We start from the raw sequence: 72,089 nt of genomic DNA on the forward strand, positions 1-72,089 counted from the left end.
TTCACTACACACGCCACCTGGAACACCACCGTGTAATGGTGTGTCCGAACGTCATAACCGTACTTTATTGGATATAGTGCAATCTATGATGTCTCTTACCGATTTACCACTATCGTTCCGGGGTTATGCATTAGAGACAGCTGCATTCACGTTAAATAGGGCACCATCAAAATCCATTGAGACGACGCCTTATGAACTGTGGTTTGGCAAGAAACCAAAGTTGTCGTTTCTTAAAGTTTGGGGTTGCGATGCTTATGTGAAAAAGCTTCAACCTGATAAGCTCGAACCCAAATCGGAGAAATGTGTCTTCATAGGATACCCAAAGGAGACTGATGGGTACACCTTCTATCACAGATCCGAAGGCAAAACTTTTGTTGCTAAATTCGGAATTTTTCTGGAGAAGGAGTTTCTCTCGAAAGAAGTGAGTGGGAGGAAAGTAGAACTTGATGAGGTAATTGTACCTGCTCCCTTATTGGAAAGTAGTTCATCGCAGAAACCAGTTTTTGTGGCATCTACACCAATTAGTGAGGAAGCTAATGATGATGATCATGTAACTTCAGATCAAGTTACTACCGAACCTCATAGGTAAAGCAGAGTGAGATCTGCACCAGAGTAGTACGGTAATCCTGTTCTGGAGGTCATGTTACTTGACCATGACGAACCTACGAACTATGAGGAAGCGATGATGAGCCCAGATTCCGCAAAATGGCTTGAGACCATGAAATCTGAGATGGGATCCATGTATGAGAACAAAGTATGGACTTTGGTTGACTTGCCCGATGATCGGCAAGCCATAGAAATAAATGGATCTTCAAGAGGAAGACGGAAGCTGATAGTAGTGTTACTTTCTACAAAGCTAGACTTGTTGAAAAAGGTTTTGACAAAGTTCAAGGAGTTGACTATGATGAGATCTTCTCACACATAGCGATGCTCAAGTCTGTCCGAATCATGTTAGCAAATTGCCATATTTTATGAAATCTTGCAAATGGATGTAAAGATTGCATTCCTGAATGGATTTCTGGAAGAGGAATTGTATATGATGCAACCTGAAGGTTTTATCGATCCAAAGGATGCTAACAAAGTGTGCAAGCTCCAGCGATCCATCTATGGACTGGTGCAAGCATCTCGGAGTTGGAATATCCGCTTTGATAAGTTGATCAAAGCATATAGTTTTATACAGACTTGCGGTGAAGCCTGTATTTACAAGAAAGTGAGTTGGAGCACTACAACATTTCTGATAAGTATATGTGAATGACATATTGTTGATCGGAAATAATGTAGAATTATTCTGCAAAGCATAAAGGAGTATTTGAAAGGAGTTTTTCAAAGAAAGACCTCAGTGAAGCTGCTTACATATTGAGCATAAAGATCTATAGAGATAGATCAAGACGCTTGATAAGTTTTTTCAATGAGTACATACCTTGACAAGATTTTGAAGTAGTTCAAAATAGAACAGTCAAAGAAAGAGTTCTTGCCTGTGTTACAAGGTGTGAAATTGAGTAAGACTCAAAGCCTGACCACGGCAGAAGATAGAAAGAGAATGAAATTCATTCCCTATGCCTCAGCCATAGGTTCTATAAAGCATGCCATGCTGTGTACCAGTTCTATTGTATACCCTACACTGAGTTTTGCAAGGGAGTAAAATAGTGATCTAGGAGTAGATCACTGGACATTGGTCAAAATTATCCTTAGTGGAATAAGGATATGTTTCTCGATTATGGAGGTGAAAAAAGGTTCATCGTAAAGAGTTACGTCGATGCAAGTTTTGACACTGATCCAGATGACTCTAAGTCTCAATCTGGATATATACTAAAAGTGGAAGCAATTAGCTAGAGTAGCTCCGTGCAGAGCATTGTTGACATGGAAATTTGCAAAATACATACGGATGTGAATGTGTTAGACCCGTTGACTAAACTTCTCTCACAAGCAAAACATGATCACACCTTAGTACTCTTTGGGTGTTAATCACATAAGCGATGTGAACTAGATTACTGACTCTAGTAAACCTTTTGAGTGTTGGTCACATAGCGATGTGAACTATGGGTGTTAATCACATGGTGATGTGAACTATTAGTGTTAAATCACATGGCGATGTGAACTAGATTATTGACTCTAGTGCAAGTGGGAGACTGAAGGAAATATGCCCTAGAGGCAATAATAAAGTATTATATATTTCCTTATATCATGATAAATGTTTATTATTCATGCTAGAATTGTATTAACCGGAAACATGATACATGTGTGAATACATAGACAAACAGAGTGTCACTAGTATGCCTCTACTTGACTAGCTCGTTAATCAAAGATGGTTATGTTTCCTAGCCATAGACATGAGTTGTCATTTGATTAACGGGGTCACATCATTAGGATAATGATGTGATTGACTTGACCCATTCCGTTAGCTTAGCACTCGATCGTTTAGTATGTTGCTATTGCTTTCTTCATGACTTATACATGTTCCTATGACTATGAGATTATGCATCTCCCGTTTACCGGAGGAACACTTTGTGTGCTACCAAAAGTCACAACGTAAGTGGGGGATCATAAAGTTGCTCTACAGGTGTCTCCGAAGGTACTTGTTGGGTTGGCGTATTTCAAGATTAGGATTTGTCACTCCGATTGTCGGAGAGGTATCTCTGGGCCCACTCGGTAATGCACATCACTATAAGCCTTGCAAGCATTGCAACTAATGAGTTAGTTGCAGGATGATGTATTACAGAACGAGTAAAGAGACTTGCCGGTAACGAGATTGAACTAGGTATTGAGATACCGACGATCGAATCTCGGGCAAGTAACATACCGATGACAAAGGGAACAACGTATGTTGTTATGCGGTTTGACCGATAAAGATCTTCGTAGAATATGTGGGAGCCAATATGAGCATCCAAGTTCCGCTATTGGTTATTGACCAGAGACGTGTCTCGGTCATGTCTACATTGTTCTCGAACCCGTAGGGTCCGCACGGTTAAAGTTCGATGACGGTTATATTATGAGTTTATGTGTTTTGATGTACCGAAGGTAGTTCGGAGTCCCGGATGAGATCGGGGACATGACAAGGAGTCTCGAAATGGTCGAGACATAATGATCGATATATTGGACGACTATATTCGGACATCGGAAAGGTTCCGAGTGATTCGGGTATTTTTCGGAGTACCGGAGAGTTACGGGAATTCGTATTGGGCCTTAATGGGCCATACGGGAAAGGAGAGAAAGGCCCCAAAGGGTGGCCGCGCCCCTCCCCATGGACTAGTCCGAATTGGACTAGGGAAGGGGGGCGCCCCTTCCTTCCTTCTCCCTTCCCTTCTCCTACTCCAACAAGGAAAGGAGGAGTACTACTCCCGGTGGGAGTAGGACTCACCCCTTGGCGCGCCCTCCTCCTTGGTCGGCCGCCTTCCCCCTTGCTCCTTTATATACGGGGGCAGGGGGGCACCCCAAAGACAACAATTGATCTATTGATCTCTTAGCCGTGTGCGGTGCCCCCATCCACCATAATCCACCTCGATAATATCGTAGCGGTGCTTAGGCGAAGCCCTGCGTCGGTAGAACATCATCATCGTCACCACGCCGTCGTGCTGACGGAACTCTCCCTTAAAGCTCGGCTGGATCGGAGTTCGAGGGACGTCATCGAGCTGAACGTGTGCTGAACTCGGAGGTGCCGTACGTTCGGTACTTGGATCGGTCGGATCGTGAAGACGTACGACTACATCAACCGCGTTGTGCTAACTCTTGCGCTTTCGGTCTACAAGGGTACTTGGACAACACTCTCCCCTCTCGTTGCTATGCATCACCATGATCTTGCCTGTGCGTAGAATTTTTTTGAAATTACTACGTTCACCAACACCATATTGCTGTTTTATTGCCTGTTTCAGTATTTCGAAGAAATGGAATATCAAACGGAGTCCAAACGGAATGAAACCTTCGGGAGCGTGATTTTTGGAAAGGGTATGATCCGGGAGACTTGGAGTTCAAGCAAGGGAAGGCTCGAGGAAGCCAGGAGATAGGAGGGCGCGCCCACCCCCTTGGGCGCGCCCCCTGTCTCCTGGGCGCCTCGAGGCTCCACCGACCGACTTCTTTCGCCTATATAAGTCCACGTACCCTAAAAACATCGACACAGAATATAGATCGGGAGTTCCGCCGCCGCAAGCCTCTGTAGCCACCAAAAACCTCTCGGGAGCCCGTTCTGGCACCCTACCGGAGGAGGGACCCAGCACCGGTGGCCATCTTCATCATCCCGGCGCTCTCCATGACGAGGAGGGAGTAGTTCACCCTCGGGGCTGAGGGTATGTATGAGTAGCTATGTGTTTGATCTCTCTCTCTCTCGTGTTCTCTCTATGGCACGATCTTGATGTATCGCGAGCTTTGCTATTATAGTTGGATCTTATGATGTTTCTCCCCCTCTACTCTCTTGTGATGAATTGAGTTTTTCTCTTGAAGTTATCTTATCGGATTGAGTCTTTAAGGATTTGAGAACACTTGATGCATGTCTTGCCATGTTTTTCTGTGGTGACAATGGGATATCACGTGCCACTTGATGTATGTTTTGGTGATCAACTTGCGGGTTCCGCCCATGAACCTATGCATAGGGGTTGGCACACGTTTTCGTCTTGACTCTCCGCTAGAAACTTTGGGCCACTCTTTGAAGTACTTTGTGTTGGTTGAATAGACGAATCTGAGATTGTGTGTTGCATATCGTATAATCATGCCCACGGATACTTGAGGTGACAATGGAGTATCTAGGTGACATTAGGGTTTTGGTTGATTTGTGTCTTAAGGTGTTATTCTAGTATGAACTCTTGAATAGATCGATCCGAAAGAATAACTTTGAGGTGGTTTCGTACCTACCATAATCTCTTCGTTTGTTCTCCGCTATTAGTGGCTTTGGAGTGAATCTTTGTTGCATGTTGAGGGATTGTTATATGATCTATCTATGTTATTATTGTTGAGAGAACTTGCACTAGTGAAAGTATGAACCCTAGGCCTTGTTTCCTATCATTGCAATACCGTTTACGCTCACTTTTATCATTAGTTACCTTGCTGTTTTTATATTTTTAGATTACAAATACCTATATGTACCATTTATATTGCACTTGTATCACCATCTCTTCACTGAACTAGTGCACCTATACAATTTACCATTGTATTGGGTGTGTTGGGGACACAAGAGACTCTTTGTTATTTTGTTGCAGGGTTGTTTGAGAGAGACCATCTTCATCCTACGCCTCCCACGGATTGATAAACCTTAGGTCATCCACTTGAGGGAAATTTGCTAATGTCCTACAAACCTCTGCACTTGGAGGCCCAACAACGTCTACAAGAAGAAGGTTGTGTAGTAGACACCAAAGAGGTAATGAGCCGGATGCCAGCTGTAGTCGGACTCGCCTCACCATCGAGCGTGACGCAGAAGGCCGCGCCCAAGCTGTGGAGCGACAAGGCGACCCGCCTCCTCCTCCGCCTCGCGGAGAAAGACATCCCACCCCGCCACCTGTCACGCACCCGACACTCGGCGACCGCCTTGGCCGCCGGGAGGGAGTCGGGGAGAACGACGCCCGCCACCGGATCGACCGCCTCAATCGATCCCTGGCGCTAGAAGAAGAAGATGCATTGGGACCGCCCTATTTTTGCCCTCGAATCCAAGATGAGCCCTTCCCTAGATGGTTCACACTTCCAAGAGATACGCCCTAGTACACCGGCTCCGTGAAGCTGGAAGACTGGTTGGTCGACTACTCCACGGCCGTCAGCATAGCAAACGGCAACAAGCGTGTTGCTGTGAAGTATGTCCCGCTCATGCTCCAGGGCACAGCCCGGACATGGCTCAACAGCCTGAAGCCATGCATCATCAACAGATGGGTTGATTTCACCGAAGCTTTCATCCGCAACTTCACCAGCACGTACAAGCGGCCTCCCAAGCCCCGCCAGCTCTCCTTGTGCGTCCAAGGCCCCAGCGAATCAACTCGCGACTACCTCACGCGTTGGGCCGAGCTGCGCAACTCCTGCGAGGGCGTGCACGAGGTGCAGGCTATAGAATACTTCACTGCCGGGTGCCGAGAAGGCACCCTCCTCAAGCACGGACTTCTCTGCGACGAGCCGGTGACCCTCGACGAACTGCTGATCATTGCAGACAAGTACGCCACGGCCGACTCCTCCATGAAGGCGGAGATTCAAGTCGACACATCCGGCAAAGTAGCTCATCAAGCTCGTCGGACTCCGGCTGGCGACACCAGTCGGCGTCAGCAGCAGAATGACAACAAGCGCAAGGCCACGCAGCCGGTCTCCACAAGCCGGCAAGTGGCGACAGTCGAAGACCAACAGCCGGAAGGGCAGCCTCCACCCAAGCGTTAGAAGGGCGGCAAGCCGAATTGGTTGCCCGCCTTCTCGTACAAGCAGACTCTTGATGCACCCTGCAAGTTCCACAGTGGTGCGAAGCCGTCCAACCACACCACCCGGAAGTGCCATTGGCTCACCCGAATCGCCAAGGGATATGGACTCCTGCCTCCTCCGCCTGCCGGCCTGCCGCCTCCTGCACCCCAGCAGCCGGCGGTTTGGCCAGTCGGCGCCATACAAGATGAGTATCCTGAGGAGCATGGAGCTTATGTCGTGTTCACCAGCGTGGCCGATGATAGGCGCGGAAGACGGCAACACCAGCAAGAAGTGCATGCAATGGCGTCAGAGACCCTGGAGTTCATGCATTGGTTTGAGAAGCCTATCAGTTGGAGCAGGGCTGACCACCCGGAGGTGATGCCCTCTCCTGGTTCTTATGCCTTGGTCTTAGACGCCACCTTCACGACGGAGAGGCGAGCTGCTCGTTTCTCCCGAGTCCTGATAGATGGCGGCAGCAGCATCAACATCCTATACCATGACACTATGGAGAAGTTGGGAATCAAGCAGAAGCAGCTTCACCCCAGTCGGACTGTATTCCATGGCATAGTTCCTGGCCTTTCCTGCTCACCAATTGGCAAAACCCAGATTGACGTTCTCTTCGGAGACAAAAATCACTTCCGCCGAGAGCCAGTCTGGTTTGAAGTGGTGGACCTTGAGAGCCCCTATCATGCGCTGCTTGGCCGGCCTATTCTGGCCAAGTTCATGGCGGTCCCCCACTATGCTTACCTCAAGATGAAGATGCCAAGTACCAAGGGAATCCTAACCGTAGTCGTAGACTACAGGAAGTCGTCCGCCTATGTGGCGGACAGTAGCCGGCTAGCCGAGTCCCTCATGATTGCAGCAGAGAAGCGGCTCCTTGACCGGGTTGTGGCGATGGCAGGCAAGCAGCCGTAAATGTCACCCAACCCCAAGGAGTCGGAAGCTGATGGCTCGTTCAAACCGGCAAAGGAAACAAAGAAGATACCCTTGGATCCGGAGCAACCGGAGAGGCACACTATCATAGGTGCAAACCTTGACAGCAAATAGGAAAGCGAGCTCATCGATTTCCTCCGTGAGAATCGGGACATCTTTGCATGGTCTCCCAAGGACATGCCGGGTGTTCGGATGGATTTCGCCGAGCACAAGCTACATGTCCGACCTGACGCCAAGCCGGTCCGGCAGCCCTTGCGCCGCTTGTCAAAAGAGAAGAGAAGAGTTGTTGGAGAAGAGATAGCCCGGCTGTTAGCTGCCGGCTTCATCATGGAAGTGTTCTTCCCAGAATGGTTAGCCAGCCCAGTCCTTGTGCTGAAGAAGAATAAGCAGGGCACATGTGTATTGATTATACCAGCGTCAACAAAGCTTGCCCCAAATATCCCTTCGCTTTGCCAAGAATTGACCAAGTGATAGACTCCACAGCCGGATGCGAGCTGTTGAGTTTTCTGGATGCATACTTAGGGTATCATCAGATCAAGCTGAACCCAGCCGACAGGCTGAAGACCACCTTCATCACGCCATTCGGAGCCTTCTGCTACCTGACCATGACGTTCGGCTTGAGGAATGCCGGCGCCACGTTTCAACGTTGCATGCAGAAGTGTCTCCTCAAGCAACTCGGCAGAAACACCCACGTTTACATGGACGACGTGGTGGTGAAGACGGAGAAACGTGGTACGCTGCTAGAAGACCTCAAGAAAACATTTGAAAACTTGCGCCGATTTCAAATCAAGCTCAATCCGGAGAAATGCGTCTTTGGAGTACCTGTCGGCCAGCTTCTTGGCTTTCTGGACTCAGAGTGCGGCATAGAGTGCAACCCTGTGAAGATCAAGGCCATCGAGAAGATGGAGGTGCCCACCCGACTGCTGGACATGCAAAAATTCACCGACTGCTTGGCATCCTTCAGCCGTTTCATCAGTCGGCTGGGCGAGAAGGCTATTCCCCTGTACCAGCTCATGAAGAAGACCACTTTTTTCGGGTGGAACGACAAGGCGGATGAAGCTTTCCTCCAGCTCAAGAAGATGTTGACCACCCCGCCTATCCTGGCGGCTCCAACAGATAAGGCGCCCATGCTTCTCTACATCGCCGCTACCAGCCGGGTGGTCAGCACAGTCATAGTTGTGGAGCGCAAGGAAGACGGCCGAGCATTACCAGTCCAGAGGCCGGTATATTACCTAAGTGAAGTACTGTCCGCCTCCAAGCAGAACTACCCCCACTATCAGAAGATGTGCTATGGCGTGCATTTTGCCGCCAAGAAGCTAAAGACATACTTCCAAGAGCACCCAATCACTGTTGTCTGCACTGCTCCGCTTGCTGAGATCATTCGAAGCCGAGATGCTTCGGGCCGAGTGGCCAAATGGGCCATAGATTTGGCCCCCTACACCATCCACTACCAGCGTCACACCGCCATCAAGTCACAAGCACTGGCCGACTTCCTCGTCGACTGGGCCGAGACCCAGTACCTGCCGCCAGCGCCGGACTCCACCCATTGGCGGATGCACTTCGATTGTTCCAAGATGCGCACCGGTTTGGGAGCCGGCATCGTCCTCACCTCTCCCAAAGGCAACAAGCTCAGATATGTGCTGCAAATTCACTTTGCCGCCTCCAACAATGTAGCTGAATACGAAGCACTCATACACAGGCTCCGGCTTGCCAAGGAACTCGGCATTCGCCGGGTCCTGTGCTATGGTGACTCCGATCTGGTGGTCCAGCAGTCATTGGGTGACTGGGACGCCAAGGACACAAATATGGCAAGCTACCGCTTCCTCGTGCAGCAACTCAGTGGATAGTTCAAAGGGTGCGAGTTCCTTCATGTGCCAAGAAATGACAATGAGCAAGCAGATGCCTTTGCATGGATCGGCTCCACCCGACAAGCGATACCAGCCGGCGTTGCCCTGCAACGCCTCCTCAAGCCGTCTGTCAAGCCGTCGCCAGAATCAGACTCCATCTTCATGCCGACTCCTCCTGAAGCAGTCGGATCCGACTTGAGGACCCCGGCAGCCGGCACGGGGACTTCGGCAGGCAGCTCGGGGACTGCAGCAGCCGCACCCGGCCCGAGGACTGCAGCAGTCGGCCCGGGGACTTCTCCGACTCAACAAGCGGCAGCCAACTCCAGCCCGCCGCCTCCCGGCCCAACCGCCCTTGTGCAAATTGCAGTTGTGGCAGTCGAAGAAATAGCAGCACCTTCATGGGCTCATCCCATCCTCAACTTTCTGGTGAACAAAGAGCAGCCGACTGATGAGATCTCGGCCCGACAAGTGCAACAATGAGCATCAGCATACACCATCGTCAACAGAGAATTGGTGAGGCGCAGTGCCACTAGTGTGTACTAGCGCTGCATAGAACCGGACCAAGGCCAAGCAATCCTCAAAGATATCCACCAAGGCGAATGTGGCCACCAGGCGGCTTGAAGATCACTTGTTGCCAAAGCTTTCCGCCATGGTTTCTTTTGGCCGACCGCTCTATAAGATGCCAAAGACTTGGTCCAGAAATGCAAAGGGTGCCAGAAGTTCCGTTCCAAGCCACATCTGCCGGCTTCTGCAGTCAAGACCATTCGCATTGCCTAGACCTTTGCTGTCTGGGGGCTGGACATGGTGGGGCCATTCAAGACGGCCCGCGGCGGCATGACTCATTTGCTTGTCGCCGCGGACAAGTTCACCTAGTGGATAGAAGCAAAGCCAATCAAGAAGTTGAATGGGCCGACTGCTGTGACTTTCATCGCAGACATCACCATTCGGTATGGCATACCACACAGCATCATCACCGACAACGGCACAAACTTTGCCAAAGGAGCTTTGGCTCGTATCTCCGCGACATAGGGCATCCGACTGGACTTAGCGTCCGTTGCCCATTCGCAGTCAAACGGCCAAGTGGAGCGAGCAAACGGCCTCATTTCGTCCGGCATCAAGCCCTGACTGGTCGAGCCTCTAGAGCGTTCGGCCGGTTGCTGGCTCGATGAGCTGCCGGCCGTCCTCTAGAGCCTGCACACAACTTCGAACAAGTCAACCGGCTTCACGCCTTTCTTCCTCGTCTACGGTGCTGAAGTCGTCATCCCGACGGACACAGAATTTGACTCCCCTCGAGTCACCATGTACACCAAAGAGGAGGCCAAAGAAGCTCGAGAAGACGGCTTTGATCTGCTGGAAGAGAACCGGCTGTTGGCGCTCAGCCGGTCTGCCATCTACCAGATGAGTCTATGCCGATACTACATCGGAAGGTCAAGCCAAGATCCTTCCAAGAGGGAGCCCTTGTGCTCCGGCTGATACAGCGAACAGCCGGCCAGCACAAGCTCTCGGCACCTTGGGAAGGCCCTTTCATCATCAGCAAAGTATTGGGCAACGATTCCTACTACCTGATCGAGGCTCAGAAACCCAGAGCACGCAAGAGAGACGACTCCGGCAAGGAGACGGAGAGGCCGTGCAATGCAAACCTCCTCCGAAGATTTTACAGTTAATGTAGTATGTACCACGCTACCTTTTATATTAAGTACGAAGACTCCGGGTCCCCCGAGAAGAGCTCGGGGACTACCCTCTTTTTATCTATATGATAAGGATTATGCCTATGAATGTCTTATTTCATTACTGTGCCTGGCACCGGGTTCGACTAGTCGGCCCGGAGGCTCGCCGCCTTCTACTATGTGCCGCTTCCTGTAGTCGGACAAGTAGTGTGTTGGCACCTAAACCTTCTCCTGCCAAAAGCCGCAGCTTGCAGAGCGACTCTCCGGTGGGCAGGGGTTGCAGAAACGGTGGCCATACGAAAAATGGCTAAGGAAACAAAGTGTGCACATAGTCTAGGCCGGCATCCCGCCTCTTCGACCGGCTGCTAAGCAGCCGGCCGGCCGGCTTCTACTTACCTTGCCAACACACCAGCCGGCTAAGTACTTGCCCTCCCGAAAGCAGCCAAGTACTTGACTCAGCCGCAGTCCGCAGAGCGGTTGTTTGGCTGGCAAGAGGGCAGCAAAGGGAGGGCGGCAAAGGAAAAAGACAAGGAGCAGAAAAGCAAGAAAAGTTAGAACTCGGCAAAAAACACAATTTGTGGCGAAGAATATCTACATATCAAAAGGCCCATTGGCCAGCATTCTACAGAGTTTGAAATACGCCCGCGGGTGGAATTGTGCAAATTTAACAAAGTTTTTCAGGAACTGATAAGCAGGAAAAATAAAAATCGACGGCCTAGGGAGCAACAGAGGGGTCCGGCTGGACGGCGGAGTCGGTGGTGCCGGTTGGGGAGCGGACGGCTGGTCGGTCTCCGCTTGGTTGCCTCCAGCAGGAGTTGGCGCGCTCGAGTGCGGCTCGTTGCTCAAGGCACGGTCAAGTTGAGGCTGGCTGTCCGCTCCAACCTCTGGCGCATCTTCTCCGCTTTCCTCGTCCTCCTCATCCTCTCCCTCGTCGCTGGAGTCAATCACCTCGGCCGAGTCCTCGCTATCTTCTGAGTTCAGCCCGAACCACTCCAGTGGCGCCTCGGCACCATTATCAACCAGCTTCGGGATGAAGATGATGGTGTTGGTGTAGTCGGCGATCGCCGCTGCCCGTTTGACAAGATCACCCTCCACCGCCACCAGCTCTTCCTGAGCCTCTTGCCGAAACATGGTCAACTGGGCTAGATCTAGCCTAGGGTACAACGCCTTCACGAACTCCAGAGCCCGGCGCGCTCCAGCCCTTGACGAGGAATCCTTCCAAGCCTCCAGAGGGCCGGCCGCCACCTCCAGCCAGTCGATAGTCCGGCTGGGGGTGCGTGGAGCCGGCATGCCTGGCCAGAGGGCGGAGATCGCCTGTCCCCCGACACATTGAAGACGACGCATCATCCGATGAGCCGGCCGAAGGCGGGCCTGAATGCTGAGAAGCTGCTCGCTAAGGGTCTGGGGAGCATCGGCATCGATCTGCGCACCTTCCACCCTCCGCCCCTCGCAATAAGCCTCAATGGCCTGGTTCGCGGCAACAGAGTGGCCTCGGAAGAAGTCTGCTCAGGCAGAGAGCAAAGAAACCAGAAGTCAGAAGCTAGCAGTCGGCCTGATCAGAGGCCAGCAGCTCAAAGAAAGAAAAAAGAAGAAGCTTACCATCGACCATGTCTTCAATACTACCGAAGCCCGCAGTCAGCAGCGCCTCCTTGTCGGCCCAGGCGGAGCGTTCGGTCTCGAACTCGGCGAGGAGGTTGGACCCTTTCACCTCCGCCTCCTTTTGGGGCGTCTGGAGAAGCTCCTCCTGCTCCGCCAGTTGCGTGACCAGCCGGTCACGCTCCTCAGCCAGCTTGCTGCACTCTGCCTCCTTGGCACGCAGCACGGTGTTGGCTTCGCCCAGCTGCTGCTGCAGGGCTGCATTGGCCTCTACAAAGAAGAAGAAGAAGAAGAAAAAGACGCCAACAGTCAACAAGGAAGAAATGTAGTTGCCGGGGAGATCCGGCCCGACTGCTCAGCAGTCGGCCGGAATCTTGGGGACTACAGCCCGCGGGTGCGCTATCGCGCCCCCGCAGAGAAAGGAGTTATCGATGATCAACAAAGAAGAAATGCAGTTGCCGGGGAGATCCGGCCGGACTGCTCAGCAGTCGGCCCGAATCTTGGGGACTATAGCCCGCGGGTGCGCCAGCGCGCCCCCGCAGAGAAACAAAACGAAAACTTAGTCCGGCTCTCCGACAAGTTGGTGGTCTGCTTCTCTAGCTCTTGGACGCTGAAGTTGAAGGTGGCCGCACGAAGGTTATGATAATCCTGCAATAGGGATATCAGACGAAGTTAGCACTCGGAGCTTGCAAATTAAAAAGTTCCGAGCCGCCTGCATAGCAGCCGGCCCGAAACTCGGGGACTACACCCAGTGGGTGCGCTGGCGTGCCCCCACCGAGAAATAAAAGGACAAAAAATGAAGAAGTGAGAAACACACCCAAATGGCCGCTCGCGAATCAAGGAATGCCTTGTTGCACCGCTTGAGAGCGTCAGCTTCAGCTCGAAGCTTGGCCTGGACGTCAAGGGCCTCCTGGTTCAAGGCTCCCGTCCCGCCTCCACGCACCCAGCCAGAGGGCGCGGCACTGGTTGCCTCAGTGTCCGGGATCGACGAGCTCGCGGCACCGGTTTCCAGCGGTCGTGGTGCTCAGATCGCCTTCACGAGGCGACGGTGCACGGGTGTATGGGCCTCAGGAGTTGGGCCCGTCACCACCTCGTTCCCAGCTGGTGGCGCCGGCGGGGCAGACGGCTGCTTATCTCGCGCCCCGCTAGATGGCGGTGGTGGAGGAACGACCACGTCCGGCATGGCGACATCGCCGCCTTCCCTCTCCATGGTCGGGTGCTCGTCGCCGGCTCCCCCAGTCGACGCCACGAACTCTGGCGGAGGCGGCGCGGGGCTCAGGGGGACGACGAATAGCGGCTCCTGGCGACGCGCGGCTTCTGCAAGCCATTCTTTCGCCGCGGCATCGGCCTCTGCCTCCGCCAGCTTCTTCAGCGTGGCGGCCTCCGTCTTGTCAGCCTCCGCCTTCTCCAGGCGGGCGGCTTCCTGCTCCTCGCGCGCCTCCTGCGCGTTACGCTCCTGCGCCTCCTGGAGGTCGGCGGCCGGATCGATTCGCCGGGTGGTGGTGGAGGTCTCCACCAACCTAATGACAGAGGCGACAGTCGACTTCTCGAGGGAGAGCGGGGCCCTGGAACCAAGAAAAATAAAGCAAAGAAGTTTAGGTCGAATCAGCAAGAAAGGAAAAGCACAAGGGAAAATACTTACGCCGACACCATGGGCGGGGCCTTCGGCAGCTTCTGGAACTTGGCCACCTTCGCTGCGGCCTCCTTCCGCCTGGTCGCAGCGGCAGGGTCCTTGGATTTCTTCGGCGCGCTGCCGAACAAGGCAGCGCCCTGCTTTCGCTTGCGCTTGCCGCCTCGAGCAGTCGGCTCAGCGGAGGGGCCCGTGCCTGCGTTGACGGTGCCCCGTGCGGGGCGCGGCTCGTCTTCCTCGTCGTCGTCATCGGGCGAAGTCTCGATGCCGCCCCCTTCTTCGGAGCCGCCTGCTCGGTCACCGCCGCCTACAGCGTCGTCCTCCAAGGCGGCCGCCGCCAAGTCGGGGTCGTCCACGTCGCTTACCTCTCGGTCCGGCTGGTAGTTTCCACCCGGCCCCACGACGGCGGCCGTTGTAGGAGACATGTAGATCTACGTCCCAAAGAGCAACCGCTCAAGACCAAGATCAAGACCAAGGCAAGCACTAAAAGAAAGAGCAAAGAACTTACAGCAGGCGTCGGGTTGTCACGGGAGTATGGCCGCTTGCCAAACCGCCAGGACTTTTCCGACACCTTGAGGTCGGTGATCTCATTCACCATCCGGACTACCATGGCAGTCGGCATGTCCCTCGTGCACATCCAGCTCGGGTCGCGGTGCCCGCTCATCCGACAGATCAGATGAGGCCGGCCTTGGAGCAGGAGAACCCGGCGCTCGACGAAGGCGATCAGCAAGTCAGACGCCACGAGACCTTGCGCCTCCTCAGCACTCGGAGCCGGTTGATGGTGGCGGCACTGTCGGCCGACACGGGCTTTGGCTTGTAGCCCCAGTTGGCTCGAGGTTCGGCTCGAGGGCCGGCTTCATAAGGCGGCAGGTTGATTAAGTCGACCGCCGGGTCGACGTTCTCCACATAGAAATATGATTGCTGCCACAGTTTCACCGACTGTGATAGCTTGATGACGGGGAAGGCATTCTTCACCGACGGCCGGTGCACGGCGACGAAGGCACCACACTGGGCCGCCTTCTCCTTGGCGGAGGTGCCCAGCTTGGTGTAGAAGAAGGCTCCCCACAGCTCGATGGTGGGGAGGATGCCGAGGTAGCCCTCGCACGCCGTGACGAAGGCGGACAACAGCATCACGGTGTTGGGCGTCAGATGATGCGGCTGGAGGTGGTAGAACTCCATGAAGGAGCGGAAGAATCCGCTCGCCGGCAGGCCGAAGCCGCGGAGGAAGTGCGAGCGGAAGACGACCCACTCGTTTCCTTGCGGCGCCGGCGAGATTTCCTCCACCGGCGGCACCCGCACCTTGACGAAGCTCGCGCTGGGTTGTCGACGTGTGGCCCGGAGGAAGGCGAGGTGGTCATCGATCACCACCGAGCCATCCCAATCCCCTCCCTTCTCGCGTGCCATGGAGCCCGAGCGGGGTTGAGCGGGAAGCTTGGGGCGAAGGAGCTTGACGGTGGCAAGCTGCGGTGGCGCTTCGGTGGGCACGGAGATGCAGCGGCAGCAGGGAAAGAAGAAGGAGAAAATGGCGATGGGAGGGGAGGGCGCGCGTGCTCCGCCACTCCACCTCCTCTCCCTACTTATAGCCCTCGGGCTACGAAGCAGAGGGGGCGGGGTGTGGGATCGTGGGATTAACTACGCCCACGCCACCATGACCCCGCTATTATTTCGCAAAGTTACTGTGCCGTAACTCCCCTTGGAATCGCAACCGCCCGCCTCGGCCGCAGCGGATCCATCCACGCGCCGAGGCTCGATGGTGGCGGGCCCGGCCCGCTGTCATGTCCCATCAAGAGCGTGGGTTGGTTCGGCGGTATTGTGAGATGAAGCGGCCCAGACCGAAATTACGCGTACGCTTACGCGAGACTGGTTTCACCGTTGCGAGCACTCGTTGCTTAAAGGTGACTGGCGGGTGTCTGTCTCTATCACTTTAGTTGAACCGAGTGTGGCTACGCCCGGTCCTTGCGAAGGTTAAAACAGCACCAACTTGACAAACTATCGTTGTGGTTTTGATGCGTAGGTAAGAACGGTTCTTGCTAAGCCCGTAGGAGCCACGTAAAACTTGTAACAACAAAGTAGAGGACGTCTCACTTGTTTTTGCAGGGCATGTTGTGATGTGATATGGTCAAGACATGATGCTATATTTTATTGTATGAGATGATCATGTTTTGTAACCGAGTTATCGGCAACTGGCAGGAGCCATATGGTTGTCTCTTTATTGTATGCAATGCAATCGCCATGTAATTGTTTTACTTTATCACTAAGCGGTAGCGATAGTCGTAAAAGCAGTAGTTGGCGAGACGACAACGATGCTACGATGGAGATCAAGGTGTCGCGCCGGTGACGATAGTGATCATGACGGTGCTTCGGAGATGGAGATCACAAGCACAAGATGATGATGGCCATATCATATCACTTATATTGATTGCATGTGATGTTTATCTTTTATGCATCTTATCTTGCTTTGATTGACGGTAGCATTATAAGATGATCTCTCACTAAAATTTCAAGATAAAAGTGTTCTCCCTGAGTATGCACCGTTGCGAAAGTTCTTCGTGCTGAGACACCACGTGATGATCGGGTGTGATAGGCTCTACGTTCAAATACAACGGGTGCAAAATAGTTGCACACGCGGAATACTCAGGTTAAACTTGACGAGCCTAGCATATGCAGATATGGCCTCGGAACACGGAGACCGAAAGGTCGAGCATGAATCATATAGTAGATATGATGAACATAGTGATGTTCACCATTGAAAGTACTCCATCTCACGTGATGATCGGACATGGTTTAGTTGATTTGGATCACGTAATCACTTAGATGATTAGAGGGATGTCTATGTAAGTGGGAGTTCTTAAGTAATATGATTAATTGAACTTAAATTTATCATGAACTTAGTCCTGATAATATTTTGCAAATTATGTTGTAGATCAATAGCTCGCGTTGTTGCTTCCCTGTGTTTATTTTTGATATGTTCCTAGAGAAAAATTAAGTTGAAAGATGTTAGTAGCAAAGATGCGGATTGGATCCGTGATCTGAGGATTATCCTCATTGCTGCACAAAAAAATTATGTGCTTGATGCACCGCTAGGTGACAGACCTATTGCAGGAGCAGATGCAGACGTTATGAACGTTTGGCTAGCTCAATATGATGACTACTTGATAGTTTAGTGCACCATGCTTAACGGCTTAGAATCGGGACTTCAAAGACGTTTTGAACGTCATGGACCATATCAGATGTTCCAGGAGTTGAAGTTAATATTTCAAGCAAATACCCGAGGTGAGAGATATGAAGTCTCCAACAAGTTCTATAGCTAAAAGATGGAGGAGAATAGCTCAAGCAGTGAGCATGTGCTCAGATTGTCTGGGTACTACAATCGCTTGAATCAAGTGGGAGTTAATCTTCTAGATAAAATAGTGATTGACAGAATTCTCAAGTCACCATCACCAAGTTAGTAGAACTTAGTGATGAACTATAGTATGCAAGGGATGACGAAAGTAATTCCCGAGCTCTTCGTGATGCTGAAATCGACGAAGGTAGAAATCAAGAAAAACATCAAGTGTTGATGGTTGACGAGACCACTAGTTTCAAGAAAAGGGCAAAGGGAAGAAGGGGAACTTCAAGAAGAATGACAAGCAAGTTGCTGCTCAAGTGAAGAAGCCTAAGTCTGGTCCTAAGCCTAAGACTAAGTGCTTTTACTGCAAAGGGACTGGTCACTAGAAGCGTAACTACCCCAAGTATTTGGTGGATAAGAAGGATGGCAAAGTGAACAAAGGTATATTGGATATACATGTTATTGACGTGTACTTTACTAGTGTTTATAGAAACCCCTCGGCATTTGATACTGGTTCAGTTGTTAAGAGTAGTAACTCGAAACGGGAGTTGCAGAATAAACAGAGACTAGTAAAAGGTGAGGTGACGATGTGTATTGGAAGTAGTTCCAAGATTGATATGATCATCATCGCACACTCCCTATACTTTCGGGATTAGTGTTGAAACTAAATAAGTGTTATTTGGTGTTTGCGTTGAGCATGAATATGATTTGATCATGTTTGTTGCAATACGGTTATTCATTTAAATTAGAGAGTAATTGTTGTTCTGTTTACATGAATAAAACCTTCTATGGTCATACACCCAATAAAATGGTTTGTTGGATCTCGATCGTAGTGATACACATATTCATAATAATGAAGCCAAAAGATGCAAAGTTAATAATGATAGTGCAACTTATATGTGGCACTGCCGTTTCGGTCATGTTGGTGTAAAGCGCATGAAGAAACTCCATACTGATGGGATTTTGGAATCACTTGATTATGAATCACTTGATGCTTGCGAACCGTGCCTCATGGGCAAGATGACTAAAACGCCGTTCTCCGGAACTATGGAGAGAGCAACAGATTTGTTGGAAATCATACATACAGATGTATGTGGTCCGATGAATATTGAGGCTCGTAGCAGGTATCATTATTTTCTGACCTTCACAGATGATTTGAGCAGATATGGGTATATCTACTTAATGAAACAGAAGTCTGAAACATTTGAAAAGTTCATATAATTTCAGAGTGAAATGGAAAATCAACGTAACAAGAAAAGAAAGTTTCTACGATCTGATCGTGGAGAAGAGTATTTGAGTTACGAGTTTGGCCTTCAGTTAAAACAATGTGAAATAGTTTCACTACTCACGCCACCTGGAACACCACAGTGTAATGGTGTGTCCGAACATCGTAACCGTACTTTATTAGATATGGTGCGATATATGATGTCTCTTACCGATCTACCACTATCGTTTTGGGGTTATGCATTAGAGACAGCTGCATTCACGTTAAATAGGGGACCATCTAAATCCGTTGAGACGACATCTTATGAACTGTGATTTGGCAAGAAACCAAAGTTGTCGTTTCTTAAAGTTTGGGGTTGCGATGCTCATGTGAAAAAGTTCATCCTGATAAGCTCAAACCCAAATCGGAGAAATGTGTCTTCATAGGATACCCAAAGGAGACAGTTGGGTACACCTTCTATCACAGATCCGAAGGCAAGACATTCGTTGCTAAGAATGGATCCTTTCTAGAGAAGGAGTTTCTCTCAAAAGAAGTGAGTGGGAGGAAAGTAGAACTTGATGAGGTAATTGTACCTGCTCCCTTATTGCAAAGTAGTTCATCGCAGAAACCAGTTTCTGTGACGCCTATACCAATTAGTGAGGAAGTTAATGATGATGATCATGAAACTTCAGATCAAGTTATTACTGAATCTCGTAGGTCAACCAGAGTAAGATCCGCACCAGAGTGGTACGGTAATCCTATTCTGGAGGTTATGTTACTATACCATGAAGAACCTACGAACTATGAAGAAACAATGGTGAGCCCAAATTCCGCAAAATGGCTTGAGGCCATGAAATCTGAGATGGGATCCATGTATGAGAACAAAGTATGGACTTTGATTGACTTGCCCAATGATCGGCGAGCCATTGAGATTAAATGGATCTTCAAGAGGAAGACGGACGCTGATAGTAGTGTTACTATCTACAAAGCTAGAATTGTCGCAAAAGTTTTTCGACAAGTTTAAGGTGTTGACTACGATGAGAGTTTCGCACTCGTATCTATGCTTAAGTCTGTCCGAATCATGTCAGCAATTGCCGCATTTTATGAAATCTGGCAAATGGATAAACAAAACTGCATTCCTTTATGGATTTATTAAAGAAGAGTTGTATATGATGCAACCAGAAGGTTTTATCAATCCTGAAGGTGCTAACAAAATATGCAAGCTCCAGCGATCCATCTATGGACTGGTGCAAGCATCTCGGAGTTGGAATATACGCTTTGATAAGTTGATCAAAGGATATAACAGACTTGCGGTGAAGCCTGTATTTACAAGAAAGTGAGTGGGAGCACTACAACATTTCTGATAAGTATATGTGAATGACATATTATTGATCAGAAATAATGTAGAATTATTCTGCAAAGCATAAAGGAGTGTTTGAAAGGAGTTTTCCAAAGAAAGACCTCGGTGAAGCTGCTTACATATTGAGCATCAAGATCTATAGAGATAGATCAAGACGTTTGATAAGTTTTTTCAATGAGTACAAACCTTAACAAGATTTTGAAGTAGTTCAAAATAGAACAGTCAAAGCAAGAGTTCTTGCCTGTGTTACAAGGTGTGAAATTGAGTAAGACTCAAAGCCCGACCACGGCAAAAGATAGAAAGAGAATGAAAGTCATTCCCTATGCCTTGGCCATAGGTTCTATAAAGTATGCCATACTGTGTACCAGATCTATTGTATACCCTACCACTGAGTTTGGCAAGGGAGTACAATAGTGATCTAGGAGTAGATCACTGGACAGCGGTCAAAATTATCCTTAGTGGAATAAGGATATGTTTCTCGATTATGGAAGTGACAAAAGGTTCGTCGTAAAGGGTTACGTCGATGCAAGTTTTGACACTAATCTAGATGACTCTATGTCTCGGTGTAGATACATATTGAAAGTGGGAGCAATTAGCTAGAGTAGCTCCTTGCAGAGCATTATAGACATAGAAATTTGCAAAATACTTACGGATCTGAATGTGACAGACCCGTTGAATAAAATTATCTCAAAAGCAAAACATGATCACACGTTGGTACTCTTTGGGTGTTAATCACAGAGCGATGTGAACTAGATTACTGACTCTAGTAAACCCTTTGGGTGTTGGTCACATGGCGATGTGAACTATGGGTGTTAATCACATGGTGATGTGAACTATTGATGTTAAATCACATGGCGATGTGAACTAGATTATTGACTCTAGTGCAAGTGGGAGACTGAAGGAAATATTCCCTAGAGGCAATAATAAAGTTATTATTTATTTCCTTATATCATGATAAATGTTTATTATTCATGCTAGAATTATATTAACCGGAAACTTGATACATGTGTGAATACATAGACAAACAGAGTGTCACTAGTATGCCTCTACTTGACTAGCTTGTTGATCAAAGATGGTTATGTTTCCTAGCCATTGACATGAGTTGTCATTTGATTAATGGGATCACATCATTAGGAGAATGATGTGATTGACTTGACCCATTCCGTTAGCTTAGCACTCGATCGTTTAGTATGTTGCTATTGCTTTCTTCATGACTTATACATGTTCCTATGACTATGAGATTATGCAACTCCCGTTTACCGGAGGAACACTTTGTGTGCTAGCAAACATCACAAACGTAACTGGCTGATTATAAAGGTGCTCTACAGATGTCTCCGAAGGTATTTGTTGGGTTGGCGTATTTCGAGATTAGGATTTGTCACTCTGATTGTCGGAGAGGTATCTCTGGGCCCACTCAGTAATACACATCACTATAAGCCTTGCAAGCATTGTGACTAATGAGTTAGTTGCGGGATGATGTATTACAGAACGAGTAAAGAGACTTGCCGGTAACGAAATTGAACTAGGTATCGAGATACCGATGATCGAATCTCGGGCAAGTAACATACCGATGACAAAGGCAACAACGTATGTTGTTATGCGTTCTGACCGATAAAGATCTTCGTAGAATATGTGGGAACGAATATGAGCATCCAGGTTCCGCTATTAGTTATTGACCGGAGAGGTGTCTCGGTCATGTCTACATAGTTCTCGAACCCATAGGGTCCGCACGCTTAACGTTACGATGACGGTTATATTATGAGTTTATATGTTTTGATGTACCGAAGGAGTTCAGAGTCCCGGATGAGATCGGCGACATGACGAGGAGTCTCGAAATGGCCGAGACGTAAAGATTGATATATTGGACGACTATATTCGGACTTCGGAAAGGTTCCGAGTGATTCGGGTATTTTTCGGAGTACCAGAGAGTTACGGGAATTCGTATTGGGCCTTAATGGGCCATACGGGAAAGGAGAGAAAGACCCCAAAGGGAGGCCGCACCCCTCCCCATGGACTAGTCCGAATTGGACTAGGGAGGGGGGGCGCCCCCTTCCTTCCTTCTCCTTCTCCCTTCCCTTCTCCTACTCCAACAAGGAAAGGAGGAGTCCTACTCCCGGTGGGAGTAGGACTCGCCCCTTGGCGCGCCCTCCTCCTAGGCCGGCCGCCTCCCCCCTTGCTCGTTTATATACGGGGGCAGGGGGCACCCCATAGACACAACAATTGATCAATTGATCTCTTAGCCGTGTGCGGTGCCCCCCTCCACCATATTACACCTCGATAATATCGTAGCGGTGCTTAGGCGAAGCCCTGCGTCGGTAGAACACTTAGCTGGATCGGAGTTCGAGGGACGTCATCGAGCTGAACGTGTGCTGAACTCGGAGGTGCCGTGCATTCGGTACTTGATCGGTCGGATCGTGAAGACGTACGACTACATCAACAGCGTTGTGTTAACGCTTCCGCTTTCGGTCTACGAGGGTACGTGGACAACACTCTCCCCTCTCGTTGCTATGCATCACCATGATCTTGCGTGTGCGTAGGAACTTTTTTGAAATTACTACGTTCCCCAACAGCAACCACCGACTCGCTGTGCGGTATGCACCGCTCATGCTCCAAGGGTCGGCCTGCACCTGGTTGAACAGCCTGCTGGTGGGCAGTATCAACACGTGGGTCGATTTCGAGCAGGCTTTCGTCCGCAACTTCACTGGGACCTACCGGCGACCCGGCCGCCCCAGCTAGCTCGCCATGTGCGTGCAGGGGCCGGTGGAAACCGGCCGCGAGTACCTCGCACGCTGGACCGAGCTCCGGAACAGCTCCGAGGGCATCCACGAAGTCCAAGCAATCCAGTATTTCATCAATGGGTGCCGGGATGGCACCCTCCTCAAGCACAAGCTCCTACGCTCCGAGTCGGCCACCATGGTCGCACTCATGGTGACAGCGGATAAGTACACTAACGCAGACTCCGCCAGGAAGATCCAGGTGGCGTTGGATGAAGCCGGCAAAGCGAAGCCGGTTTCCCCTCAGAAGCCGGCCGGCGAAGGCAGCCGGCAGCAGCACAACCAACAGAACAACAAGCGCAAGGCCGACCAGCCGGCCCAGCGCTATGACAACCGGCTCATCGCGGCCGCCGAGCAGGCACCCGCGACCAACCCGGCCGTCAAGCGCTGGCAGACCGCCAAAATCGGGTGGCAGCCCGCCATGAGCTTTGAGGAGATGCTCGACGCCCCCTCAAGCACCACAGCGGCGCAAAGCCGTCCACACACACGCTTCGGCAGTGTGCCATCACCAAGCGCATCATGAGGGGCAACGTCCCACCTCCTCTGGCCCCGGCTCCGGGAGCGGGGCAGCCGCGTCCACCTCCTCCACCGTCCGCGGCTGGTGGCACGATGCGCGACGACGTCTACCTGGCCCAGAACGGGACATACATCGTCTTCACCAGCCTCGGCGACGACAAGCGCAGTGAGCGCGTCCTTCTGCAGGAGGTGAACACCGTCATCCCGGCCAAGCCGGAGTACATGCACTGGTTGGAACGCCCGGTCACGTGGACCCGTGAAGACCACCCGGCTGTCATGCCGAACCCGGGTGGCTATGCCCTCGTCCTCAACCCCACCATCGTCGGACGTCGACGCACGTGCAAGTTCTCCCGAGTCCTCATAAACGGCGGTAGCAGCATCAACATCCTCTACCGCGACACCATGACCAAGCTCGGCCTCGAGGCCAAGGACCTGGAGCCGACCCGGAAAATCTTCCACAGCATCGTTCCCGGCCTCTCCTGCTCTTCGATCGGCTGGATCTGGCTCGACGTCCTGTTCGGCAACAACAACCACTTCCGACACGAGCCGATCTTGTTCGAGTTGGTGGACCTGTCCAGCGCGTACCATGCGCTGCTGGGCCGGCCCGCGCTCGCCAAGTTCATGGCGGTCCCCCAGTACGCTTACCTAAAGATGAAGCTGCCGGGTCCGAAGGGCCTCATCACCATCACCAGCAACTACCTCAAAGTCCCTCGAGTGCGCCCGAGACGGCGCCAAGCTGGCCGAGTCGCTGGTCATAGCCAAGGAACGGCGCCAACTCGACTGGATCGTCGCCCTGGCCAACGAGACATCAACCGTGCCGATCCCGGCCGAGGAGCCGGCTGACGAGGCCTCCTTCAAGCCCTCCAAGGAGACCAATAAAGTGAAGCTGAACCCGAAAGACCCCAGATGCAGCAAGTACATTGTCGTAGGCGCCCGCCTCGACAACAAATAGGAAGGCGAGCTCGTCGACTTCCTTCGTGAGAATCGGGATATTTTTGCATGGACCCCAAAGGACATGTCGGGTATCCCAAGGAAGTAAGCCGAGCACAAACTCCACGTCCGCAAGGATGCCAAGCCTGTCCGCCAACCACTACGATGTTTCTTCGAAGAGAAGAGAAGAACCATCGGTGAAGAGGTCGCCAAGCTTTTGGCGGCCGACTTCATCATGGAAGTGTTTCACCTCGAGTGGCTGGCCAACCCAGTCCTCGTCCTGAAGAAGAACAATACCTGGTGCATGTGTATCAACTAAACCAGCCTGAGCAAGGCCTGTCCCAAGGATCCGTTCACCCTCCCGCGGATCGACCAAGTCATCGACTCCACCGCCGGGTGTGAGCTCCTGTCCTTCCTGGATGCTTACTCCGGCTATCATCAGATAAAGCTGGACCCGGCCGACGCCCTGAAGACGTCCTTCATCATGCCCTTTGGGGCGTATTGCTACATCACCATGTCGTTTGGCCTGAAGAACGCCGGCGCCACCTTCCAGCGTTGCATGCAGAAATGCTTGCTTCCGCAACTTGGCCGCAACATCCACGTTTACGTGGACGACATCATGGTGAAGATCAAGCAGCACCACACGCTCCTCGATGACCTGAAGGAAACATTCGCCAACCTGCGCGAATACAAAGTCAAGCTCAACCCGGAGAAGTGCGTTTTCGGCGTCCCGGCCGGAAAGCTACTCGGCTTCCTCGTCTCGGAGCGCGGCATTGAGGCAAACCCGAAGAAGATCAAGGCCATCGAGTGCATGCGCAAGCCGGCTCGGCTGCGCGATGTCCAGAAGTTCACCGGCTGCTTGGCCTTGGTCAGCCGGTTTCTCAGCCGACTGGGCTAGAGAGCCTTGCCCCTGTATCAGCTGATGAAGAAGACGACGCCGTTCGCATGGAACGACTAGGCGGACAAGGCCTTCTAGGACCTCAAGCGCATGCTCTCCACCGCCCTAGTTCTGGCCGCGCCGGCCGAGAAGGAGCCGCTGTTGCTCTATATTGCCGCAACCTCGCGGTCGGTCCGCACGGTGATGGTGGTCGAGCGACCAGAGAAGGGCAAGGTCCATGCCGTCCAGCGCCCAGTCTACTACCTGAGCGAGGTGCTCTCCGCCTCCAAGCAGAACTACCCGCACTACCAGAAGATGTGTTACGGCGTGTACTTCACTGCCAAGAAATTGAAGCAGTACTTCCAAGACCACGTTGTCAGCATGGCCCCCGTCGGTGAGATCATCAGGTGCCAGGGCGCTTCTGGCCGGGTCGCCAAGTGGGCGCTCGAGCTAGCCGGCCACACCATCCTCTACGTGCCCCGCAACATGATCAAGTCCCAAGCCCTGGCCGACTTCCTCGTCGACTGGACCGAGACCCAGTACCTGCCGCCACCGCCAGATTCGACGCACTGACGCATGCACTTCGACGGCTCCAAGATGCGTCTCAGCCTAGGGGTCGGCATTGTGCTGTCCTCCCCAAAGGGTGACCGGCTTTGCTACGCACTCCAGATCCACTTCACCGCCTCCAACAATGTCGCCGAGTACGAAGCCCTTGTTCATGGCCTCCGTCTTGCCAAGGAACTCGGCATCTGGCGCATCCTGTGCTACAGCGACTCGGATCTTGTGGTGCAGTAGTGCTCCGGCGAGTGGAACGCCCATGACCCCAACATGGCAAGCTACCGCTTCCTCGTCCAGAAGCTTTTCAGATTCTTTGCGGGCTGCAAGTTCCTCCATGTCCTGCGCACGGAAAATGAGGCGGCCGACACGCTCGCCAAGATCGCCTCGTCTCGGCAGTCCATCCCGCCCGGTGTCTCCCTCGAGCACCTACACAAGCCATCCGTTAGGCCGTCTCCGGACTGCGAGTCCATCTACGTTCCGGACAACCCGGCCGAACCTCAACCCGGCCCGGGGGCTGAAGCCGTCGACCCGGCTGCTGCCATCCTCAACCCAGCCGCCGCCATCCCCATAGCGGGGGCTGCTCACCCCGGCTCGGGGGCTGCCGCTCCGGAACCCGCCCTGGTGGCAGTCTTCGCCATGGTAAGTGCCCCATCTTGGGCCCTGCCCATCTCGGAGTTCCTGGAAAACGGGGTCCACCCCATGGATGAGACAGAAGTCCGACAAGTGCAGTACCGGGCATCCGTCTATAGCATCATCAAGAACGAGCTCGTCAAACGCAGCTCCGTCGGCGTGTTCCAACGCTGCGTTGAGCAGGACCAAGGCATTGAGATCCTCCTCGACATACACCAGGGCGAGTGCGGGCACCACGCCGCCTCGCGGTCCCTGGTGGCCACGGCTTTCCGCCATGGTTTCTACTGGCCTAAGACCCTCCAAGACGCCGAGTCGCTCATTCTCAAGTGCGAGGGATGCCAGCGCTTCAGCAAGCGCAGCCACCAGCTGGCGTCAGCGCTCTAGATCATCCCGATCGCCTGGCCCCTCGCAGTCCAGGGACTCAACATGGTGGGGCCCTTCAATACCGCCCGAGGCGGCATGACGCATTTGTTGGTGGCGGTGGACAAGTTCACCAAGTGGATTGAAGCACGGCCAATCAAGAAGCTGGATGGGCCGACGACCGTCCGGTTCATCAAAGACATCGCGGTGCGTTACGGCATGCCGAACAGCATCATGACGGACAATGGCACCAACTTCGCCAAGGGCGCGCTCGTGCAATACTGCTCCGTCTCCGGCATCCACCTTGACCTGGCTTCCGTTGCACACCCGCAGTCCAACGGGCAGGTCGAGCGGGCCAACAGCCTCATCCTATCCGGCATCAAGCCGCGGCTCGTCGAGCTACTCATCCGCTCACCCGGCAGCTGGCTTGACGAGTTGCCGGCCGTCCTCTGGAGCCTCCGCACCATGCCAAACCAGTCGACCGAGTTCACCATGTTCTTCCTTGTTTATGGAGCCGAAGCCATCATACCGACAGACGCCGAGTTCGACTCGCCGCGTGTCGCGATGTACACTGAAGCCGAAGCCAAGGAAGCCCGCGAGGACGGCGTCGACCTACTCGAAGAAGCACGCCTCCTGGCGCTCACCCGTTCAACCATCTACCAGCAAGGCCTGAGGCACTACCACAGCAAGAAGATCAAGCCCCTCGGATTCCGCGAGGGAGACCTCGTCCTCCGACTCGTCCAAGAGCAAGCCGGCCAGCACAAGCTCTCCCCTCCATGGGAGGGCCCATTCATCGTCAGCAAGGCCTTTTGCGACCGTAACACCTACTACATCATCGACGCCTTCAAGTCAAACAAGCGCAAGAGAGACACTGCCGGCGAAGAAACAACCTAGCCGTGGAACGCAGAACTCCTCCGCCCGTTTTATAGTTAGTTGTATGCACGTATGTATCACTGCCTTTTGTAATCGCATGAAAACTATGGAGTCCCCGAACGACGCTCGGGGCTGCCCTTTTCCGACCAAGCTATTGTGTCTCCTACATTTGTGCATCACTTTCCTCTTAAACCCGACCACCGGTCCGACTCGCTCGACCCGGGGGCTCGGTGGCTGGCCGGCTTGGTTGCCACCCGCCGCCTTCCTTGGTGGTTCCTGACGCGTTAAGGATGCCGCGGTCCCCCACTTCGCCCTAGGCCACAAAACCGGCTTCGGCTATCGGCTGGCAAGCACAACGGGCCAAAGCACCAGCATGCCTCAAACACTAAGTCAAGGACCGCCGGATCGCCAACCCGGTGCCACTTTAAGTGGTCGCACGACCGGCTGCTCACCAATCGGCTTTGCCAGATTGCCGCCAGCCGGCCCAGTGGGTGTTTCGCTCGCGCTCAACGTTTTGAAAGCCTAAGTATCGCACGCTCCTCTCAAAGAAAGAACTCTTTGTCACGAATCGGGGCCTCGGCCGCCAGACTCGCGGGGGGAGGTCCAGGAGGGGAAGGTCACAAGAAAATGGCTCAAAAAACGAAAAGCAAAAGCACAGGCATCCATGAAATATACACATCACAAATTTTAAGGACATGCCCAAGCCCAGAGTTCATTACACCCGAATACCCCCAGTGGGTGGGTGGACCTGCTACCTAATAGAATTTTTTACTAAGATATAGCAGGGCAGCCTCAGGCATCTCCAGCGCCGGGTTGCGCAGCTGACGGCTCCCCCTCGATGGCCTCCAGGTCCGCCGAGGCGCCGATATCTTCCTCCTCGGCACCCACATCGCAGTAGACGCCCATCTCCTCGGAGCTACCCTCCGGGTCATGCAGAAGCAGGACATAGTCGTCGACAGGCATGACTCCGCCATCCTCCGCCTGGTCCGGATGGAACTCGTCGTGGAAGGCGAACCCAACAATGTAGCTGGCTCGGGCAGCGATCCGTCCGGCCTCCGCCCGCAGCTGATTCTCTGAGCCGGCTCGCTGGCCCATCAACGCCTCCAGCGACAGGTCCGGATGCCAAGACACCGCAAACCTGCGCGCCATCTCGGCACCGGCACGAGCGGGTGAAACGCGCCACTCGTGGAGCCGGTCTGGTCCCATCTCCAACCACTGCGCCAGCCGCATGAAGCTGTTCGGCACCGACGGAGCCCGGCCACAGGGCCGCCGTCATCGCCGCGCCGGCCTCAAAGAGCCGCCCCATCTGCTCGCCCAAGACTCGCAGAAGAGCCTCAGCGGCAATCACGATCTCAGAGCAGTTCCAAGCCACCTGTGGGTCGGTCCCGGAGCCAACGACTCCCAGCGGGTCGCGCTGAAAGCGGTCGGCTTCCTCCACCAGCTGGCGGGTCCCCGGGAAGGCCCCTGCCAGGAAGCAAAGCAAGTTAGAAAAAATCACCAAGGACAAGAAGCCGGGATCCTAACCCGGCAGAACCCAAGAAAAGCACTTGTTAGAGAAGGACTCTTCCAGGTGCTGCGCTTCGAGCAACGTACCGCGCCGCTCCCGGGCAATGGTGCGGTCATGCTCCTGGAGCGTCTTCTCCAAGTCGGCAACCTTGGCAAGGGCCGCCTTCAACTCGGCGTCCTTGGCCTCGGTCGCCTTCTCGGATGCCTCACGGCAGCGGGTCTCCCCTTGACGGGTCTCCTCCGCCGCGGCCACCAGCCCCTTCAGGCGCTCTACCTCGGCCTGGAGCTGGCCCTTGTCGTTGGCCAACTTGCCGCGTTGCTGGTCCGCCTCGGCAAGGGCCCGTTGCGCCTCCACAACCTTCACGGCTTCCGTCTTGAGGCGCTCCACCTCGGCCTCAAGATTGCTCTTGTCGCCCGCGAGCTGCTCCTGCAGCTGGCTGGCTTCATCGAGCGCCTGCCGGGCTCCCGTCGCCTCCGCCTTCGCCTTTGCCACCTTGGCCTCAAGCCGGCCGGCGTCGGCAACAAGCCGGTCGTAGTGAAGGCCAGCCCGAAACAGCCTGGTCTTTCGAGACAGCACCTTGGCTGCAAAAAGAAGATTCAGAAACAAAGGACCAGTTTAAGATTCGACCCAACTGCTATGCAGTTGGCCTGAATCTCAGGGGCTACACCCAGTGGGTGCGCTACCACGCCCCCACTAAAAAAGAGCACACAAGAATAATACCTGCGGTGACGCGGAGCTCCTCCTCCTTGGCGGCAAGCTGCTCCTTGAGCTGCCGATACTGGTCCAGGAGCCGGTTGAAGACGCTGACCCGGTAGGAATCCAGTGGCTGCAGAAAGCAATGGTCAGCACAAGACAACAGTTTAAGATTCGACCCAACTACTACGTAGTTGGCCCGAATCTCGGGGGCTACACCTAGTGGGTGCGCTAGCGCCCCCCCACAAAGAAGAAGCCACAGAAAAGAAAAAGCAGAAGACAAGGAAAGAACTTACAAGCACGGCGCGCTCCAGCTCCCGCGTCTGCTCCACCTCGGCCTGGGCGAAGGCCTAGATCCGGTCCGTCCGCCCTCGCAGACGTCGGCTGACGGCATCCATCACGGCATCCTCCTGGGTCTAGGGCCCGAAGAAGACCTCGCCGGTCCCGCCCCGTGCTGGCCGCAACCCGACGGGCCGGCGCCCCCTGGCCTGAGCGCCAGGGCGTGCTCTCCATTGACCGCCCCCTGTGTCCGACGGCTCCTCCAGCGCCTTCTCCGGCGCCCTCTATGGTGCCACCACCGGCTCGACAGCCGAGGTGGCCTGCGATGCCACCACCAGTGGCGCCTCGCTCGTCGATGCCTGGGGCGCCCCCTGCGGCGCCATCTGCGATGCCTCCATCAAGACGGCATCGCCGCCACCTCCATTGGCCCCCGCCCGCTCGACCACATCGGTCTGTGGTGGGGTGTCGTCCCCAACAACCACGACTTCCCGGTCGAGGTCCATCACATCCGCATGGCCTCCTTGGCCGCGCTCCCCCACCGACGACAGCTCGAAGACCGTCGCCGCCACCATCGTCCCCGCCGGCATCTCCGGCCACGCTGACTCCTCGCCGGCTCGCGCCCACGCTGCCACGACATTGACCCAGGCCTAGACCGATGCCGCCTCCAGCTCCGCCTCAGCCCTATTCCAGTCCCGCTAGGCCAAGCCTATGGTATCGGCCGAGTCCAGGCCAAGATCTGGATCTGCAGGCTCCTCCTCCTCGTCCCGACCGACGATGCCGGACCGGCTCCTCCGGAACGCGGTGCCCTCGGTGGATGTGACACCCCAAAATTTTGACCTTGTTTTATTAATTAAAAATTTGCCAGGAAATTAAACTTTTCCATTTGTCTGGATTTATCTCTTGATTTCAGAACCCTTTTTCTCTTTAATATTGTGGGTTTTACCTCAAGTGGAAATTTTCCAAAAGGATTATTGGACTTGTATACTCTCTCTATAAAACAATTCGTCATCAGTGGATTTAATTGCATAATTGCTTTTCCTGAGCTTTATTCTTTTAAAATGATCTTTCATAAATTTTGAGCCTCTTTTGCACTGCAACCATTTGACAAATGCATTTAAAATTGCCACCAAAATTTGGGGATGTCATGTGATGTTTCCACATCACTTTTATGCAAAAATATCTTTTGGTCATTGGAGATTTTGAGCTCTACATCAACTTTTCAAATCTGGTCCAGTAGGTATTTTTGCACTACAACCTATTTATATATTCCTTTAAAAATTCTTCCAAGTGTTTGGAGATGTCAGTAGATGCATATAATTCAACTTTATGCTAAAACCCAGTGATGTTCTTTGAAAAATTTGAGTATATCAACCTCATTTTCATTCTGGTCCAGTTTAGTGATTTGTACTGCAACCCTAAATTATCTTGCTCCAATAACCCTGAGCTTTTTCCTACTCATAAACCACCCGGCAAAACCCTTAAGTCCAGGAGAGTGGACCCATTGGAGGATTTTAAGTGCATGCAATGAGACCTTTTCCTTTCTGTCCAAAACTGAAGTTTTGCAAAACTTGCACTAGCAAGTTTCTGGTTTTGGCCAAATGATCTTGCCATCTTCACCTACATCTAGGGAGACCCTGATCTGGAGTTTTTGGCCACTCCAAGAGTTACCTAGATGCGCTTAGCATTCTGTCGAACACCTTGAGTGCATGGGCAGATTTGGCATGGTTTTTAGTTTGCACTGTGTACCTAATCCTCTAACCCAGTAACCTTGTCCACTAAGATCCTAGCTACTCCTAACCTAGGTCTGCTAGTTGCCAGCCTCACCCAAGCCCTATGGCACGCTTTGGCATTTGGCCGAACAGTTGGCGTGCACGCTCTGGGCGCGCCCAGAGCGCACATTTTGCACGCGCGCGCACCGAGCCGCCGTGTCGCACTGCCGCCCTCGCCGCGTCCCGCCCTGGCCCTTGCTCGCCTGCAGAGCCACGCCTTGCCCTCGCCCACTCGCCAGAACCCTCCAAGCCACCCCTGGCGCCCTACAGCGCCGCCGTCAGGGCTCCCTTGGCGGCACGCCGGCGTCGGCAGTGGGCTCCTGCCATGGACGGCGCCGCCCAAGCCACCCGCGCGCGCCAGCTGCCCCCTGGAACAGCCCGAGCTCATCCACAAGCTCGTCGGCACGCGCTCGTCACCGCCACGTCGCCCTGCAGCTACAGAACGACGGTCGCCGGCGTTCTTATCCACGACCACCGCGGGACCGACCTCGAGCGCCTATATAAGGGGACCCCGAGCTCAACCTAGCACTCAGGCAACCTCGTTCTATCCCCTAGTGCCCCCAACACCCAGCAATCGACGTCGGGAAGCTTTCTTCCCCGTCTCCGGCCAGTTCGGCCGCCGCCACGCTCCGGTTCAATCCGTCGCAGTCATAGCCTTCCTCGTCCATCTAGTACCACCACACCACTGCCCTCGACCTCACGGAGCGCCCAGCCTCTCAAACTCGACCAAGGACCACCGTAGCTCGAAACCCCCAAACCACCCGAAGCCCCCTCGGCAGGGAAAGAGGAGGGAGAAACGACTAGTCAAACCTGACCAGTGGGCCCACTGGACCCACTATCAGTGACCCAGCCCCGCCCCACGTGCTTAAGTGGACGCGTAAAACCCCTGAGTACGTCTCCTCTGCTTCAAAAACGTACTTTCCTCGAAACGTTTTCTTTTTCTAGTTTTATTAAAAACAGAACTTTGACTGGCTATATCTTTTAAAATAAAACTCCAAATGAGTTGATTCCTATTCCTACCTCTCTCAAATTTCATCTAGTTTATTTTAAGATTTATTTCAAAAATATTTAGGACAACTTTTTGTACTGTTTTTGAAATATGTGTTATTTGAATATTTTTCAAAATAGGAAATGGAGAGAGAAGAAAACTTTCAAAAAGTTTTGGAATGCACACTTCCTCTCCACAACCTGAAGGCAAGCATTCTGAACTCTGGCATAATATTTTTGGGTGTTGTGGATACGGTTACAACACCACCTTGGCTTGGAGCATACGTTATTTTGTGTGACGATAAAATCATACGCATGAGTGCACAATGGAGATTCTTTGCTGTTAGAAATGGATATGCTGGTGATAGTGATCATCCTCGTGAGCTTCTCATGCATACCGGAAGGAAGCCGGGAAAGTCGTGGTCTTGGGTAGACACGAGCTTGTCCCTAGTTCCTCGTCGAGACGAGTGTGTCCGGTATGGCATGATGAGGTACGATGAGTGGTATTTCTGTCTGTTGGTTGAAGTATTTTGGTTATGCTAAGCATACAGGGAATACTTGAACCCCTGAGTCGACCGTAGATCGAGTCTTGTTCCAGTAACCCCCATACTTGTTTCGTACTACCACTTGTCCCTGCCGCAGGTAGGGTCCGGTTCAGTAAGTTGTCAACCCCTTTCCAGCACACACCGTACAGAGAGGCCATGGTGGAAGATATCGGATGCATCCGGTAGGCATGCCACCTGGTCCGGGGGCATGGGTGTTTCCGGTTGGGACCGAGAGGGGGGCACCCCTTAGAGCGCGTGATATAAATTTGATCCCATGCTACGTCGAGGTTGTAGCCTCCCCACTTAGAGTTTTGCTTGACAGGTGTCGTGGGTGATTCCAGACACCGGTAAGTTAAGCTGGTGTGTGCAGGTCAGGCGTGTTTTCAATTAAAAGGCCGTAGGCGGAATTAGTCCCGATGGACTAAATAAATCCGTTACTCGTGGGTAAAGAGTACACCCTCTGCAGAGGTTAAATCTATTTGGATAGCCATGTCCATGGGTAAGGACTACAGTCTGAGATGGGTCTAGTGACGGTTTTCGGATGGAGAAACGGCTACACCAGAGCATTGATTATGACCTATGACATATGAGGATTATGATTGTTATTATTGTGGACTAACCGTTTACATTGTTTGAATTATTGAGTATCCCTGGGACGGCGCTACCTCCTGGATACTCACTGTGACTATTCTCTTATAAGCCCTTTATGTGGTGTCGCTCAGACGCCTGACTGTGGCATGCTTGTTATTTACTTTTATTCATAAGCCCTTTATGTGGTGTCGCATAGACGCCCGACGGTGGCATGCATGTTTTTTTTCTTTTATTTATAAGCCCTTTATGTGGTGTCGCTCAGACGCCCGAATGTGGCTTGCTTGTTATTTACTTTTATTCATAAGCCCTTTATGTGCTGTCGCTCAGACGCGCGACTGAGGCATGATTTATTTCCCTTTCGAGGCGTCGCTTCAGACACTCGATCGGTACATTCTATTCCTACTCCCGTATTGCATATTCATATTTTTACCTGCATGTGTGCATCGTGGGTTTCGTTTAATTCATGACAGATGTTATGATCATAGAATATTTCGGAGTATGATTATCCATTGTTATATTATACCCGCGTTCATAATGTTTGTGAGTACATTCCAAAGTACTCACTGGCTTGTCCCTGGCTGTTGTCTTGGCCAGATTCCTCGCATGGAGATAAGCATTGCGATGACAGCCCCGGAACCTACGCAATGATGATAGCAGCCTCGCGAAGATAGGAGTTATCCTGGTCAGCTGTTCCTGCGGGAAATGGAGTCCCATAGACGTAGAACCACATACCGCTTCCGCCATCAACCACTAGAAAACCAAGTGTTGTACTCATAGGCCACAATGGTCTTGTACTACATATTTTGTACTTTGCTTGGAATTTCTATATCAAGTTGGTGCCTCATCAGCTAACAGTAATCCTGGGGCTGGTGAGCACAAGGGCCATTTTCTGGAAAATTGATATCCCGAACAAACCGGTCCTAATAGACTTGGTATCAGAGCCAGGCTGACCATTGGCTAATCCTATCTTAGCCAGGTCAACAAACCTAGGTTAACCAACCCACCCGACCTTAACCTAACCCCGGCCAAGCTTCTCGTGTAAGATAGCCACACAGTGACCCGACGCCTTTTGGCAGTCGGTGCCCAACCTATCAGCCTAGCCTGTCGATCACGCGCAGTGATCGGCCCCTAAATAGTCCTTTTCGCAAGCGTGCGAAGGAAGACTCCGTCCCCTTTTTCTATAAAAAGGGCACGCTAGCCTCAACACAGCAGAGCACAGCCTCTTTCCCAAACCAAGCCTCGATGCCTGGCCCCATTGTTCACAATGAGACCACAGCCACCAACCTTGGAGGTTTTGTGACCGTGCTTGCAAACCTCACCCGCCGTGCCTATGCATTAGAAGAGCCCCCAGAATACGTTGTGTACCAAGGACTCATGAGCGGTGAGAGCCATCAATTCTGGGCCACTGTACACATCTATGGTAGGGGTCTGTCGCCAGAACGCCCCTACAGGTTCACTGGGAGGACAACCTCCTTTGAGCCACAAGCCATCCAGCTAGCAGCTCGAGAAGCTATAGTTCAACTCCGGCACTTGTCGCCCAGAGTTAACTGTCGCTTGTTCTACTACTACCCCAGTCATGACGGGTATGGAAGGCCGCCCCAGGTTGCCAACGGAGATCACGAGACAGATCCTGCACTATTGCATCTGGTGCGCTATGTAAGCGCACTAGAGCAATTGTTCGATCAAATCACCCTTGATCTGATCGCAGCTCGTGGAGAACTGGTTCGCCGAGCCCCGGCGAGAGGAGAAGTGGAGCCCGACGCCGACAACCCAGTCGTGCTGTCGGACACCCGATCGAGCCCTTGAGGTCTGCCCCAGCCATCGACCAGAATGCCTTGGTGTCCCCAGAAGCGCTTCATCGCCTTTTGGGAACACGTTCCAACGGGATTGTGGCCAACAACCCCCGCGATGGTCATCACCACTACCCCGACCCTGCAGCCCATCAACCTCATCCAGCAAATCCCGACGGTGAAACCCGTGGAGAAACCTCGGCGTCCACAAGGCCAGACCACTTAGACATTAACGAAGTAGACTAAGTCACTCGAGTAGTACCAAGCCTTAGTTTTTCCATGCCTTGTAATTGTGTGAACCTGTATCACCATTATTAAATGCTGTCGGCTCGTGTGCCCCTATTTTTGGAGTAGTAGCCATGCATAAGTACTTCAGCGTGCAGATGCATCTTTTAAATTCCGGGCGCAGCTACCAAAACCACACCCGTCGACACCCACAGCAATGCGTCACATTTATGAGATATGTGTATCTGTGGCATTGACCCTGACCCCAAACTAGTTACCCTTCACCACGGTAGATAACCCAGCCCCAATGCTATATAAAAGGCCACCTCGTGACCTTGCCAAGTACCCCTCACCTTGTGCACAACACGCACAGCCATTTCTTTGCCATGCCGACCCCCAGTATTTATCTGAGGACCCTAGACGCAACCCCGGGTAGTTTTGTTAAATTATTGTGGAACTTTACCTGCAGTACCATGAGTGCCATCCATCCACCCCAGTACGAGTTGCTCAAATCGAGGATCACCCCATCCACCTCGAAATATTGGGCAGTGGTGCACATCCCTCCCGCAAACCCAAACCAAGACCCAACGGAAGTTTCCTTCATGGGGAAATCCATGCCGACTCCGCATATGGCCATAGAAGCTGCTGCGTACGAAGCGCTCGCTCGTCTTCGATTCGCGGTACCCTATGCCAGCGAACGAGGATATTATTATTTTCCGAGTCGTGCAGCACCCGGAGAAGTAGCATCTTTCCCGATGGACAAATTGAGAGAGATCCAGTACTGGCCAACCTTGCCCAGTATGTTATCGCTCAGGAGCATTTGACTCAGCGGGTAATGGGTTATCTCCAGAGCCTCGCTGATTTAAATCCTCGGATCGCTATTGGCAGACCACTGAGGCCTGACCAGGAGAGACGCGTTCATTGACTGGTCAACCCGCTTCCCCCGATAGAAGAGGAGTGTGCCCCAGTACCAGAGAGGTTTTCTCAGGACCCTGTCCGTTTACCATTTTTATTGTAGACGTCACCGCTGTGTTTATTATCCCGGTATTTATTTATGTGTTGTAACTTGTGCGTGGTATCCAAAATTTGTGCGACGGATCAAATATTTGGTTTCAATTATGTGAGCAGTTTTACTGCTGTTAATTTTGATTTAACTAATTTGCACCCTCGATAAAATTCAAGTGAGATTTCTTTCCCTGAGTTGCTGCAGCGTATATATCTTCACGACATAGATTTTTATTCGCGCAGCACCATAACAGCAGACTCACAACCACGACCACTCGACCTCGTGCGCTAATTACAAATCCACGTACACATTTTGCACCTAACTGATCACACCAGAGGACACCACAGTCTCAGTAAGAGAGATTTGTGAGTATTCATTCGGGCGCGAGTTGCCCCAGCACACCGACAGCAGTTAGCACTCGATGCCGCACATAATCCTCGTGATCGCCGCCACCGCGAAGAGCTAACACTCGAGAGGCAGCATCACGACGATCATCCAGGATCATCGCGCACGGGAGCACGGAGAACTCCAGCAACGTCGCCAAACCTCCACACACCAGGACCACGTACCAGTCCGGCATAACCTCCGCCATTAGAGCCTCCTCTCGAGCTCCTGCAAACAGCAAGGGAGGAGAAGTGGAAGCGAGGCCAGGTGTGAGGAAGAAGAAAGGAGCACCGCGATCATTTTATAGCTCGAGATCGGTGTACGGTGGGCGAGGTCCACCAGCGCCACTCGTCGCTCGATCGCCGGTGTTCGGAGGCGAGTCCGCGAGCAGTGCCGACAGTGCACTGGCCCGCGAGGTGAGTGCACGCTGCACCGGCAGCTAGCACGCCGCGCACTACCGCAGTACGGCCTAGATGCCCTACGCGCTAGGCGTCGCCGGTGGAGGAAGCGCGGGAGAGCACGCGAGAGAGAAGAGAGAGCCAGAGGTAGAAGAAGAGGCCGACAGTGGGCCCCGGGTCCACCTGTCAGCCAGAGAGAGCACTGTGCTCTCGGGTACGACCAGCGTATTTTAGTAATTTAGATTTTATTCTAAATTACTGTATCCAACGTAGAAATATCTTGTTTTTCCCTAACCATGGATTTTTCCACGCAACGCTAGTATACCACAGTGTGGTTTTACACCACTTATTGCCCTCTCACTGTAGATACGTTGTTATTGCACAGTAGAATGATTTCTTTTGGTGAGAGCGATGTTTGTTCAAAACAGCTTTTAACAAATCTCGAGGACGAGATTTTTCTTAAGGGGGGTAGTGTTGTGACACCCCAAAATTTTGACCTTGTTTTATTAATTAAAAATTTGCCAGGAAATTAAACTTTTCCATTTGTCTGGATTTCTCTTTGATTTCAGAACCCTTTTCTCTTTAATATTGTGGGTTTTTACCTCAAGTGGAAACTTTCCAAAAGTATTATTGGACTTGTATACTCTCTCTATAAAACAATTCTTTATCAGTGGATTTAATTGCATAATTGCTTTTCCTGAGCTTTATTCTTTTAAAATGATCTTTCATAAATTTGGAGCCTCTTTTGCACTGCAACCATTTGACAAATGCATTTAAAATTTCACCAAAATTTGGGGATGTCATGTGATGTTTCCACATCACTTTTATGCAAAAATATCTTTTGGTTATTGGAGATTTTGAGCTCTACATCAACTTTTCAAATCTGGTCCAGTAGGTATTTTTGCACTACAACCTATTTAAATATTCCTTTAAAAATTCTTCCAAGTGTTTGGAGATGTCAGTAGATGCATATAATTCAACTTTATGCTAAAACCCAGTGATGTTCTTTGAAAAATTTGAGTGATATCAACCTCATTTTCATTCTGGTCCAGTTTAGTGATTTGTACTGCAACCCTAAATTATCTTGCTCCAATAACCCTGAGCTTTTTCCTACTCATAAACCACCCGGCAAAACCCTTAAGTCCAGGAGAGTGGACCCATTGGAGGATTTTAAGTGCATGCAATGAGACCTTTTCCTTTCTGTCCAAAACTGAAGTTTTGCAAAACTTGCACTAGCAAGTTTCTGGTTTTGGCCAAATGATCTTGCCATCTTCACCTACATCTAGGGAGACCCTGATCTGGAGTATTTGGCCACTCCAAGAGTTACCTAGATGCGCTTAGCATTCTATCGAACACCTTGAGTGCATGGGCAGATTTGGCATGGTTTTTAGTTTGCACTGTGTACCTAATCCTCTAACCCAGTAACCTTGTCCACTAAGATCCTAGCTACTCCTAACCTAGGTCTGCTAGTTGCCAGCCTCACCCAAGCCCTATGGCACGCTTTGGCATTTGGCCGAATAGTTGGCGTGCACGCTCTGGGCGCGCCCAGAGCGCACGTTTTGCACGCGCGCGCACCGAGCCGCCGCGTCGCACTGCCGCCCTCGCCGCGTCCCGCCCCTGGCCCTTGCTCGCCTGCAGAGCCACGCCCTGCCCTCGCCCACTCGCCAGAACCCTCCAAGCCACCCCTGGCGCCCTACAGCACCGCCGTCAGGGCTTCCTTGGCAGCACGCCGGCGTCGGCAGTGGGCTCCTGCCATGGTCGGCGCCGCCCAGGCCACCCGCGCGCGCCAGCTGCCCCCTGGAACAGCCCGAGCTCATCCACAAGCTCGTCGGCACGCGCTCGTCACCGCCACGTCGCCCTGCAGCTACAGAACGACGGTCGCCGGCGTTCTTATCCACGGCCACCGCGGGACCGACCTCGAGCGCCTATATAAGGGGACCCCGAGCTCAACCTAGCACTCAGGCAACCTCGTTCTATCCCCTAGTGCCCCCAACACCCAGCAATCGACGTCGGGAAGCTTTCTTCCCCGTCTCCGGCCAGTTCGGCCGCCGCCACGCTCCGGTTCAATCCGTCGCAGTCATAGCCTTCCTCGTCCATCTAGTACCACCACACCACTGCCCTCGACCTCACGGAGCGCCCAGCCTCTCAAACTCGACCAAGGACCACCGTAGCTCGAAACCCCCAAACCACCCGAAGCTCCCTCGGCAGGGAAAGAGGAGGGAGAAACGACTAGTCAAACCTGACCAGTGGGCCCGCTGGACCCACTATCAGTGACCCAGCCCCGCCCCACGTGCTTAAGTGGACGCGTAAAACCCCTGAGTACGTCTCCTCTGCTTCAAAAACGTACTTTCCTCGAAACGTTTTCTTTTTCTGGTTTTATTAAAAACAGAACTTTGACTTAACTTTGACTGGCTATATCTTTTAAAATAAAACTCCAAATGAGTTGATTCCTTTTCCTACCTCTCTCAAATTTCATCTAGTTTATTTTAAGATTTACTTCAAAAATATTTAGGACAACTTTTTGTACTGTTTTTGAAATATGTGTTATTTGAATATTTTTCAAAATAGGAAATGGAGAGAGAAGAAAACTTTCAAAAAGTTTTGGAATGCACACTTCCTCTCCACAACCTGAAGGCAAGCATTCTGAACTCTGGCATAATATTTTTGGGTGTTGTGGATACGGTTACAACACCACCTTGGCTTGGAGCATACGTTATTTTGTGTGACGATAAAATCATACGCATGAGTGCACAATGGAGATTCTTTGCTGTTAGAAATGGGTATGCTGGTGATAGTGATCATCCTCGTGAGCTTCTCATGCATACCGGAAGGAAGCCGGGAAAGTCGTGGTCTTGGGTAGACACGAGCTTGTCCCTAGTTCCTCGCTGAGACGAGTGTGTCCGGTATGGCATGATGAGGTACGATGAGTGGTATTTCTGTCTGTTGGTTGAAGTATTTTGGTTATGCTAATCATACAGGGAATACGTGAACCCCCTGAGTCGACCGTAGATCGAGTCTTGTTCCAGTAAGCCCCATACTTGTTTCGTACTACCACTTGTCCCTGCCGCAGGTAGGGTCCGGTTCAGTAAGTTGTCAACCCCTTTCCAGCACACATCGTATAGAGAGGCCATGGTGGAAGATACCGGATGCATCCGGTAGGCACCCCTTAGAGCGCGCGATATAAATTTGATCCCATGCTACGTCGAGGTTGTAGCCTCCCCACTTAGAGTTTTGCTTGACAGGTGTCGTGGGTGATTCCAGACACCGGTAAGTTAAGCTGGTGTGTGCAGGTCAGGCGTGTTTTCAATTAAAAGGCCGTAGGCGGAATTAGTCCCGATGGACTAAATAAATCCGTTACTCGTGGGTAAAGAGTACACCCTCTGCAGAGGTTAAATCTATTTGGATAGCCATGTCCATGGGTAAGGACTACAGTCTGAGATGGGTCTAGTGACGGTTTTCGGATGGAGAAACGGCTACACCAGAGCATTGATTATGACCTATGACATATGAGGATTATGATTGTTATTATTGTGGACTAACCATTTACATTGTTTGAATTATTGAGTATCACTGGGCGGTGGTACCTCCTGGATACTCACTGTGACTATTCTCTTATAAGCCCTTTATGTGGTGTTGCTCAGACGCCCGACTGTGGCATGCTTGTTATTTACTTTTATTCATAAGCCCTTTATGTGGTGTCGCATAGACGCCCGACGGTGGCATGCATGTTTTTTTTTCTTTTATTTATAAGCCCTTTATGTGGTGTCGCTCAGACGCCCGACTGTGGCATGCTTGTTATTTACTTTTATTCATAAGCCCTTTATGTGGTGTCGCTCAGACGCCCGACTAAGGCATGATTTATTTCCCTTTCGAGGCGTCGCTTCGGACACTCGATCGGTACATTCTATTCCTACTCCCGTATTGCATATTCATATTTTTACCTGCATGTGTGCATCGTGGGTTTCGTTTAATTCGTGACAGACGTTATGATCATAGAATATTTCGGAGTATGATTATCCATTGTTATATTATACCCGCGTTCATAATGTTTGCGAGTACATTCCAAAGTACTCACTGGCTTGTCCCTGGCTGTTGTCTTGGCCAGATTCCTCTCACGGAGATAAGCATTGCGATGACAGCCCCGGAACCTACGCAATGATGATAGCAGCCTCGCGAAGATAGGAGTTATCCTGGTCAGCTATTCCTGCGGGAAATGGAGTCCCATAGACGCAGATGAACCACATACCGCTTCCGCCATCAACCACTAGAAAACCAAGTGTTGTACTCATAGGCCACAATGGTCTTGTACTACATATTTTGTACTTTGCTTGGAATTTCTGTATCAAGTTATGCCTCATCAGCTAACAGTAATCCTGGGGCTGGTGAGCACAAGGGCCATTTTCTAGAAAATTGATATCCCGGAAAAACCGGTCCTGACAGTGGACGCGGCGTCTGCCGCCACCCGCGCCAGTGAGATCGGTGACCTGAAATTCAAGACTAAGTAAATGCAAAAGAACCAAGCAGAGCCGCTTGACCACTGGATGCAAGCAAGAAAGGAACTCACCCCGGCAACACCAGAATGGCCGGCCTCGCCGGCCTCTCCTGCGGAGCGCCACGCCTCCTCTTGGTGGGCGGTTTCACGCCCCCGGCCGGGTTTGCTGCGCGCTTCACGGCCAGGGCCCGCGACGCGACGTTGTCCTTCCCGTGCGGCCGGCTCGTCGCCGGCGCCCCCCGCGATGACCCGGCATCGCCCGCGCTGCCGCCTCCTCCACCTAGCACCCCTACATCAACGACTCGCGTCAGCATCGCCCGCGCCGCATCGCGCCTGGCAACTCAAGAAATACCAAAGACAAAGCTTACCCGCACGGCGCCCTGCGTCGACGCCAACGGCCGCCTCCTCCCCTCCGCTGTGGGCCACGGGCTCCTCCGAGTCAGCCCGCACCACCTGTGCCGGCGCCCGGGCGTAAGGATGCCGGATGGCGTTCAGAAGCACCACCCGTGTCGCATCAGGACGAATAAGAAGATGGGCAGCAGCAAAGTACGAAGACCAGGGACTCACCGTGGGCGCCGGGTTCGCGTGGCTGTATGGTGGCTTCCCGAACTCCCAGTCGTCCCGCAGCTCGGCCTTCGAGATGTCATTGGCTTGGCGCACGACCTGGTCCGCCTCTAGGCGCATGACCGACATGCGATTGGAATCCTGGAGGCCGGTCATCTGACCGATGAGGCGGTTGCGCCGCTGTAGCAGCAGCACCCAACGAACGATGGAGGCGGTGACGAAGTCGGTGCCGGTGAGCCCCTCCCGCTCCTTCATCTCCCACACCCGCTGGCAGAGGTTGAGCACCTCCTCTGACGGGTGCTTGGGGTAATAACCCCAGTTTTGCTTCGCTCGCGGCGGCGCGTTGACAAAGGGCGGCAAGTTGATGCGGTATGCGCCGAGATTGCGGACGTAGCAGGAGTTCTGCCATTTCTTGGCAGAATCCTCCAGCGACATCTTGGGGCAGTCAGCGCCTAACTGCTTCAATATGAAGGCGGCCCCGCAGCCGGACATCTCCTTGGCCCTCGGCCCCTGTTGCTTCAAACAGAAGAAGTGCACCCAGAGATCGATCGAGGGCTCGACCCCTAGGTACCCCTCACAGAGGGTGACGAAGCCCGAAAGCTGCACGATGGCGCCAGCGCCAAGATGATGGGGCTGGAGCCTTAAGAACTCCAAAAAGTCGCGGAAGATGGCACTTACGGGAAGGCCAACCCCGCGCTTGAAGTGCTGGAAAACACCACGCGCTCCGTGCCCTCGGGCCGCGGCTCCCGCTCGCCCTACGGCAGGCGCGCGACGACCCCCGTCTCCCCCGGCAAGCGCCTGGTGGTGCAGAGATAGGCGATGTCGTCCAGAGTGACGGTTGAGCCCATCCACGAGCCCGTCAACAGTGCCATCGATGAAGATGAAGAAGGAAGAAGGAAGAAGAATGACGATGAAGCTCTGCTCGAAACGGCAGGCATCGCAACACACGGCGGTCACGAGAAGTAGAGAGAGGATGAAGAGGCAGGGAAGCGTGAGTGAGGATGATTTCCGCCGCCCCCCTCGCCCCAATTTATAAGCCATGGTTCAAAACATGGGGAAGTGGGATCGTTTGCGCTCGCCCTTCCCACTTCCCCGCAATAAGTGCGCTCGTACGTACGCAATAATGCCCTGGAGAAGGGCAGCCGACTTATGGACGACGCAATTGTTGGGGAACGTAGTAATTTCAAAAAAATTCCTACGCACACGCAAGATAATGGTGATGCATAGCAACGAGAGGGGAGAGTGTTTTCCACGTACCCTCGTAGACCAACAGCGGAAGCGTTATCACAACGCGGTTGATGTAGTCGTACGTCTTCACGATCCGACCGATCAAGTACCGAACGCACGGCACCTCCGAGTTCTACACACATTCAGCTCGATGACGTCCGTCAAACTCCGATGCAGCCGAGTATTGAGGGAGAGTTTCGTCAGCACGACGGCATGGTGACGATGATGATGTTCCACCGACGCAGGGCTTCGCCTAAGCTCCGCAACGGTATTATCGAGGTGTAATATGGTGGAGGGGGCCCCGCACACGGCTAAGAGATCTCCAGGATCAATTGTTGTGTCTCTGGGGTGCCCCCTGCCCCCGTATATAAAGGAGCAAGGGGGAGGCAGCCGGCCAAGGGGAGAGGCGCGCCAAAGGGGGGAGTCCTACTCCCACCGGAAGTAGGACTCCTCCTTTCCTTGTGGGAGTAGGAGAAGGGAAGGGAGAAGGAGAAAGAAGGAAGGGGGCACCCCCCTCCCTAGTCCAATTCGGACTAGCCCATGGGGAGGGGTGCGGCCACCCTTTGGGGTCTTCCTCTCCTTTCCCGTATGGCCCATTAAGGCCCAATACGAATTCCCGTAACTCTCCGGTACTCCGAAAAATACCCGAATCACTCGGAACCTTTCCGAAGTCCGAATATAGTCGTCGAATATATCGATCTTTACGTCTCGGTCATTTCGAGACTCCTCGTCATGTCCCCGATCTCATCCGGGACTCCGAACTCCTTCGGTACATCAAAACTCAATAAAACTGTCATCGTAACGTTAAGCGTGCGGACCCTTCGGGTTCGAGAACTATGTAGACATGACCGAGACACCTCTCCGGTCAATAACCAATAGCGGGACCTGGATGCCCATATTGGCTCCCACATATTCTACGAAGATCTTTATCGGTCAGACCGCATAACAACATACGTTGTTCCCTTTGTCATCGGTATGTTACTTGCCCGAGATTCGATCGTTGGTATCTCGATACCTAGTTCAATCTCGTTACCGGCAAGTCTCTTTACTCGTTCCGAAATACATCATCCCGCAACTAACTCATTAGTCACAATGCTTGCAAGGCTTATAGTGATGTGCATTACCGAGTGGGCCCAGAGATACCTCTCCGACAATCGGAGTGACAAATCCTAATCTCGAAATACGCCAACCCAACAAGTACCTTTGGAGACACCTGTAGAGCACCCTTATAATCACCCATTTACGTTGTGACGTTTGGTAGCACACAAAGTGTTCCTCCGGTAAACGGGAGTTGCATAATCTCATAGTCATAGGAACATGTATAAGTCATGAAGAAAGCAATAGCAACATACTAAACGATCGGGTGCTAAGCTAACGGAATGGGTCAAGTCAATCACGTCATTCTCCTAATGAGGTGATCCCGTTAATCAAATGACAACTCATGTCTATGGCTAGGAAACATAACCATCTTTGATTAACGAGTTCGTCAAGTAGAGGCATACTAGTGACACTCTGTTTGTCTATGTATTCACACATGTATTATGTTTCTGGTTAATACAATTCTAGCATGAATAACAAACATTTATCATGATATAAGGAAATATATAATACTTTATTATTGCCTCTAGGGCATATTTCCTTCAGTCTCCCACTTGCACTAGAGTCAATAATCTAGTTGACATCGCCATGTGATTTAACATCAATAATTCACATCACCATGTGATTAACACCCATAGTTCACATCTCTATGTGACCAACACCCAAAGGGTTTACTAGAGTCAATAATCTAGTTCACATCGCTATGTGATTAACACCCAAAGAGTACTAAGGTGTGATTATGTTTTGCTTGTTAGATAATTTTAGTCAACGGGTCTGTCACATTCAGATCCGTAAGTATATTGCAAATTTCTATGTCTGCAATGCTCTGCACGGAGCTACTCTAGCTAATTGCTCCCACTTTCAATATGTATCTAGACTGGGACTTAGAGTCATCTAGATTTAGTGTCAAAACTTGCATCTACGTAACCCTTTACGACGAACCTTTTGTCACCTCCATAATCGAAAAACATATCCTTATTCCACTAAGGATAATTTTGACCGCTGTCCAGTGATCTACTCCTAGATCACTATTGTACTCCCTTGCCAAAAACGGTGTAGGGTATACAATAGATCTGGTATACAGCATGGCATACTTTATAGAACCTATGGCCAAGGCATAGGGAATGACTTTCATTCTCTTTTTATCTTTTGTCGTGGTCTGGCTTTGAGTCTTTACTCAATTTCACACCTTGTAACACAGGCAAGAACTCTTTTTTGACTGTTCTATTTTGAACTACTTCAAAATCTTGTTAAGGTATGTACTCATTGAAAAACTTATCAAGCGTCTTCATCTATCTCTATAGATCTTGATGCTCAATATGTAAGCAGCTTCACCAAGGTATTTCTTTGAAAAACTCCTTTCAAACACTCCTTTATGCTTTGCAGAATAATTCTACATTATTTCTGATCAACAATATGTCATTCACATATACTTATCAGAAATGTTGTAGTGCTCCCACTCACTTTCTAATAAATACAGGCTTCACCGCAAGTCTGTATAAAACTATATCCTTTGATCAACTTATCAAAGCGTATATTCCAACTCCGAGATGCTTGCACCAGTCCATAGATGGATCCGTGGAGCTTGCATATTTTGTTAGCACTTTTAGGATTGACAAAACTTCCTGGTTGCATCATATACAACTCCTCTTTAATAAATGCATTAAGGAATGCAGTTTTGTTTATCCATTTGCCATATTTCATAAAATGCGCCAATTGCTAACATGATTCGGACAGACTTGAGCATAGATACGAGTGAGAAACTCTCATCGTAGTCAATACTTTGAACTTGTCGAAAACCTTTTTGCGACAATTCTAGCTTTGTAGATAGTAGCACTACTATCAGCGTCCGTCTTCCTCTTGAAGATCCATTTATTCTCAATTGCTTGCCGATCATCGGGCAAGTCAACCAAAGTCACACTTTGTTCTCATACATGGATCTCATCTCAGATTTCATGGCCTCAAGCCATTTTGCGGAATCTGGGCTCACCATCGCTTCTTCATAGTTCGTTGGTTCGTCATGGTCTAGTAACATAACCTCCAGAACAGGATTACCATACCACTCTGGTGCGGATCTTACTCTGGTTTACCTAAGAGGTTTGTAGTAACTTGATCTGAAGTTACATGATCATCATCATTAACTTCCTCACTAATTGGTGTAGGAGTCACAGGAACAGATTTCTGTGATGAACTACTTTCCAATCAGGGAGCAGGTACAATTACCTCATCAAGTTCTACTTTCCTCCCACTCACTTCTTTCGAGAGAAACTTATTCTCTAGAAAGGATCCATTCTTAGCAACGAATGTCTTGCCTTCGGATCTGTGATAGAAGGTGTACCCAACTGTCTCCTTTGGGTATCCTATGAAGACACATTTCTCCGATTTGGATTTGAGCTTATCAGGATGAAACCTTTTCACATAAGCATCGCAACCCCAAACTTTTAAGATACGACAACTTTGGTTTCTTGCTAAACCACAGTTCATAAGGCGTCGTCTTAACGGATTTTGATGGTGCCCTATTTAACGTGAATGCAGCTGTCTCTAATGCATAACCCCAAAACGATAGTGGTAGATCGGTAAGAGACATCATATATCGCACCATATCTAATAAAGTACGATTACGATGTTCGGACACACCATTACACCGTGGTGTTCCAGGTGGCGTGAATTTTGAAACTATTCCACATTGTTTTAATTGAAGACCAAACCTCGTAACTCAAGTATTTGTCTACGTGATCAAATCATAGAAACCATATTTTCTCGTCACGATGATTTTCTACTTCACTCTGAAACTCTTTGAACTTTTCAAATGCTTCAGACTTATGTTTCATCAAGTAGATATACCCATATATGCTCAAATCATCTGTGAAGGTCAGAAAATAATGATACCTGCTACGAGCCTCAATATTCATCGGACCACATACATCTGTATGTATGATTTCGAACAAATCTGTTGCTCTCTCCATAGTTCCGGAGAACGGCGTTTTTGTCATCTTGCCCATGAGGCACGGTTCGCAAGCATCAAGTGATTCATAATCAAGTGATTCCAAAATCGCATCAGTATGGAGTTTCTTCATGCGCTTTACACCAATATGACCTAAACGGCAGTGCCACAAATAAGTTGCACTATCATTATTAACTTTGCATCTTTTGGCTTCATTATTATGAATATGTGTATCACTACGATCGAGATCCAACAAACCATTTTCGTTGGTGTGTTTGACCATAGAAGGTTTTTATTCATGTAAACAGAACAACAATTGTTCTCTAACTTAAATGAATAACCGTATTGCAATAAACATGATCAAATCATATTCATGCTCAACGCAAACACCAAATAACACTTATTTAGTTTCAACACTAATCCCGAAAGTATAGGGAGTGTGCGATGATATCAATCTTGGAACTACTTCCAACACACATCGTCACCTCGCCTTTTACTAGTCTCTGTTTATTCTGCAACTCCCGTTTTCGAGTTACTACTCTTTAGCAACTGAACCAGTATCAAATACTGAGGGGTTGCTATAAACACTAGTAAGTACACATCAATAACATGTATATCCAATATACCTTTGTTCACTTTGCCATCCTTCTTATCCACCAAATACTTGGGGCAGTTCCGCCTCCAGTGACCAGTCCCTTTGCAGTAGAAGCACTTAGTCTCAGGCTTAGGTACAGACTTGGGCTTCTTCACTTGAGTAGCAACTTGCTTGCCGTTCTTTTTGAAGTTCCCCTTCTTCCCTTTGCCCTTTTCTTGAAACTAGTGGTCTCGTCAACCATCAACACTTGATGTTTTTCTTGATTTCTACCTTCGTCGATTTCAGCATCATGAAGAGCTCAGGAATTACTTTCGTCATCCCTTGCATACTATAGTTCATCACGAAGTTCTACTAACTTGGTGATGGTGACTAGAGAATTCTGGCAATCACTATTTTATCTGGAAGATTAACTCCCACTTGATTCAAGCGATTGTAGTACCCAGACAATCTGAGCACATGCTCACTAGTTGAGCGATTCTCCTCCATCTTTTAGCTATAGAACTTGTTGGAGATTTCATATCTCTCAACTCGGGTATTTTCTTGAAATATTAACTTCAACTCCTGGAACATATCATATGGTCCATGACGTTCAAAACGTCTTTGAAGTCCCGATTCTAAGCCGTTTAGCATGGAGCACTAAACTATCAAATAGTCATCATATTGAGCTAGCCAAACGTTCATAACGTCTGTATCTGCTCCTGCAATAGGTCTGTCCCCTAGCGGTGCATCAAGGACATAATTTTTCTGTGCAGCAATGAGGATAATCCTCAGATCACGGATCCAATCCGCATCTTTGCTACTAACATCTTTCAACTTAGCTTTCTCAAGGAACGCATTAAAATTCAACGGAACAACAGCACGGGCCATTTATCTACAACATAGACAAGCAAGATACTATCAGGTACTAAGTTCATGATAAATTTAAGTTCAATTAATCATATTACTTAAGAACTCCCACTTAGATAGACATCCCTCTAATCATCTAAGTGATTGCGTGATCCAAAGCAACTAAACCATGTCCGATTAACACGTGAGATGGAGTAGTCTCAATGGTGACCATCACTGTGTTGATCATATCTACTATATGATTCACGCTCGACCTTTCGGTCTCTGTGTTCCGAGGCCATATCTGTATATATGCTAGGCTCGTCAAGTTTAACCTGAGTATTCCGCGTGTGCAACTGTTTTGCACCCGTTGTATTTGAACGTAGAGCCTATCACAGCCGATTAACACATGGTGTCTCAGCACGAAGAACTTTCGCAACGGTGCATACTCACGGAGAACACTTTATCTTGAAATTTTAGTGAGAGATCATCTTATAATGCTACCGTCAATCAAAGCAAGATAAGATGCATAAAGGATTAACATCACATGCAATCAATATAAGTGATATGATATGGCCATCATCATCTTGTGCTTGTGATCTCCATCTCCGAAGCACCGTCATGATCACCATCGTCACCGGCGCGACACCTTGATCTCCATCGTAGTATCGTTGTCATCTTGCCAACTTATTGCTTTTACGACTATCGCTACCGCTTAGTGATAAAGTAAAACTATTACATGGCGATTGCATCTCATACAATAAAGCGACAACCATATGGCTCCTGCCAGTTGCCGATAACTCGGTTACAAAACATGATCAGCTCATACAACAAATTATATCACATCATGTCTTGACCATATCACATCACAACATGCCCTGCAAAAACAAGTTAGACGTCCTCTACTTTGTTGTTGCAAGTTTTACGTGGCTGCTACGGGCTTAGCAAGAACCGTTCTTACCTACGCATCAAAACCACAACGATAGTTTGTCAAGTTGGTGCTGTTTTAACCTTCGCAAGGACCGGGCGTAGCCACACTCGGTTCAACTAAAGTGAGAGAGACAGACACCCGCCGGTCACCTTTAAGCAACGAGTGCTCGCAACGGTGAAACCAGTCTCGCGTAAGCGTACGCGTAATGTCGGTCCGGGCCGCTTCATCTCACAATACCGCTGAACCAAAGTATGACATGCTGGTAAGCAGTATGACTTATATCGCCCACAACTCACTTGTGTTCTACTCGTGCATAGCATCAACCCATAAAACCAGGCTCTGATACCACTGTTGGGGAACGTAGTAATTTCAAAAAAATTCCTACGCACACGCAAGATCATGGTGATGCATAGCAACGAGAGGGGAGAGTGTTGTCCACTTACCCTCGTAGACCGACAGTGGAAGCGTTATCACAACGCGGTGGATGTAGTCGTACGTCTTCACGATCCGACCGATCAAGTACCGAACGCACGGCACCTCCGAGTTGTACACACGTTCAGCTCGATGACGTCCCTCGAACTCCGATCCAGCCGAGTGTTGAGGGAGAGTTTCGTCAGCACAACGGCGTGGCGACGATGATGATGTTCCACCGACGCAGGGCTTCGCCTAAGCTCCACAACGGTATTATCGAGGTGTAATATGGTGGAGGGGGGCACCGCACACGGCTAAGAGATCTCAAGGATCAATTGTTGTGTCTCTGGGGTGCCCCCCTGCCCCCGTATGTAAAGGAGCAAGGGGGAGGCAGCCGGCCAAGGGGAGAGGCGCGCCAAAGGGGGGAGTCCTACTCCCACCGGGAGTAGGACTCCTCCTTTCCTTGTGGGAGTAGGAGAAGGGAAGGGGGAAGGAGAAAGAAGGAAGGGGGCGCCCCCCCTCCCTAGTCCAATTCGGACTAGCCCATGGGGAGGGGTGCGGCCACCCTTTGGGGTCTTCCTCTCCTTTCCCGTATGGCCCATTAAGGCCCAATACGAATTCCCGTAACTCTCCGGTACTCCGAAAAATACCCGAATCACTCGGAACCTTTCCGAAGTCCGAATATAGTCGTCGAATATATCGATCTTTACGTCTCGGCCATTTCGAGACTCCTCGTCATGTCCCCGATCTCATCCGGGACTCCGAACTCCTTCGGTACATCAAAACTCAATAAAACTGTCATCGTAACGTTAAGCGTGCGGACCCTTCGGGTTCGAGAACTATGTAGACATGACCGAGATACCTCTCCGGTCAATAACCAATAGCGGGACCTGGATGCCCATCTTGGCTCCCACATATTCTACGAAGATCTTTATCGGTCAGACCGCATAACAACATACGTTGTTCCCTTTGTCATCGGTATGTTACTTGCCCGAGATTCGATCGTCGGTATCTCGATACCTAGTTCAATCTTGTTACCGGCAAGTCTCTTTACTCATTCCGTAATACATCATCCCGCAACTAACTCATTAGTCACAATGCTTGCAAGGCTTATAGTGATGTGCATTACCGAGTGGGCCCAGAGATACCTCTCCGACAATCGGAGTGACAAATCCTAATCTCGAAATACGCCAACCCAACAAGTACCTTTGGAGACACCTGTAGAGCACCTTTATAATCACCCATTTACGTTGTGACGTTTGGTAGCACACAAAGTGTTCCTCCGGTAAACGGGAGTTGCATAATCTCATAGTCATAGGAACATGTATAAGTCATGAAGAAAGCAATAGCAACATACTAAACGATCGGGTGCTAAGCTAACGGAATGGGTCAAGTCAATCACGTCATTCTCCTAATGAGGTGATCCCGTTAATCAAATGACAACTCATGTCTATGGCTAGGAAACATAACCATCTTTGATTAACGAGATAGTCAAGTAGAGGCATACTAGTGACACTCTGTTTGTCTATGTATTCACACATGTATTATGTTTCTGGTTAATACAATTCTAGCATGAATAACAAACATTTATCATGATATAAGGAAATATATAATACTTTATTATTGCCTCTAGGGCATATTTCCTTCAGTCTCCCACTTGCACTAGAGTCAATAATCTAGTTCACATCGCCATGTGATTTAACATCAATAATTCACATCACCATGTGATTAACACCCATAGTTCACATCTCTATGTGACCAACACCCAAAGGGTTTACTAGAGTCAATAATCTAGTTCACATCACTATGTGATTAACACCCAAAGAGTACTAAGGTGTGATTATGTTTTGCTTGTGAGATAATTTTAGTCAACGGGTCTGTCACATTCAGATCCGTAAGTATATTGCAAATTTCTATGTCTGCAATGCTCTGCACGGAGCTACTCTAGCTAATTGCTCCCACTTTCAATATGTATCTAGATCGGGACTTAGAGTCATCTAGATTTAGTGTCAAAACTTGCATCGACGTAACCCTTTACGACGAACCTTTTGTCACCTCCATAATCGAGAAACATATCCTTATTCCACTAAGGATAATTTTGACCGCTGTCCAGTGATCTACTCCTAGATCACTATTGTACCCCCTTGCCAAAAACAGTGTAGGGTATACAATAGATCTGGTATAGAGCATGGCATACTTTATAGAACCTATGGCCAAGGCATAGGGAATGACTTTCATTCTCTTTTTATCTTTTGCCGTGGTCTGGCTTTGAGTGTTTACTCAATTTCACACCTTGTAACACAGGCAAGAACTCTTTCTTTGACTGTTCTATTTTGAACTACTTCAAAATCTTGTTAAGGTATGTACTCATTGAAAAACTTATCAAGCGTCTTCATCTATCTCTATAGATCTTGATGCTCAATATGTAAGCAGCTTCACCAAGGTATTTCTTTGAAAAACTCCTTTCAAACACTCCTTTATGCTTTGCAGAATAATTCTACATTATTTCTGATCAACAATATGTCATTCACATATACTTATCAGAAATGCTGTAGTGCTCCCACTCACTTTCTTGTAAATACAGGCTTCACCGCAAGTCTGTATAAAACTATATCCTTTGATCAACTTATCAAAGCGTATATTCCAACTCCGAGATGCTTGCACCAGTCCATAGATGGATCCCTGGAGCTTGCATATTTTGTTAGCACTTTTAGGATTGACAAAACTTCCTGGTTGCATCATATACAACTCTTCTTTAATAAATCCATTAAGGAATGCAGTTTTGTTTATCCATTTGCCATATTTCATAAAATGTGGCAATTGCTAACATGATTCGGACAGACTTAAGCATAGATACGAGTGAGAAACTCTCATCGTAGTCAATACTTTGAACTTGTCGAAAACCTTTTTGCGACAATTCTAGCTTTGTAGATAGTAACACTACTATCAGCGTCCATCTTCCTCTTGAAGATCCATTTATTCTCAATTGCTTGCCGATCATCGGGCAAGTCAACCAAAGTCCACACTTTGTTCTCATACATGGATCTCATCTCAGATTTCATGGCCTCAAGCCATTTTGCGGAATCTGGGCTCACCATCGCTTCTTCATAGTTCGTAGGTTCGTCATGGTCTAGTAACATAACCTCCAGAACAGGATTACCGTACCACTCTGGTGCGGATCTTACTCTGGTTTACCTATGAGGTTTGGTAGTAACTTGATCTGAAGTTACATGATCATCATCATTAACTTCCTCACTAACTCTCCAACCTGACCGTACTCCTCAACTCGGCCCCAATGACCAGCTCAAGGCGGCCGAACCCGGCACACCAAGATTTCCCCAACAAGCCAGCTCCACCCTTGGCGTGTTCCTCAACCCGGCCACGGGCAGCTCCCGTCCCATACAGGCCGTACGATGGGACGAGTCTCCATCTACCGATGACCGAGGCAACAGTGCCCCGCCCATGCCTCCGGTCAGCCGGGGCATGGCGACAGTGATCCTCACCTACCTGCTGACCAGGGCCGGCGTGGCAACAGTGCACCCATCGTCACTGCCGACGCCAGCAAGCGGTGACCTGACAGAGCGCCATTGTACCTGACTCAACCCGGTCACTCCCTGACGATCGACAAGACGACGAACAGTGCCCCTAGTCATGCGGGGCCCGCGCCCGGAGAACCCAGCGAACTCTAACACCCGGCGGGTCCCAGCTCCGGGTTCCCAAACACTGATAACCCGGCCCTACGGCCTTGTAACATTACCATTGTACCCCTGGGGGTTGACCTATAAACCCCCCCCCAGGAGCCCTCATGCATACGGGCAACTAAGCAAGCATACGATAGAGAGATCCACAGCTAGCAACACTCCACCCATACACCAGGGGAAGGGGCAGCCCGAGCCTTGGCCTGCCTTCCTTCTTCCTCAATACAACTCTGGGAGCAACTCCGTACTGTTGCATATCAACCACACTCGGCAGGACTAGGGGTGTTATCTCTCCAGAGAGCCCTGAACCTGGGTATGTCTTGCGTCCTACACTCGCTCATGCCGACCTCGTCTCTGGAGCCCACTAGTGCCCTCGAGCCTCCTCCTCTCTTTAGCCATCCCTTGGCATCTGACGTGCGCCCACCACGACACCCACACAACGTTACAATTTCCTGTTTATCTGTTCTCAGTTGTTTTGTGATATGAATGATGTCATACGATGCTTACCGTATTATAAACTTTGTCTCTTTATCCTTAGCTGTCAATACAATGTGAATAAATAGACAATACATTAGCGATGGTACATGGTCATATGTTTGGAACCAGGTTTTATTATGTACTTTGCACTAAAATACAACTAATATTTTACATGGGTTCACTAGAATAAGTTCTATATATAGACCAAAGCTATTTTGTTTGGTTTTGCTGCCTCCTTAATATCTTCTGTTCTGGTACTACTAATGTAAAAACTCAACTTTTCAGCAAGCTATGCAAAAAATGGTTGAACCGCCACCTTCTGAAGGTGGCGAGGCAACTATAACCACAATGTCAGCTCTTGCTGCACTGGGTCAGTACCTGACCACTCACAGTGCCAAAAGCATGTTCCTGCGTAATACTGGGTTGGTTGTTAAGGCAATCTCGTCCAAACTGCCTCATGATCAAGATATGCAAGCTCAAAACAATGTTATATCTGCGCTCCAGACACAAGTCCATTCCCTAATAGAGACCCTTTGCGAAACAAGGACAAAAGTTGTTCGATGTCGTCAAGATATGCATGGTTTTGAATCCAGACTATCGGACATTTGCTATGTTGTTCAGGAGCCTAGGAGAAATGAAGGCAAAGGTTATGGTGCTCCATCGGACAATATAACATGAAAACGTAACAGTCAGGTCAAATGAACTAAGCTTCTGAACTTCTGGTGGTGCATTTATCTGCCAGATTGTTAACTTTTATGCGAACCTTCCTTTTGTTTTATAGTTGTAATTTGTTTTGTTGCGATACAAAATTTGTTCTTAACGTGCAGCCACCGGCTGAAGAAAACAGCAAGCCATTTTTGTATAGTGTAGGGTGTTCCCTATATTTGCACTGGTGGCGATCTTTGATGCTAAGTGGATGTAATCTGTGCAATCGCCTTAATAGCCTAGCGTTAGTTTCGGGCTTATTTATTTCCTAGTCTTCTTTTTCCCTAGTTTGCTAGTGGCTGCAACAAGCATGGGCCATATACGGACCGTGGTAACCTTGACCCTCCTACGGGCCATAGGATCTATGGGTCTCCTACGGGCCGTCGATAAATGGGCCTCCAATAGGGCTGTAGAATCGGTGGGCCTCAGTCCCTCGATAAATGGGTCTACATGGGCCATAAACTGGCGTAATTGGTATCAGCCCAGCACGGTAACGGGCCGTTAATAGGCCGGAGGATAGCAAAGCCTTAATTCTATCACAGGCATAACGGGTGGTTAATGGGCCAGAATATAGGACGGGCTGGAAACGGCGCAACAGGTTAGCATGCAAGAAACGGGCCGACTCTTGCCACAGGACGAATTTGGCCCATTAGGGGAACACGCCAGTAACGGGCCAAAAGTAATCGAGGGCCGGAAAGGAGCCCAAGAACGTATGGGCCGTCAGTAGGCCGAATGCTAACACGGGCAGGAAACAGCCCATATGAATCATGGGGCGTTAACGGGTACAAAGAAAATTTACTGTTCATTATGGGCTAGAGTCACCATGTGCCTCTAAAGGGCCTAAAGATACGAAGGCCTCATATGGGCCGAAAGACGTCATGGGCCATACATGGGCCAAAAGTGAAACAGGCTGGTGTTATATTCGACGACCCACATGACGTTGTTGGGTCGATTTTCGTTAGGCCCTAACGGGCCATGAGTTACCGGGCCGTAAAATGGGCTATTTGCAAAGAGACCGTTAACAGGCATTTCATGGGCCATCCCGCTAACTTTTGACCAGGTCAAATGGGCTGGCCTTTGTAAGCTAAATGGGCCAGTGGTGGGCCGTCGCACGTGTCGACATATCATAGGCTCTTATCTGGCCCACTGACGAGCTCACACGTGTTTCCTCCGGCTAATCAGAATTTTACACATGGAAATTTCCCATCGGTCCGGGCTCTTAAGTGTTATCGGATCCAAAATCGGACCTGATAGCTTAACGGCGTCCTGTTACGGTGGATGCCATGTGTCGGTCACCCTTGACGAAAGCACTTCTGTGACGCGCGATTTATTGTCATGGAAGTGGACACTTCCGTGATGATAATTTTGGTAATGTCATGGAACACTATCTTGATTCTGTCATAAAATCGTCATGGATGTACATGCATGAAAAAAACGCGACCTACTGTGACAAACACGTATCATCACGGAAGTGATTTTTTTGTAGTGCACTAGTTCGGTGAAGAGATAGTGATACAAGTGCAATACGGATGGTAGATATAGATTTTGTAATCTGAAAATATAAAAACAACAAGGTAGCAAGTAACAGAAGTGAGCGAAAACGGTATTACCATGCTTGGAAACAAGGCCTAGGGTTCATTCTTTCACTACTGCAAGTTCTCTCAACAATCCCTCAACGTGCAACAAAGAGTCACTCCAAAGTCACTAATAGCGGAGAACAAACGAAGAGATTATTGTAGGGTACGAAAGCACCTCAAAGTTAATCTTTCCGATCAATCCATTGGGCTATTCCTATAAGTGTCACAAACAGTCCTAGAGTTCGTAGTAAAATAACACCTTCAGACACACATCAACGAAAACCCTAATGTCACCTAGATACTCCAATGTCACCACAAGTATCTGCGGGTTTGACTATACGATATGCATCACACAATCTCAGATTCATCTATTCAAACCAACACTAAGAACTTCAAAGAGTGCCCCAAAGTTTCTACCGGAGAGTTAAGACGAAAACGTGTGCCAACCCCTATGCATAAGTTCACAAGGTCACAGAACCCGCAAGTTGATCACTAAAACATACATCAAGTGAATCACGTGAATATCCCATTGTCACCACAGATAAGCAGATGCAAGACATACATCAAGTGTTCTCAAATCCTTAAAGACTCAATCCAATAAGATAACTTCAAAGGGAAAACTCAATCCATTACAAGAAGGTAGAGGGGGAGAAACATCATAAGATCCAACTATAATAGCAAATCTCGCGGTACATCAAGATCGTGTCATATCAAGAACACGAGAGAGAGATATCAAACACATAGCTACTGGTACATACCCTCAGCCCCGATTATGAACTACTCCCTCCTGATCATGGAGAGCGCCAGGATGATGAAGATGGACACCAATGATGATTCCCCCCTCCGGCAGGGTGCCGGAACAGGGTCCTGATTGGTTTTTTGTGGCTACAGAGGCTTGCAGCGGCGGAACTCCCGATCTTGGTTCTGTTCTGGAAGTTTGGGGATATATAAGAGGTGTTGGCGTCAGGAACAAGTCAGGGGGTCCATGAGGCAGCCACGAGGTAGGGGGTGCGCCCGGGGGGTAGGGCGCGCCCTCCAGCCTCGTGGTGGCCTCGGGACTCTTCTGGTCCATCTCCGATGCTCCGTGGGCTTCTTCTGGTCCAAAAATAATCTCTGTAAATTTTTAGGTCAATTGGACTCCGGTTGATATTCCATTTATGCGAAACTCAAAAACAAAGAAAAAAACAGAAACTGGCACTGGGCTCTAGGTTAATAGGTTAGTCCCAAAAATCATATAAAATAGCATATAAATGCACGTAAAACATCCAAGATGGATAATATAATAGCATGGAACAATCAAAAATTATAGATACGTTGGAGACATATCAAGCATCCCCAAGCTTAATTCTTGCTTGTCCTCGAGTAGGTAAATGATAAAAATAGAATTTTTGATGTGGAATTCTACCTAACATATTTATCCATGTAATTTTCTCTATTGTGGCAAGAATATTCAGATCCATAAGATTCAAAAGAAAAGTTTAATATTGACATAAAAACGATAATACTTCAAGCATACTAATAAAGCAATCATGTCTTCTCAAAATAACATGGCCAAAGAAAGTTATCCCTACAAAATCATATAGTCTGGCTTTGCTCCATCTTCATCACACAAAATATTCAAATCATGCACAACCTTTATGACAAGCCAATCAATTGTTTCATACTTTTGATGTTCTCAAGATTTTTCAAATTTCACGCAATACATGAGGGTGAGCCATGGACATAGCACTATAGGTGGAATAGAATATGGTGGTTATGGAGAATACAAAAAGAAGGAGATAGTCTCACATCAGCTAGGCGTATCAACGGGCTATGGAGATGCCCATGAATAGATATCAATGTGAGTGAGTAGGGATTGCCATTAAATGGATGCACTAGAGCTATGAGTTTATGAAAGCTGAAAAAGAAACTAAGTGGGTGTGCATCCAACTCGCTTGCTCACGAAGACCTAGGGCAATTTGAGGAAGCCCATCATACAAGCCAAGTTCTATAATGAAAATTTCCCACTAGTTTATGAAAGTGACAACATAAGAGACTCTCTATCATGAAGATCATGGTGCTACTTTGAAGCACAAGTGTGGTAAAGGATAGTAGCATTGCCCCTTCTCTCTTTTTCTTTTTTTCTTTTTCATTTTTTTGGCCTTCTCTTTTTTGGCCTCTTTTCTTTTTTATATTTTTATTTTTCGTCTGGAGTCTCATGCCGACTTGTGGGGGAATCATAGTCTCCATCATCCTTTCGTCACTGGGACAATGCTCTAATAATGAAGATCATCACACTTTTATTTACTCACAACTCAAGAATTACAACTTGGTACTTAGAAAAAATATGACTATATTAATGCCTCCAGCGGTGTACCGGGATGTGCAAGGAATCAAGAGTGACATGTATGAAAGAATTATGAGACGTGGCTTTGCCACAAATACGATGTCAACTACATGATCATGCAAAGCTATATGACAATGATGAAGCGTGTCATAATAAACGGAACGGTGGAAAGTTGCACGGCAATATATCTCAGAATGGCTGTGGAAATGCCATAATAGGTATGGTGGATGTTTTGAGGAACGTATATGGTGGGTGTATGGTACCAGCGAAAGTTGCGCGGTACTAGAGAGGCTAGCAATGGTGGAAGGGTGAGAGTGCATATAATCCATGGACTCAACATTAGTCATAAAGAACTCACATACTTATTGCAAAAATCTATTAGTTGTCGAAGTGAAGTACTACACGCATGCTCCTAGGGGGATAGATTGGTAGGAAAAGACCATCGCTCGTCCCCGACCGCCACTCATAAGGAAGACAATCAAAAAATAAATCATGCTCCGACTTCATCACATAACGGTTCACCATACGTGCATGCTACGGGAATCACAAATTTTAACACAAGCATCTTTCAAATTCACAACTGCTCACTAGCATTACTCTAATATCACCATCTTCATATCTCAAAACAATCATAAGGAATCAAACTTCTCATAGTATTCAGTGCACTTTATATGAAAGTTTTCATTGTATCCCTCTTGGATGCCTATCATATTATGACTAAATTTATAACCAAAGCAAATTACCATGCTGCTTAGAGACTCTCAAAATAATATAAGTGAAGCATGAGAGTTCATCAATTTCTTCAAAATAAAACCACCGCCGTGCTCTAAAAAGATATAAGTGAAGCACTAGAGCAAATGACAAACTACTCCCAAAGATATAAGTGAATATCAATGAGTAGTCGAATAACTATGTAACTATGTGAAGACTCTCTAACATTTAATAATTTAAGATCTTGGTATTTTATTCAAACAGCAAGCAAAACAAAATAAAATTACATTGCAAGGATAGCGCATCTCATGTGAAGAAGCAAAAACTTAGGCTCAACCAAAATTGACTGATATTTGTTGAAGAAGAAAGGTGGGATGCCAACCGGGGCATCCCCAAGCTTAGATGCTTGAGACTTCTTGAAATATTAATAAGGGATGTCCAAGCTTGAGCTATTCTGTCTCCTTAATTCTTTTTATATCATGGTTTTCCTAAATCTCAAAAAGTTCATACACACAAAACTCAACAAGAACTCGTGAGATAAGTTAGTATAATTCAACGCAATAACCTTATCATTCTCTACTGTAGCAAATCACTAAAATTTATTATTTGATATTGCCTACTAAATGCATCTGCATATTTAATACTCCTATCCTTAAATTGAATAATTAAACAGGCAAACATATGCAAACAATGCTAACTAACAACAATCTTTCCAAACAGAACAGTCTATAAAGAATGCAAGAGAAATCATACTTACCTAACTCCAAAAATTCTGAAAAATTACTAAACTGTAGAAAATTTGTTGTTACTCACTGTGTCAAAATTTCAATATTTTATCATGTTCTGACTATTCACCAATATTCAAAACATAATAGCAAACTTTCTGTTTTCGAAACAGTAATGTATAGACTTGTAAAATAAGCATGGTAAAGGCTATACTTGACTTTTTTTATTGAACTAAAAGATATAAAGCATGTATCTGAATAACAGCAAGAAAATAGAAACAAGAGAAAATGACACTCCAAGCAAAACATGTATCATGTGGTGAATAAAAATATAGCTCCAAGTAAAGTTACCGATGAACGAAGACGAAAGAGGGGATGCCATCCGGGGCATCCCCAAGCTTAGGCTCTTGGTTGTCCTTGAATATTACCTTGGGGTGCCTTGGGCATCCCCAAGCTTAGGCTCTTTCCACTCCTTATTCAATAGTCCATCAAATCTTTACACAAAACTTGAAAACTTCACAACGCAGAACTTAACAGAAAACTCGTAAGCTCCGTTAGTATAAGAAAATAAAATCACCACTTAGGTACTGTTATGAACTCATTATAAATTCATATTGGTGTTATATCTAATGTATTACAACTTCTCCATGGTTCATACCCTCCGATACTACTCATAGATTCATCAAAATAAGCAAACAACACATAGAAAACAGAATCTGTCAAAAACAGAACAGTCTGTAGTAATCTAGAAACTTTCCATACTTCTGTATCTCCAAAAAATTTCTGAAAAATTAGGACAATCTAGAAATTTTGAATATCAATATTGTGTAAAACATCAGATCAAAAAGAACATTCTGGTGAATTTTCAAATTTCCTGTACTGAGCGCAAAAGTTTCTGTTTTTGCACAAAATCAAGTCAACTATCTTGCACACTATCCCAAAGGATTTACTTGGCACTTTATTGAAACAAAAGCTATAAAACATGATTAATACAATAGCATAATCATGTGAACACACAAAAACAGTAGGGATAAATATGAGGTTGTCTCCCAACAAGCACTTTTCTTTAATGCCTTTCTAGCTAGGCATGATGATTTCAATGATGCTCACATAAAAGATAAGTACTGAAACATAACAGGAGCATCATGAAGCATATGACTAGCACATTTAAGTCTAACCCATTTCCTATGCATAGGGATTTTGTGAGCAAACAACTTATGGGAACAAGAATCAACTAGCATAGGAAGACAAAACAAGCATAACTTCAAGATTTTCAACACATAGAGAGGAAACTTGATATTATTGCAACTCCTACAAGCATATATTCCTCCCTCATAATAATTTTCAGTAGCATCATGAATGAATTCAACAATATAACCATCACATAAAGCATTATTTTCATGATCTACAAGCATATAAATCTTACAACTCTCCACATAAACAAATTTCTTCTCATCAATAGTGGTGGGAGCAAACTCAACAAAATAACTATCATGTGAGGCATAATCCAATTGAAAATTAAAATCAAGATGACATGTTTCATGGTTATCATTCTTCTTTATAGCATACATGTCATCACAATAATCATCATATATAGAAACTTTGTTCTCATAATCAATTGGAACCTCTTCCGAAGTAGTGGAATCACCACTAAATAAAGTCATGACCTCTCCAAATCCACTTTTATAATTGTCACAATAAGATTCAACACCCTCCAAAATAGTGGGATCATTACTTACTAAAGTTGACACTCTTCCAAACCCACTTTCATCAATATAATCATCATAAATTGGAGGCATGCTATCATCAAAATAAATTTGCTCATCAAAACTTGGTGGACTAAAAATATCATATTCATCAAACATAGCATCCCCAAGCTTGTGGCTTTGCATATCATTAGCATCATGGATATTCAAAGAATTCATACTAACAACATTTCAATCATGCTCATCATTCAAATATTTAGTGCCAAAGATTTTATAGACTTCTTCTTCTAACAATTGAGCACAATTTTCCTTTCCATCATTTTCACAAAAGACATGATAAAGACGAAGCATATGAGGCAACCTCAATTCCATTTTTTGTAGTTTTATTTTATAGACTAAACTAGTGATAAAACAAGAAACTAAAAGATTCGATTGCAAGATCTAAAGATATACCTTCAAGTACTCACCTCCCCGGCAACGGCGCCAGAAAAGAGTTTGATGTCTACTACACAACTTTATCCTTGTAGACGTTGTTGGGCCTCCAAGTGCAGAGGTTTGTAGGACAGTAGCAAATTTCCCTCAAGTGGATGAGCTAAGGTTTATCAATCCGTGGGAGGCATAGGATGAAGATGGTCTCTCTCAAACAACCCTGCAACCAAATAACAAAGAGTCTCTTGTGTCCCCAACACACCCAATACAATGGTAAATTGTATAGGTGCACTAGTTCGGCAAAGAGATGGTGATACAAGTGCAATATGGATGGTAGATATATGTTTTTGTAATCTGAAAATATAAAAACAGCAACATAGCAAGTAACAAAAGTGAGCGAAAACGGTATTACAATTCTTGGAAACAAGGCCTAGGGTTCATACTTTCACTAGTGCAAGTTCTCTCAACAATGATAACATAATTAGATCATATAACAATCCCTCAATGTGCAACAAAGAGTCACTCCAAAGTCACTAATAGCGGAGAACAAACGAAGAGATTATTGTAGGGTACGAAACCACCTCAAAGTTATTCTTTCCGATCAATCCATTGGGCTATTCCAATAAGTGTCACAAACAGCCCTAGAGTTCATAGTAAAATAACACCTTAAGACACACATCAACCAAAACCCTAATGTCACCTAGATACTCCAATGTCACCACAAGTATCCGCAGGTTTGATTATTCGATATGCATCACACAATCTCAGATTCATCTATTCAAACCAACACAAAGAACTTCAAAGAGTTCCCCAAAGTTTCTACCGAAGAGTCAAGACGAAAACGTGTGCCAACCCCCATGCATAAGTTCACAAGGTCACAGAACCCGCAAGTTGATCACCAAAACATACATCAAGTGAATCACGTGAATATCCCATTGTCACCACAGATAAGCACATGCAAGACATGCATCAAGTGTTCTCAAATCCTTAAAGACTCAATCCGATAAGATAACTTCAAAGGGAAAACTCAATCCATTACAAGAAGGTAGAGGGGGAGAAACATCATAAGATCCAACTATAATAGCAAAGCTCGCGGTACATCAAGATCATGTCATATCAAGAACACAAGAGAGAGAGAGAGAGAGAGAGATCAAGCACATAGCTACTGGTACATACCCTCAGCCCCGAGGGTGAACTACTCCCTCCTCGTCATGGAGAGCGTCGGGATGATGAAGATGCCCACCGGTGAGGGATTCCCCTCCGGCAGGGGTGCCGGAACAGGGTCCCGATTGGTTTTTGGTGGCTACAGAGGCTTGCGGCGGCGGAATTCCCGATCTATTCTGTTCCCCCGATGGTTTTAGGGTATATGGAGATATATGGGCGAAAGAAGTCGGTAAGGGGAGCCACGAGGGGCCCACGAGGGTGGAGGGCGCGCCCAGGGGGTGGGCGCCCCCCCTGCCTCGTCCTTCCTCGTTGCTTCCCTTACGTACACTCCAAGTCTTCTGGATTGCTTCCGTTCCAAAAATAACTCTCCCGAAGGTTTCATTCCGTTTGGACTCCGTTTGATATTCCTTTTCTGCGAACACTGAAACAAGGGAAAAAACAGAAACTGGCACTGAGCTCTGGGTTAATAGGTTAGTCCCAAAAATAATATAGAAATGTTTTATAAATGCATATAAACATCCAAGATGGATAATATAATAGCATGGAACAATAAAAATTATAGATACGTTGGAGACGTATCAATTGCGTCTTGTGTTTCTGGACTTCACCGTTTCTTAAATTCCGGATCACAATCTGATTGGGTAAAATTTTACATGATTTTATATTGATATTATCTTTTTGGCGCGAAGAAGGCATCAACTCTACTTATGGGGACCATGCAAGCTTCAGGTGAGGTGATATGGGGCGGCCTTCGACCTTTGGCCCCTGGGCATCGTCTCGGCACTTGATTCATTTTTCCAAATTCAACTATATTCAAAATAATCTCCGTAAATTTTATCGTGTTGGAACTTTGTTTGATATAGATATTCTGTGAACAAAAACTTGCATAACAGGAATAACATTGGGCACTGATACATTTTGTCCCATAATATGAAAAGTTCAAAAGTATGTGAAAGTTTTGTAGAATATTTAGATGAAACAATCAATTTATGATAGAAAGAATATTACGATTTATCGCTGCTGTGATTGGTTTCGTTTCAAAGTTCGAAGAAATTTCATCTTATGTTCTCTGCGATAGGAACTTTGGAGTGACTTTTGTCGCACGTTGAGGATTGCCATATGATTTAATTATGTTATCATTGTTGAGAGAACTTGCACTAGTGAAAGTATGAACCCTAGGCCTTGTTTTCAAGCATTGCAATACCATTTCTGTTCAGTTTTGTTACTAGTTACCTTGTTTTTTTTATATTTTCAGATTACAAAAAACCTATATCTACCATCCATATTACACCTGTATCACGATCTCTTCGCCGAACTAGTGCACCTATATAATTTACCATTGTATTGGGTGTTGATACGTCCATTTTGCATCATGCTCTTATATTGACATTTATTGCATTATGGGCTGTTATTACACATTATGGCACACTACTTATGCCTTTTCTCTCTTATTTCACAACGTTTACGCAAAGAGGGAGAATGCCGGCAGCTTGAATTATGGACTGGAAAAGGAGCAAATCCGAGAGACCTATTCTGCACAACTCCAAAAGTCCTGAAACTTTACGGAGAATTATTTTGGAATACATAAGAAATATTGGGCGAAGAAAGAACCAGGGGGAACCACAAGGGTGGAGAGCGCGCCCTAATCCCCCCGACGCGCCCCCTACCTTGCCGCCCACCTCGCAGGCCCCAGTGCCCATCTTTTGCTATACGAAGGTTTTTACCTGGAAAAAAATCAAAAGGAAGCTTTCGGGACGAAGCGCCGCCGTCTCGAGGCGGAACTTGGGTAGAACCAATCTAGGGCTCCGGCGGAGCGTTATGTCGGGGAAATTTACCTCCCGGATGGGGAAATCATCGCCATCGTCATCACCAATGATCCTCTCATCAAGAGGGGGTCAATCTCCATCAACATCTGTAAGTGCATATAGTGCCCCTTAGTGATTTTCGTGTATTGAAGACTTATAGGTTAAGGGACTAATATGTTTGTGAGTATACACAGGCTCTATAAGTCAAGAGTTTGATATTTACAGTGAAAGTCGACCCCTAAAAATGAATGTCTTCAGCTTAAGACTTTGAATGTAATGAAATTGTTGTGATCACTTGAAAGATCTCATTAGGATATCCATCGAGGATTATGAATCGTGACACTTTTGTTTGTAGTACATTGATGTGATCTTGAGTCATAGGAACACCGTACAAATGTTAAATGGCGTCGGAGCAATTGTCTAAGGAGAATTGAGAAGATCAGTATCTAATCTGGCAAACCTGGGTGAACTAGAGCCAGTTTCGAGTGATCCATGGCTGTCTTGTTGGGGAACGTAGCAGAAATTCAAAATTTTCTACGCATCACCAAGATCAATCTATGGAGTAATCTAGCAACGAGGGGAAGGGGAGTGAATCTACATACCCTTGTAGATCGCGATGCGGAAGCGTTGCAAGAACGCGGATGAGGGAGTCGTACTCGTAGCGATTCAGATCGCGGTTGATTCCGATCTAAGCACCGAAAGAACGGTGCCTCCGCGTTCAACACACGTGCAGCCCGGTGACGTCTCCCACGCCTTGATCCAGCAAGGAGAGAGGGAGAGGTTGGGGAAGACTCCATCCAGCAGCAACACGACGGCATGGTGGTGGTGGAGGAGCGTGGCAATCCCGCAGGGCTTCGCCAAGCACCGCGGGAGAGGAGGAGGAAGAAGAGGGGTAGGGCTGCACCAAAAGGAGACGTTCTCATGTCTATGGCAGCCCCAAAACCTCAATATATATAGGGGAGGGGGAGGGCTGCGCCCCCATCTAGGGTTTCCCCCCTCAAGGGGTGCGGCCAGCCCTAGATGGGGCTTGGGGGGCGGCCAAAGGGGGGAGGAGTGCCTCCCAAGTCAAGTGGAGGCCCTCCCCCTTAGGGTTTCCCCTCTCCCATGCGCATGGGCCTTGGGGGGGCTGGTGCCCCTGGCCCATTAAGGCTAGGGCGCCCCCTTACAGCCCATGCTGCTGTATTGGACGTGGTGGAACATTTTCCGGACCTCCGGACCCCTCCGGAATCCTCCGGAACCTTCTGGAAGCTTCCCGGTACAATACCGAAAAAACCCGAACTTTTCCCGGAACCCGAACAACAACTTTCCATATATAAATCTTTACCTCCGGACCATTCCGGAACTCCTCGTGACGTCCGGGATCTCATCCGGGACTCCGAACAACATTCGGTAACCACGTACATACTTTCCCTATAACCCTAGCGTCATCGAACCTTAAGTGTGTAGACCCTACGGGTTCGGGAACCATGCAGACATGACCGAGACGTTCTCCGGTCAATAACCAACAGCGGGATCTGGATACCCATGTTGGCTCCCACATGTTCCACGATGATCTCATCGGATGAACCACGATGTCGGGGATTCAATCAATCCCGTATGCAATTCCCTTTGTCCATCGGTATGTTACTTGCCCGAGATTCGATCGTCGGTATCCCTATACCTTGTTCAATCTCGTTACCGGCAAGTCTCTTTACTCGTTCCGTAACTCACATCATCCCGTGATCAACTCCTTGGTCACATTGTGCACATTATGATGATGTCCTACCGAGTGGGCCCAGAGATACCTCTCCGTTTACACGGAGTGACAAATCCCAGTCTCGATTCGTGCCAACCCAACAGACACTTTCGGAGATACCCGTAGTGCACCTTTATAGCCACCCAGTTACGTTGTGACGTTTGGCACACCCAAAGCATTCCTACGGTATCCGGGAGTTGCACAATCTCATGGTCTAAGGAAGTGATACTTGACATTAGAAAAGCTCTGAGCAAACGAACTACACGATCTTGTGCTAGGCTTAGGATTGGGTCTTGTCCATCACATCATTCTCCTAATGATGTGATCCCGTTATCAACGACATCCAATGTCCATGGTCAGGAAACCGTAACCATCTATTGATCAACGAGCTAGTCTCCTAGAGGCTTACTAGGGACATGGTGTTGTCTATGTATCCACACATGTATCTGAGTTTCCTATCAATACAATTCTAGCATGGATAATAAACGATTATCATGAACAAGGAAATATAATAATAACCTATTTATTATTGCCTCTAGGGCATATTTCCAACAGTCTCCCACTTGCACTAGAGTCAATAATCTAGTTCACATCACCATGTGATTAACACTGACAGGTCACATCACCATGTGACCAACACCCAAGAGTTTACTAGAGTCAACAATCTAGTTCACATCTCTATGTGATTAACACTCAATGAGTTCTGGTTTGATCATGTTATGCTTGTGAGAGAGGTTATTAGTCAACGGGTCTGAACCTTTCAGATCCGTGTGTGCTTTACGAATATCTATGTCATCTTTGTGGATGCTACCACGCGCTATTTGGAGCCATTTCAAATAATTGCTCTACTATACGAATCCGGTTTACTACTCAGAGTCATCCGGATTAGTGTCAAAGTTCGCATCGACGTAACCCTTTACGACGAACTCCTTTCCACCTCCATAATCGAGAAAATTCCTTAGTCCACTAGGTACTAAGGATAAGTTCGACCGCTGTCATGAGATCCTTTCCCGGATCACCATTGTACCCTCTTGACCAACTCATGGCAAGGCACACTACATGTGCGGTACACAGCATAGCATACTGTAGAGCCTACGTCTAAAGCATAGGGGACGACCTTCGTCCTTTCTCTCTCTTCTGCTGTGGTCAGGTCTTGAGTCTTACTCAATACTCACACCTTGTAACACAGCCAAGAACTCCTTCTTTGCTGATCTATTTTGAACTCTTTCAAAATCATGTCAAGGTGTGCGTTCTTTTGAAAGTATCATCAGGCGTCTTGATCTATCTCTATAGATCTTGATGCCCAATATGTAAGTAGCTTTATCCAGGTCTTCCTTTGAAAAACTCCTTTCAAACAACCCTTTATGCTTTCCAGAAATTTTACATCATTTCGGATCAACAATATGTCATTCACATATACTTATCAGAAATGTTGTAGCGCTCCCACTCACTTTATTGTAAATACAAGTTTCTAACAAACTTTGTATAAACCCAAAAACTTTGATCACCCCATCAAAGCGTATATTCTGACTCCGAGATGCTTGCTCTAGTCCATGGAAGGATCGCTGGAGCTAGCATACCTTTTAGCATCCTTAGGATCGACAAAACCTTTCTGATTGTATCACATACAACCTTTCCTTACGAAAACTGGTAAGGAAACTTGTTTTGACATCCATCTGCCAGATTTCATAAATGCAGCTAATGCTAACATGATTCCGACGGACCTAAGCATCGCTACGGATGAGAAAATCTCATCGTAGTCAACTCCTTGAACTTGTGAAAATACTCTTTGCCACAAGTCGAGCTTCATAGACGGTAACATTACCGTCCACGTCCGTCTTCTTCTCAAAGATCCATTTATCTCGGATTTCATGGTTTCTAACCATTTGTCGGAATATGGGCCCACCATCGCTTCTCCATAGCTCGTAGGTTCAGTATTGTCCAACAACATGATATCTCAGACAGGATCACGTACCACTCTGAAGTAGTACGCATCCTCGTCGTCCTACGAGGTTTGGTAGTGACTTGATCCGAAGTTTCATGATCACTATCATAAGCTTCCACTTCAATTGGTGTAGGTGCCACAGGAACAACTTCCTGTGCCCTGCTACACACTAGTTGAAGCGACGGTTCAATAACCTTATCAAGTCTCCACCATCCTCCCACTCAATTCTTTCGAGAGAAACTTTTCCTCAAGAAAGGACTCATTTCTAGAAGCAATTACTTTTGCTTCCAGATCTGAAATAGGAGGTATACCCAACTGTTTTGGGTATTCTATGAAGATGCATTTATCCGCTTTGGGTTTGAGCTTATCAGCCTGAAACTTTTTCACATAAGCATCGCAGCCCCAAACTTTTAAGAAACGACAACTTAGGTTTCTATAAACGGTGTCGTCTCAACGGAATTGCGTGGTGCCCCTTTTAAAGTGAATGTGGTTGTCTCTAATGCCTAACCCATAAACGATAGTGGTAATTTGATAAGAAACATCATGGTGTGCACCATATCCAATAGGGTGCAGTTGTGATGTTCGGACACACCATCACACTATGGTGTTCCAGGCGGTATTAATTGTGAAACACTTTCCACAATGTCTCAATTGTGTGCCAAACTCGTATCTCAGATACTCATCTCTATGATCATATCACAGACATTTTATCCTCTTGTTACGACGATCTTCAACTTCACTCTGAAATTACTTGAACCTTTCAATAATTCAGACTAGTGTTTCATCAAGTAAATACACTCAGCATCTACTCAAATCATCTGTGAAGTAAGAACATAACGATATCCACTGCGTGCCTCAGCATTCATTGGACTGCGTACATCAAAATGTATTACTTCCAATAAGTTGCTCTCTTGTTCCATCTTACTGAAAACGAGGACTTTCAGTCATCTTGCCCATGTGGTATGATTTGCATGTCTCAAGTGATTCATAATCAAGTGAGTCTAAACGATCCATCTGTATGGAGTTTCTTCATGCATATATACCAATAGACATGGTTCGCATGTCTCAATCTTTTCAAAAATGAGTGAGTCCAAAGATCCATCCACATGGAGCTTCTTCATGCGTTCTATACCAATATGACTCAAGTGGCAGTGCCACAAGTATGTGGTACTATCATTACTATCTTATATCTTTTTGGCATGAACATGTGTATCACTACGATCGAGATTCATTTTAGGTGCAAGACCATTGAAGGTATTATTCAAATAAACAGAGTAACCATTATTCTCCTTAAATGAATAACCGTTTTGCGATAAACATAATCCAATCATGTTCAACGCAAACACCAAATCTCGATAGTAGAGGGAGCATGCGATGCTTGATCACATCAACCTTGGAAACACTTCCAACGCACATCGTCATCTCACCTTTAGCTAGTCTCCGTTTATTCCGCAGCTTTTATTTCGAGTTACTAACACTTAGCAACCGAACCGGTATCTAATACCCTGGTGCTGCTAGGAGTACTAGTAAAGTACACATTCATACAATGTATATCCAATATACTTCTGTCGACCTTGCCTGCCTTCTCATCTACCAAGTATCTAGGGTAGTACTGCTTCAGTGACCGTTCCTCTCATTACAGAAGCACTTAGTCTCGGGTTTGGGTTCAACCTTGGGATTCTTCACTAGAGCAGCAAACGACTTGCTGTTTCATGAAGTATCCCTTTTGCCCTTGCCCTTCTTAAACTAGTGGTTTTACTAACCATCAACAATTGATGCTCCTTCTTGATTTCTACTCTCGCGGTGTCAAACATCGCGAATAGCTCAAGGATCATCATAACTATCCTTGATATGTTATAGTTCATCACGAAGCTCTACTAGCTTGGTGGCAATGACTATGGAGAACTATCACTATCTCATCTGGGAGATTAACTCCCACTCGATTCAAGCGATTGTGGCACTCAGACAATCTGAGCACACGCTCAACGATTGAGCTTTTCTCCCTTAGTTTGCAGGCTTAAGAAACTTGTCAGAGGTCTCATACCTCTTGACGTGGACACTAGTCTGAAATCCCAATTTCAGTCTTCGGAACATCTCACATGTTCTGCAACGTTACAAAAATGTCTTGGGTGCCACAATTCTAAACCGCACCGAACTATCACGTAGTTATCAAAACGTGTATGTCAGATGTTTTGTAACATCTACAGACGACGCTGAGGTTCAGCACACCGAGCGGTGCATTAAGGACATAAGCCTTCTGTGCAGTAATGAGGACAATCCTCAGTTTACGGACCCAGTCCGCATAATTGCTACTACCAACTTTCAACTAAATTTTCTCTAGGAACATATCTTAACCAGTAGAACTAAAGCGCAAGCTATGACATA

The sequence above is a fragment of the Triticum aestivum genome, chromosome 5D, assembly GCF_018294505.1.
Source record: "Triticum aestivum cultivar Chinese Spring chromosome 5D, IWGSC CS RefSeq v2.1, whole genome shotgun sequence".
NCBI classification, from domain to species: Eukaryota; Viridiplantae; Streptophyta; class Magnoliopsida; order Poales; family Poaceae; genus Triticum; species Triticum aestivum.